The 72,089-nt window shown below is 39.9% G+C and overlaps 1 protein-coding gene across 1 annotated transcript; it reads right to left on the reverse strand.

Annotated features, from left to right (window-relative positions):
• Nucleotides 1-1,075: 1,075 nt before the first annotated feature.
• SRD5A2 (steroid 5 alpha-reductase 2) lies at nt 1,076-43,113 on the reverse strand. The gene is made up of 5 exons (XM_027623500.1): nt 42,833-43,113; nt 12,005-12,168; nt 7,167-7,268; nt 4,021-4,171; nt 1,076-1,429 (listed from the first exon to the last, which is right to left on the reverse strand). The coding sequence occupies exons 1-5, from the start codon at nt 43,111-43,113 to the stop codon at nt 1,363-1,365; spliced, it is 765 nt and encodes a 254-aa protein (XP_027479301.1). The 3' UTR covers nt 1,076-1,362.
• Nucleotides 43,114-72,089: the final 28,976 nt, after the last annotated feature.

The following is a 72,089-nucleotide window of genomic DNA, read 5'->3' on the forward strand; positions in this document are numbered from 1 at the left end:
GAGGGGGACAAATATTTTCCTATATTCTGATTCTGAGTGTTCAGCCCCTCCCTTAAAGAACCCAGTGTCTGAGCACCCACGCTAGGGTGACTCCTCCACCAAGGTTGCAAATTCTAATATGCACTAGCTGATCAGTCTCCATTCTTAGTGGGTTCCGTGGGCCCACAGCCTCCAGCGTTTTAAGGGAAACTGAAATGTAGAGACCTAATTTTGAAATTTTGGAAACTTCTAATGTTAAAAAAAAAGAAAAGAAAAGAAAGAAAGTCAAACTATATGCTGAATCCCTGTCTGAGCCAAACAAAAGAGGTTTTCTGCCCATACACAGGCCTCTGGCAGTAGCTTTCAGCCTGGCGCCCTTAGGGACTTGGACGACTGATGTTCAGACCGCCCCTAGGAAATGTTGAGGACTTGCCACAAAAAAATCGCAGAAAAGTTGCCGGAGTGCTTCTGAAATGCTTCCCTGTCACTGTAAACGTCCCATCCAGGCAAGCAATGTATGATCTTGCTCAGTCATTTCCCTTCTTTGACACTCTCTCATTATTTGGATATTTCCACAGGTCTCCGAGAATATCGGAGTGGGCGGTGTCTACCGTAAAACGCTTTTTTACTATCTCATTTGCCAACCAGAGTCAGGCCTCTCTCTTTGTGGTCAAGAAAACCTGACCTTCAATAAACCCCACACCAGTTTTCTGGGATATCTCTGACAGGGATCCTGGAAACTTCAGGAAGCCAGAGGCGTGGAGACTGAAATGGGGTCAATGCCTCCTTGCACCTTCAGCAATTATGAAGCGAGGTCTCCTCTATTAAAAGTCCACTTCATCATCTCACATCTTTCATAATTAACTGAGAGAGAGCAAAGTGTGACTGGGTTTTCATTTGGGAGTGGATTTGCTCGGGGTCCATGCAGCTCCAGAATTTCAGTATCTGCTCATTTGTATGGGCGTAAAATATGTACCTTTAATAAATTCTACAAACACTGCCCTCAACTGAAAACTTTCCTGGCTACAGGGCTGTCTTACATTGACACAGAGCAGCTGTTAGGCCACACGTACTTAGATCACCCCGAGAAGACAAGACATAGGGAAGTTTTGCACTTTCTAGGAGGACTAGATAAAGAGCAGACAGATGCCTCTGTGTGGAGAAGAGCCTTGCGGAAGCGTCAACAGGAGACCAGGAGAGAGACCCTGGGAGGGTGGAGGACACGTGAAATAGCCACCTCACAGAATCTCCAGGCCGGCTGTCAGAACACAAGAGGCCTCCCGGTATAGATACACACTGGAACTTTAAAAGTTACAGGCTCATCAGCTTGATGGTGTTCAACAGTCATATGGGAGCTTTTAGTTCCTTTTTTATCTGGTTTCTTCAAAAAATAAATGGAATGAGGGCCTTCCGAGATTTGGGATAGTCCTCAAACATCTTGAGGTAGAACCTAAAAGACAAGAAAGGAATAATTATAATAAGCAGTGGTCAACCCCTGAGGTTTGCTGGGTCTGAGATCCTTGTTACAAAGCAACCTAGTTACCCAGGGCCTGACTCTTGCAGATGGCCATTTGTCCATCTTCCTTCTCCCTCCTGCATCCTCTCCCATAAACAAACGTTGAAGCTTCTTGTGTTGGGAAATAAAAAGTAATAGCCAGAGGACTGTGGCGATGGTTGCACAACATTATGGATGTACCTAATGCCACTAAATGGTACACTGAAAATAGCCAAAATGTAAATTTTATGTTATGTGTATTTTATCACAATAAAAAAAAGGGGAAAGCTGGAAGGAACTGCTCAATGGATTCACTTGGGTTGAATCGGAGACCCCAAAGACCACGGGCAAGATAAATCCTAGAGAACTGGCAATGTTCCCAGGAAAATATCCCCTCATGAGGCCTTGGGAATGCCAAGAAAATGTTACCTCATATTCTGGGTTGAATTGTGTCCCCCCAGAATACATGCTTGAAGTCTTAACCTGGAAGACTTACCTGGAAATAGGGTCATGGCCGATATGATCTAGGAAGGTAAGACAGGGGCATCCTGGAATAGGAAAGGCCCTTAAGCCAGTGTGACTGAGGGGACCAGAGACACCAAGACAGAGACGGGCAAGGGAGGTGGCCATGTGGACATGGAGGCAGAGACTGGGGATGGAGCTGTAGACCATGGAACACACCGGGTTGGGGGTGCAACCAGAAGCCAGGAGGAGGCAAGGAAGGATCCTCGCCTAGAACCTTCAGAGAGAACATGGCCCTACATACACTTTGATTTCAGACTTCTGCCCCCAGAACTGTGAGCGAATAAATTTCTATTGTTTTAAGCCACTTGGTTTGTGGTCATCTGCTTTGGCAGGCCTGGAAGATTAATACGTGTTGTGAAATGGCTTTCTCCTTCAGTGACCAGGTTGAACTAGCTAGTTGAAGCTGGTAGCTCTCAAGTAAAAATCACGGGGAGCAAACGGTAATAATATGTGACAAGAGGTGGCTGGTTTCTCGTGCTATGTTTAGCGAGCTCTGATGAGTTGCTTCTCACAAAGCCCAGTTATCCCTACAGAAAAGATGCCTGGCCTTCCTTATGGAGCAGTCTGACCTCACAGGACAGGGCTACAGTTTGGATTTTGCTGTTGCACCTGCTGGAGACCTCTGGTGGAACTCCTGTCCCTCCCCTGACTGGCCCCACCTGAGACCACTTCCCAGGGTCTCTCCGACTGCTGGCTGACGCCTTCTCTGCCCTCTCCCTCTCCGCCTCTGGTGGGCAACAGACTCTGCCTCAAGAGAGGAGAACGCAGACTGTCTTACAGGCTGGGGACGCCCTGAAGCCCGTCCCCACCAAGGCTAGCAGGTGGCCGGCGCCCATCATGAGGACTGCTACTGTTTCATCCATTTCCGACACGTCTGCATAAAGTCCACTCTGAGGAAAAGAACCCATTCTTGGTTTAACCTTCAAAACTACAAAATTAATCATTAGCCCAACTAAAACACCCACGCAGAAGCTTAAGGGGTCCCCCAGGTCCTGGTTCCAAGGCTGCTCCCCCTTTGGCTATCCCTCCTTCGCTCGGTGTCTCTCCAGCCACAAATGCCATTTTAGAGAAAGGATCTGAAGTTCAAGTGCAAAGCCCGGTAGTAACTTAGTGCGTTACTCTTCCCCTTGCAGTGATGCTTTTAGTTAATGCTTTTGTCCCCACCCTATCGCAGGTACAGGGTCTGGGGGGGCAGGTGGAAGTTAGTAAGGCTTTAGGCTAGACCTATGAGGAAAGGTTCTAAACCCCTACAATTCCTGGCATTCCCCAGGTGAGGGGACAGTCCTGAGATCACACCACATAAGCATTCACTTACCCTACCTTCCCAAGAAGCCAGCCATGACCTTGGCTAGGCTTTATGGAGGGTGGGGGTCGCGGATAAAGGGGAGTGCCAGAATAAGCCCTGGTGTCACACGGATTCCAGGAGAATAATCCTGGAGTTTCCAGGGCTCTGTGATTACCCGGACTATTAGCACCAAAGCCAGAATTAAAGATAGTAGCCACACTAGACCAGGGTCTAGGCTTTTCCCTGGCGGTACCGTATCATGGCTGGACCTTAGGATTATCTGTGAAGCTGTGGACAGTGCTGCCCATGGAACACACTTTGAGAAATGCGGCAGAAGTGAATTCGGATTGAAGCATGGAAATGGAAGATACTTCTTGGAACTCTGGACCCTTACCTAGAGCCCATGCAGGTGAGCCTGCTCGGGGGCACAGAGCCCAGGCCAACTAACTCCTAACGTCCTTGCCCAGAAGCCTTCTTCTATAAGGTGGCAGGTGGCTTCCCAAGTCACCTCGGGTGTGCCTCTCCCTACATGGGTTTAGTTTTACTCATAGGAAAAAAAAAGTGTTTACAATACTGTTGCCCAGCCGAATCCCAAGTTCGAAGTCAGAATTTACCAGTCCGGATTACTGTATCAACCTTACCTTATAAAAATACATGTCTCAGGTTTCTATACCTGACTCAGAGTGCTGGAAGACAGCTTGGAGCAGAAAGCTACATGATGAATTGAGAAATTTACCTGTGGTGGTGGAAAGCTCGCAGCCCCAGGAAACAAAGTGAGAAAAACGCAAACGCAAGTGCTGGGAGGGACCAAGTGGCCAGGGCATAGCCCGTCCATTCAATGACCTCACCTAGGAAATTGGCTCCGGAAACATACGTAAACAAGCCACCTGCAGGCAGAAGAACGGAAAGATCCGTCATCAGAACCGGGTCACTGCCACATTCAAACCCCTCTGCTTCGTTCCAAAGCACATAAAGGCAGTTACAACAAATGTGGGGCTGGAGACTTCCTTATGGTCATCGCAGCCTGGCGCAGTCCCCTTGGGGAGAAGGATAAGCACAGTGACAGCAGCCTGTTGCCCTCAGAACTCCCCGAATCGTGGCCCCAACCACTTGATGGGCTCCGGGCAAGACAATGATGAGGAGCAGGAGGTCGGGTTTTCATTTTGTTCCCAAGCCACCTCTCACCTTCTCACTTCTCCCCTGGACGCCCACACAGCATATTTCAGGTGGGTACTCAGACAAAATGAACAACACGCTATGTGACAATAATAAAAACCTGAGTTGATGCTAGAAGTAAGGACATTCTCCTGTGGCATTTGCCCCTCCCCACCCCTGCAAAGGAGTGTATATACTCTGTTCAAGTTGAAAGAAGTGAGTGGGAGCTGCAGGGGCTTTGCCCTCGTGGGGCCTGGTGAGGTCTGCTTCTGCTGATTTTCAAGGTTTGCTTTTCTATGCAACCATACATGTCTGACATCAAACCTGTAAACAGAAATCAACACATTTCCAATGATAGTAAATGTATCCACTTTCTGCCCCACAGTAAACTAATTTTTTTCTTTCCATAGTTATATAAAGAATATTTTGTTTTTAAATCATTCTGTAACATACCTTAATAGTTGGAAACTAACTTTGACAATCTAGCTTTTAAGAGAATTCTCTGCTCTTCTTTGTTTGGCTAATTATTGAGCGAATATTTAAAATCCCAAAGCTCCTTCAAGTTATCTTCTTTAAAGATGACACTGCATCAGCAATGTCCACAATAGCCAAACTGTGGAAAGAGCCAAGATGTCCATCGACAGATGAATGGATAAAGAAGATGTGGTATATATACACAAAGGAATATTATGCAGCCATCAAAAGGAATGTGATCTTGCCATTTGCAATGACATGGATGGAACTGGAGGGTGTTATGCTGACTGAAATAAGTCAATCAGAGAAAGACATGTATCATATGACCTCACTGATATGAGGAATTCTTAATCTCAGGAAACAAACTGAGGGTTGCTGGAGTGGTGGTGGGGGGGTGGGAGGGATGGGGTGGCTGGGTGATAGACATTGGGGAGGGTATGTGCTATGGTGAGTGCTGTGAATTGTGCAAGACTGTTGAATCACAGATCTGTACTTCTGAAACAAATAATGCAATATATGTTAAGAAAATAAAAAAGAAGAAGAAGAAGATAGCAGGAGGGGAAGAATGAAGGGGAGTAAGTCAGAGGGGGAGACGAACCATGAGAGACGATGGACTCTAAAAAACAAACTGAGGGTTCTAGAGGGGAGGGGGTGGGGGGATGGGTTAGCCTGGTGATGGGTATTAAAGAGGGCATATTCTGCGTGGAGCACTGGGTGTTATGCACAAACAATGAATCATGGAACACTACATCAAAAACTAATGATGTAATGTATGGTGATTAACATAACAATAAAAATTAAAAAAAAAAAAAAGATGACACTGCATCAGCAGCTCCGGACCCGTGATTTCCCAGACCCTGGGAGAAACCACTGACCTCCTACAGAGGGTCTATAAATTGTTGATGGTATATGGGCCTATAAATTGCAAATGGCATATCTCAATATTTGGCATTACTTTTGTTTGATGCAGACACCATGAGGATGTCAGCAACATTTAAATTCATTTAAATGTGTTACTGAATCCACTGTAGTTCTGTCATTATTTTATTAATAAATGAATATCAATATCATATTGTAATTTAGGAAAAATTTTGAAGTAAATAACAGGTTCTATTTACATCAAAAGGAGCCATCAAACTACCCAAATACCACCTAAAATAGCAAAGGATTCCTTGGACTAATTCACTCTCACCTGCTTATGTTTGTCAACTTCGCACCCAGTTTCTTGGGAACAGTTAGGATTTCAAATATTCTGTGACTTTATATCTGAGAAAGCATTTGTACCTGTAAGACCTCCCATCCTAATTTTTGATTAAGTAATTATGGCTCTCCATACCTTTAAGAAAATACAAGTGGCAGGAAATATATACAGTACTACCCCTGACTACTCACCAGATAAGTCTAGGTCAACCGGAGAAGACAAGTAATACACAATTCAGCTTTATTAGCTAATTCATGAAGGACCGACACAGTGGGTACACATGATGCTTAGATGCCTGATTTTCTGTGTTAACCTGACTGCGCTATAGTGTGCCTAGATATTTGATTAAACTTTATTTCTGGGTATGTCTGTGGGGCTGTTCCTGGATGAGATTAACATTTAAATCTATACACTGACTAAAGCAGATCGCCCTCCCCAATGCGGGTGGGCCTCATCCAATCCATTGAAGGCCTGAATAGAACAAAAGGGCCAAGTAAGGGAGAATTTACTCTCTCTGCCTGACTGTCTTTAAGCTAGAACATCAGTCTTCTCTTGCACACAGACTAGAACTTACACCACCTACTCTCCGGGGCTCCAACTTGCAAATAACAGATCATGGGATTTCTCAGCTTCCATGATCATGTGAGCCAATTCCTCACAACAAATCTCCTTATGTTTCTAGAGCTGTATCTCTGTCTATATCCTATTGGTTCTGTTTCTCTGGAGAAGCCTAATACAGTACATGGTAATCTTACCTACTGTAATGAGGTGGCAGCCTATTTCCACCTTACCCCAAGACTTGCACTCCCCACCCGCAAGGTATTATGATGTTGCACCTTAAGGGTGCCTCTCCCTGAACTTCCAGGTTTAGATCAGAAAACACAAACGTGGTGTGGGCTGGGAGGGAATGTGAAGGAGAAGTCAGAGGCAAACTGGGATATACTGTGTCATTTGTGCCGTCACTGCACCCTCTCCATTTGCTACTCATAGCATCATCTCTGGGACAGGCTCCCAAGGAAGAGTGGAAATTTGGAGGGCGGGGGAGATATTACCTTGCGGAATCCTATAGATGACTTCTCCAGGCTTCCTGAGCTGGCGCAATATATAGTCACTATGAATGTTGATTCCCATTCCCAAAATAAATAAGAAGACACCTTAGCAAAGAAGACAGAGGGAAGAAGTTAAAAATGTATCCTGGAGGGGCGCCTGGGTGGCTCAGTGGGTTAAGCATCTGCCTTCAGCTCAGGTCATGATCCCAGGGTCCTGGGATCCAGCCCCACATCGGGCTCCCTGCTCAGCAGGAAGCCTGCTTCTCCCTCTCCCTCTGCTGCTCCCCCTGCTTGTGCTCTCTCACACACACTTTCTCTCTCTCTCAAATAAATAAATAAGGGTGCCCGGGTGGCTCAGGTGGTTAAGCGACTGCCTTCGGCTCAGGTCATGATCCTGGAGTCCCGGGATCGAGTCCCACATCGGGCTCCCTGCTAAGGGGGGAGTTTGCTTCTCCCTCTGACCCACCTCCCTCTCATGCTCTCAGGTCTCTCATTCTCTCTCTCTCTCTCAAATAAATAAAATCTTTAAAAAAAAAAAAAAGAAACCCATTAAAAATAAATAAATAAAATCTTTTTTAAAAAATGTATCCTGGTTTTGGTGTTTTTCTCACAAGCTAAGTTTTCTTTTTTTCTTTTTTTAAAAGAAGAGAAGCGCATTTAATTTCAAATTCTGAGAACGTTACAAAGATATGGCAAAGGGTAGCTAATTAGCCGTTGTCCCAAATTTGGGTGGAGAGGCCATATTTTCATAGACCAAAAGACTGACAGTATACAGTGTCACATGATGGAGGCAGGTGGGAGAGGAGAGAAAGGGAACAACACCATTGGCCAATGAATGAATGAATAGCAAACTTTTGGCTCATTCCCAAATAATTAAATTGTGGTTGGCAAACTCAACCACTAATTCCAAACCCTCCTCCTTTGCCTTCCCCCACTATAGAGGCTGGAAGGCTGAAAAGTGGTCATGTGACCTATTTTTGTCTCAGGGATATAAAGGGAAATTTCCTTGGAAATTTTTACTTTCCTGATAAAAGGGAAGATGAGACCAGTGCCTCTACTGCCTCCCTCCTCTTTCATTGCCAGATGTGATGCCTTGAGCTCTAGCAACTGTCTTGCAATCATGAAGTGAGTATGATGAGGACCATAGGTAAACATGTTAAGAACAGTGGAATAGAAAGTATAGAAAGTTCCTGGGATCTTAATGATATCTGTAAGCAACTAAAGGAATGTAGAAGCCACCTACCTTTGGACATTCTTGTTATGTAAGAAATAGACATTCTTAATTATTTAAGTCACTATGAACTGGTTTTCTGTGACTCACTGCTGAGAGCATTCCTGAGTGATATACCCATTCTCATGAAAGGAACATGAGTCAGACTGGGGAGCCTGGGACCTAGCAAACTGGTTTCAACCACTGCCAGTTCACACACAGTCTTATTCCCCATTCACTGGCTCAGAAAGAAGCCGGGGTCTGAGGTGAGGAGAGCCAGGATCAGGGATGCGAGGTCTTGCACCCCATGGGCACCATGACACCCCAGAAACACTCACTGTTCCACATAGATGCCCAACCTCCACCTCTCAACAAAGTGTATTTGTGCTGATCAAAACACATGAGGCAAAAAGCAAGAACACTTGAATTAAAAACAGATCTACTCTCACCTCATTTGCTATGACAGGAAACAATGAGTCTTGTCTAGTCAAAAGATCACTGGCCGTTGTATGGTGACAAGTGGTGACTACACTCATCTTGGGGAGCACTGAACAATGCAGAGAATTGCCGAATTACTACACTATGTATCTGAAACTAATATAACATAGTATGTCAACTATGCCTCAATAATAATTTTTTTTAAATATTGGCCTGGAAGAAAGGGAAACTAGAGAGAGATACCAATGGCAGGAGGCTGAAAGAAGGAGGGGAGACAGCGGGCACAGCCGGAGACAAAGCAGAAACCTTGGACTCAGTGTCTGTGTGTCCTTGGGCAAGTCACTGACCCTCTCTCAGCCTCTGTTTTCTCATCTGTAAAATGTAGATTTGAATAGTACCTATTTCACAAGGTTGGTACAAGACTCACTCATGTGTTCACTCGTTCATTCATTTTTTCATTCAACTAATATTGAGAGCTTATAATACACCAAGGGTTATCTTAAACACCAAGGATACAGTAATGAGAAAACAGTCAAGGTATCTGTTCTCATAGAGCTTACATCTTAGTGGAAGAAGACAGAAAAGAATTCAAATAATTAAAATATTTTAAATCATATAATGTCACTGCAAAGTAGAAAATCATAGGATCATGAGATAGAGAGTGAACTGGGGAGGGGAGGAGGTGTCTCTACCTTAGATGAGGTGGATAGGGAAAACTTTTCTGAAGATTTGGCATTTTGTCCTGTGATTTGAATAATAAGAATGCACAGATCTGAGGGAGAGCAATCTGGTATAGGGATTAGCAGGTGCAAAGGCCCTGAGGCTAGAATAGGTTTACTCTGTCTAAAAAAACAGAAGGAAGGCTGGTGTAGTTGAAACTTTAAGATAGAGAGAAAAGTGGGAAAATGTGGACAGATGATAACTTAAAAAAACACACTAAGCACTGTAGGCTTTGGTGAGGAGTTTGGATTGTTAAGTCCAAGAGAAAGCCATTGGCAGGTTTGGAGCAGGGGAGAAATAGGAAATGATTTCCATTTATTATTGTTACAAAGGAAGTAAATATGTTACATGGAATACTACATGTGAATTAGCAAAAATAAGAAAACCCAGACACCTTTTTCCCACCACCCAGAAATTATAACCATTAAACACTTTAATGCATATCTTTCTAGATTTTCATCTTATGTAATATCTAGGCCATATTTCCATTTCCCGAGATAGCCCAAAATGCTTCTTAGGGCTGGTTTATGAAAACCAAAGTCCAGTATAAGACCATACCTGGCATCTGGTCATTTTCTCTTTAAAGGCCATTTTAATCTTGCCCAGACCCTTTCCCTTTAAAAAAAAAATTTTTTTTTAATTTATTTTAGAGAGAGGGGTGTACATGTGCATGCAGGTAGAGGGGCAGAGCGAGAGAATCTTCAAGCAGACTCTGCTGAGTGCAGAGCCCAACGCTGGGCTTCATCTCACGACCCATGAGGTCATGACCTGAGCCAAAATCAAAAGTCAGATGCTCAACCGACTGAGTCACCCAGGTAACCTGACCCCTACCTTTTTAAAAAATTTTCAGGGCACTGGCTTCTTAAAAAGACACCAGACAGTTGTACCTCAGAATGCCCCCCTTTCTAGATAAGAAGACTGGCTCACTTCCTGATGGTGGCATTCAACTTATCTCTTCATTCTCCTTATTTCTTGTAAACTAACATAAATCATTTTCCTGTATGGTTATATTACCAGTTCAACATATAGTTAGGTACATTTATTGGTTTGTTCTCAGTTTTAGGGTCTTCCATGTAGATTTTTTTTACGTTTTATTTATTTAAGTAATCTCTATACCACCCCGGGGGCTCAAACTCATGACCGCAAGATCAAGAGTCGCTTGCTCCACCAACTGAGCCAGCCAGGGTCCCCCATTTAGATTTTTTTAAACGGAATTATTAAGTTTCATGATTCAAAGGGCAAAATCATATTGAAAGAAAAGTTCTGCCTGCCACCCATTCTCTTTCCCACAGACCCTACAGGTCACCTTTTTAAAATTAGTTTCTTTTTTTTATCAATCCAATATTCCCTTTTCCAGTTTTATACACACACACACACACATACACACACAAACACACATTTTCCTTCCATCGTTTTTACATGAAAAGTAGCATTCTAGATACACTGTTCACACTTTATTTTTATTTAACCACATATTCTGGAGATACTTCACAGGAACACAGAGATCTTCCTTGTTTTTGTTTTGTTTGTTTGTTTGTTCTTGTGGCTCCAGAGCACTCCATTGTGTGCATGTATCAGCATTCATACGACCAATCCTCCGGTCATTTGTGTTTTCAAACGTTCCCTCTGACTGCTGTGTGCAGAAGGGGCTATTGAAGGCCAGTACCGGCAACAGGAAGCTTAGTGTGAAGGTCACTGTGGCGGTCCCAGCAAGAGGCCATCACGGGCTCAGACCAGGACCAAGTTGGAGGCGCAAGGGAGAAGTGAGCCCTGTGGGTACATGTTATGGAGCTAGATGCAGCCGTACTAAACTGACAGAGAATTTGATGTGTGACATAAAGAGAGGAATTAGGGGTAATCCCAGCATTTTGGTTTAAGCCAAAATAATATACAAACAATCGAACCTTCCTGACTTGAGTTCCTCTTGCAGATAATGAAAAAGAAATTCAACAGTGTTTTCTAGTATTTTAGATAAAATGGTCAGGAAAAGTTTCTTTGAGGAGGTACAAATGGTTAGACACCTAAATAAAGTGAGGGACCAACCTCCATGAGTATATGTGGACAGAACATTCTAGACAGAGGGAATGGTCTGTACAAAAGCTCTGGGGCAGGACCAGCTTGACCATTTCAGGCCCAGCAGGAAGGCCACTGAGGCTACAGCACAGTAACTGGACAGAGGCAAGAAATGGGGTGGGGAAATCGGGCAGGACCAACAACATTTAGGCGTCACAGGCATAGGCAGTGATAAAGAATTCGTGTTTTATCCCAAGAGTAGCAGAAATGTACTGGAGGATTCTGAGGTACAGAGTGACATGATTTTCAAAGAGCTTTCTCGCTGTTTTATAAAGAAAAGCGCGGGGTAGCAGGGAGAGAAGAGGAGAATGGAATTCACTGGGGGGTAATTGCAGTGCGTGGGGGGAAGGTGCTGGGGATTCAGGCAGGGTGTGGGTAAGAAGTGGCCAGGTTTACTTACCCAGGCTAAACCGTACGTCTGTGTACCACTCAGCAGGGTATTCAGCACAGTAAATCAGATAGTAGGCTTGGAGCAGTCCATTTCCCGTGCAGAAGACAAATCCTCTGACAAGAAATGCAACTGGGAAAGGCCTCCCTCTAGTGAGCAATGAGTAAACAAAGGTCCTGAGATAGATGGGAAAGAAATGTCAGGATGCAGCCTTAAAAAAAAAAAATCAAACAATGAGATGAAACAACAATTACATCAAACCCATTTTTATTTTTATTTTTTTAAAGATTTTTTATTTTATTTGACAGAGAGAGACACAGCGAGAGAGGGAACACCAGCAGGGGGAGTGGGAGAGGGAGAAGCAAGCTTCCCGCCGAGCAGGGAGCCCGATGCGGGGCTCGATCCCAGGACCCTGGGATCATGACCTGAGCTGAAGGCAGACGCTTAACGACTGAGCCACCCAGGCGCCCCCCCCCCTTTTTTTTTTACATCAAACCCATTTTTAAGGGGCACCTGGGTGGCTCAGTCGTTAAGCATCTGCCTTTGGCTCAGGTCATGATCCCAGGGTCCTGGGACAGAGCCCTGCCTCGGGCTCCTTGCTCAGCGGGGAGCCTGCTTCTCCTCTCCCTCTCCCCCTGCTTGTGTTCCCTCTCTCACTGTGTCTCTCTCTGTCAAATAAATAAATGAAATCTTTAAAAAAAAAAACATTTAAAAAATCATTTCCCTTGAACTTATGCAAAAAAGAACATCACTCCTCCATTCTAGAGCAATCCTTTATGCTATTATTTGTCTTGCTTCATTAAAGGCCATAGTAGTCACCATTTATTACCTTATTTTATTCTCAAACCAGCCTTGAAAGGTAAATTTCATCTCCATCCAGTAGTTAATAAATTCAATCCTATGAGCCCACGATTGGAGCTCGGCTTTTTATCAATCTACAAATGAAACCCAGATGACACTGGAGAAAGGGAGAGCCTCGCTTGCCCCTGCAGTGGTGGGATGACATTTTGATAGCAGCCACTCCACCGTTCAGCTTTCTAATTGTCGCTCTGGTATGATTTAATTACCGATACTGTGGCATTTCCTAGGAAGTGGACCGCAGAATCGCTCGAGAAAAGAAAGAGATTTCTCTAACTGTTAGGAAGCATGAATCTAGAGGAAGCTAGGAAAATAGGATTAAAAATATATAAACAGCCTCAAAATAAGATTTGCCCAAGATATAATGCTAAATACGAGAAATCAACTACATTTTCTTTGTAATTTTTCTTCTTTTATGGTGCACTATAACAATCACACAGGTGAGTTCATAAACCTACGTGAATAGTTGAATGCATAACTATTAAATAAACACCCATATAGTCACTAAACAAGTCAAGAACTAGAACATTCCCTTCACCCCCAGAAGCCTCCCTCTCTATTCACCATGCCACTATCAGCCCAGAGCTAACCACCATCCTGATTTTTGTAAAAGTCACTTCCTTTTGCTTCTTTACAATTTTACCACATTTGGATTTATGCCTAAAAATATAGTTTATTTTGATCATTTTTAATTCCATATGAATGGAGTCATATTCTATGATTCTTAGAGTATCCATTCATGTCTTATTTCTTTAACTCATCATATTTCTCAGATTCAAGCATGTTGTTGCATATAAGCTATAGTTCATATATTTTCATTGTTGTATATTACCATTAGGTATGAATATACCACATATGTTTATCTATTTTACTCTGATGGATATTTGGGTTGCTTCTAAAGTCTTGTAACCTCTCAGAGCTATTTCCCCATTCTTTAATATTTTACATTTTATGTTTAAACCTTTGATACACCTGGAATTTCTTTGTTGTAAGAAGTTAGATAAAACTCCAACTTAATGTTTTTCCTAATGCTAGTAAACTTACTAAATTCTTATCTTTCACTGAAATGCACTCTCATGGGTATTACATACTAATTTATCATAAAAATTGGTTCTTTTTCTGGACTCTTGATTCTGTCCCATTGATCTATTTATTGTCAGTACTACACTGTCTTAATAATTGTACTTTTAATATATGTCTTAATATTAGGTGGGGCAGGGTCACCTTCGGCTCAGGTCATGATCCCAGAGTCCTGGGATGGAGCCCCGCATCGGACTCCCTCCTCAGCAGGGAGTCTGCTTCTCCCTCTCCCTCTGCTCCTGCTCTCTCTCTCTCTCTCTCTGTCAAACATATAAATAAATAGAATCTTTAAAAAAAATTGGGTGGGGGCTATTTTTTTTTTTAAAGTAAACTCTACTCCCAACCTGGGGCTCAAACTCACAACCCCAAGATCAAGAGTTGCCTGCTCTACTGACTGAGCCAGCCAGGCATGGGGGTGGGGAGGCTATTCTTATATCATTACCGTTTTTGAGGACTTTCAATTTATTCTTTTTTTTTTAAGATTTTATTTATTTATTCATGAGAGCCAGAGAGAGAGAGAGAGAGAGGCAGAGGGAGAAGCAGGCTCCCAAGGAGCAGGGAGCCCGATGCGGGACTCGATCCCAGGACCCTGGGATCATGGCCTGAGCCGAAGGCAGACGCTTAACCATCTGAGCCACCCAGGCGCCCCTTTCAATTTATTCTTAATTACTTATTTCTTCATGTGAACTTTAAAACCAATTTACAGAACACCCCCTCCCAAATTTTAGAAATACTCTTAAGTATAAAAATTAAGTAAGGGAGTGAAATAGCAGGAGGACCTCCAAGAGTTCACCCTTCCATAAAAGCGGAAAAAAAAAACTGGCAAAAAAAAAAAATTCAGAATCAACTTTTTCAAAACTCAGTGTCAGCCAAAGGCTTACAGCGACCTGGGAAGCATTTAAGCAAGAGAATGTCTGGATCTCAGGAAGGGCAGCAAACATTGTGGCATTTTCTTTCACCCTAGTTCCATTTCCCACTTTCCAGCTTGGCAGAACCTGAAAAGTAACAGCCCACATTCCCAGGATTGGAGGGAGGAAAATGGGGCTGGAACTCTTTCAAAGCCTCAATCCCAAAAAGAAATAATTGTTTAACCTGCCTGGTGGTTCCCTAGAAGACTGCTCAAAAGGCTAGTCTTTTCCACCTCACTCAAACACACCCAGTGTTCATGTCTTCTGCCCATTTCTTGACTTGAAATCAAGAGACTTCTCTGAAGACGACACACAAATGGCTAACAGACACATGAAAAAATGTTCATCATCATTAGCCATCAGGGAAATTCAGATCAAAACCACACTGAGATACCACCTTACACCAGTTAGAATGGCAAAAATGGACAGGGCAAGACACAACAAATGTTGGAGAGGTTGTGGAGAAAGGGGAACCCTCTTACACTGCTGGTGGGAATGCAAGTTGGTACAGCCACTTTGGAAAACAGTGTGGAGGTGCCTCAAAAAATTAAAAATAGAGCTACCCTATGACCCAGCAATTGCACTCCTGGGTTTTTACCCCAAAGACACAGATGTAGTGAAAAGAAGGCCCATATGCACCCCAAGGTTCATAGCAACAATGTCCGCAATAGCCAAACTGTGGAAAGAGCTGAGATGCCCTTCAACAGATGAATGGATAAAGAAGATGTGGTCCATATATACAATGGACTATGGCTCAGCCATCAGAAAGGATGAATACCCAACTTTTACATCAACATGGATGGGACTGGAGGAGATTATGCTAAGTGAAAGAAGTCAAGCAGAGAAAGGCAATTATCATATGGTTTCACTTATTTGTGGAACATAAGGAAGAGCATGGAGGACACTAGGAGAAGGAAGGGAAAAATGAAGGGGGGAGAAATCGGAGGGAGAGATGAACCATGAGAGACTATGGACTCTGAGAAGCAAACAGGGTTTTGCGGGGGAGGGGGGAGGGGGGATGGGTTAGCCTGGTGATGGGTATTAAAGAGGGCACGTTCTGCATGGAGCACTGGGTGTTATACAAAAACAATGGATCGTGGATCATCACATCAAAAACTAATGATGTACTGTATGGTGATTAATGTAACATAATAAAATAAAATTTAAAAAAAATCATAAGAGGAAAAAAAAAAGTACCCAGGGCTAAATGTTTCTGGGGAAGGGGGAGGTTGTTGAATGTTTTACCAGGACAGTGGCCTGAGGCAAAGGATAATAGGTGGGGCAAGTAACAAACCCACCAAAAAGCTTTAAAGGAAAGATGGACGAATGAGATGCCCATAAGGGGTTTTGAAAATCTCAGGTATATTTCTGGGAATCTAGACCGCCGTGACATGCATAGGACCATGCATATGTTCAAAAACAGACCTGAAAATGTCTTAAACTCTCACCTCTGATTGACCTTGAGGTTTGCCCAAGTAGCTAACAAGGCTAAAAGCAGAGCTGTAAACTATGTGGGTGAGGCACACAGAGGCCCTTGGCAAAGACCAGGAGACATTGGTTCGAGGTGTTTACGTAAGGCTCTGTCCCATGGTTAACTGATCCTTGAGCTAACCAAGCAAGCAGTGACGTCAGTGGCCACAACAATCAAGACTTCAGAGAAAGGGCACCTGTGTGGCTCAATCAGTTAAGTACCTGCCTTCGGCTCAGGTCACGATCTCAGGGTCCTGGGATGGAACCCCTGCATCGGGCTCCTTATTCAGCAGGGAGACTGCTTCTCCCCATGCCTCAGCCTCTGCTCCTCCCTCCACTTGTGCTCACTCTCTCTCAAATAAATAAATAAAAATCTAAACAAAAAAAGACTTGAATGAGTGCAAAGGAACCACCTGTACCTGAACAGAAGGGTAATGTCGACAACAGCCTTATAAACATATTGTTACCAAAAACAATACATTTACTGAGCTCTTATTATTTGTCCCGTTCTAAGCACTTTGCATATATGGGCTCACTTAATCCTCACAGCTCTATGAGATGGGCAGATGAAGAGTCAGACACAGCACGTGAGGTTAGGTGACAGGGTCATACAGCTAGTAAGTGGAAGACGCCCTACAATTTAACCACAGAGTGCACCACTGTCTGCATTTTCTCTTAATTAGCTTGAATTTTGAGATATAATTCACATACCATAAAATTCACTATACTAAAGTATACAATTAAATGGTTTTTAGTAGATCCAAGAAATTGTGCAACCTTTGCTGGTTTTCCATTTACCTCTATTTACTGGTTGTTTTACATATAGAAAAAGGCCTTTGATTTTTCTAATATTATATATTAATTTTGTTCCCAATCACATCCTTAATTCCCATTTATCAGAGTTTTTCAGTATATTTTCCAGGATTTCCCAGGTATATCAATATTTGCAAATAATGTTATACTCCTCTCTTTAAAAGACCCTGGAAGCTTTCTCTCTCTCTCACCCTCAAAAAAAGGAAGGGGGGGGCACCTGGATGGCTCAGTCAGTTAAGCACGAGACTCTAACTATTGATTTGGCCTAAGTCATGATCTCAGTGTTGTGAGATCAGCCCCAAGTGGGGCTCCAAGCTCAGTGCAGAGTCTGCTTGACAGTCTCTCCCTCTGCCCCTCCCCCGACTCATGCTCTCTCTAAAATAAATAAATAAATCTTTAAAAAAAAAGAACTAAGATTTTCTGCTAAAAGATACAAATATAAAATCAACAAAACGTAATGTTAAATTTGAATTGGAAATATCAACATGAATTCATGACTTTTAATACTGACCCACCCAAAGACCTAGGAGTAATGACACACCAGTAGCAATAAGCACTGGGTCTCCATTTGTAAATACTATTTTCTAAAGGAAGCAGGCCACCATGGAGAAATAGCTCATTCCAGATCAGAGGCAGGAAAAGTACAAGGTGAGACAGTTCATGGTGTTGGAAAGTAAGGAAACAACTGAAGATTAAAGGGGGGATAGGGAGCGGTGCCTGGGTGGCTCACTCTTGGTTTAGGTTCAGGTCATGATCTTAGGGTCCTGGGCTTGAGCCTCGGGCCTGGCTCCACACTCAGCATGGAGTCTACTTGTCCCTCTCCCTCTGCTCCTTCCCCCCACCCCCGCTCTTCCTCTCTCTCATAAATAAAATTTTTTAAAATAAATAAATACATAAAATGGGCTGTGGGGTTGTCGAAATGACATGGGGCCAAGTGGAAAGGAGTTCCTCTACCCAAATCTGTAACAAATGGGGTATAGAAAAGAATGATTGTAGTTGATTGTAAACACCTGTAAACTGAGGTTAATCTTTACTACCTCATTGGATTCTTGTAAAAATTAAACAGGATTCTGCAAGGAAAAGTGCCCAACACAGGACAGTTGCTGAAAAATTTGTTTCTCTTCCCATTCACACCCCATAAAGCCTTGAGGGCCTGAAGGTGGCTTATGTTCTTAAGGGGAAGGAGTCCTTGAAGGCTACAGAAAGGCCACTTTTAAAATAGTTGTTTACATCCCAATGTGGCCCTGTCAGTGCCAAAAATGCCCCCCAACCTGGTCCTTGCATGTAGCCATGCTTCCAGATCAAATCATGTAACTGCCTCACCCTTAACTTCTGGACTTTTTAAGTCTAAATGCAAAGCCAAAACTCACTGCATCTCATCCAAAGGAGTATGTAATAACCAGAACAGGCTCACAGCTATAATAAACAACTCTAAAGTATCAGAGTTTCCACATAATAAAAGTTCATTTCTTGCTGGTGCCCCCGTGCAATGCTGTTCAGGGCTGGTGCTCTGCTCCGCAATCATTCAAGACCCAGACTCTTCCAGGGCATCCTCCTCTTCTGGCGGGCAAACAGAGAGAGGGAGAGCATGGAGGAGTGTGGACAGGTTTTCCCAAGGGCCAGGCAACAGGCTGCAAGTGGAATAGATGACTTCCAACCTCACTTTTCTGCCCGTGCACCCTCCGCAACACTCCCCATGCTAACTGCAAGGGAGGCTGGGAAATGTAGCCTCGCTGGATTTCTCTGCAGGAAAAGGAAAAGAGAGTCAAGTAGCCCAAGAGGTTGACAATTAGTGCTGTGGAGGGTTGCTGGTGAGTCTCACCTTCAGATCCCACATATGCCCTGAGACTCAGTTTCCCTGGTTTGGGACCACTTTGCTTTAATTCCTTCCTACACTGCTAATGACCTTTTCATTCTTTTGTGTTTGTTCTGATACAGAGACTGATAAGTACTCTGTAAACATAAAGTTTTCTATCACTGCTAAGTAAATATTCATTTGGGGCACTCTTATTGGAAAGGGTTAACTGAAATTGCAAATCCAAATTAAACCAAAGAAACAACCTTTAAAATTACACATCTTCCATAGACCAACTCATATTTAACTAAGTCTTCTTCAAATATAAATCCACTTGCTAAGATTATCAAGCCTATTGAAGACTTTTCACTATATGAAATTTTAGACTTCATTGTCAATCAAAATAAATTCAAACTCTCTATATAGAAATATAAGGTTCCCATGTATACATTTACTTGTTATGTGTAGTAATGACTCCCTCAACCCATGTACCCCTTCACCCACCACCCCATTGTTTTGCTTTCCTTTACAGCAAAACTCCTCCAAAGAGTTGTCTATACTTGCCATCTCTTTGTCTTCTCCTCCTCTTCTTTCCTCCCTCCCCTGCCATTGAAACTGATCCTGGCAAGACCACCAGAAATACCCACATTTCCATATCTAAGAGTCAATTTTCAGTTCCCTTCTTGTTTGACAAGTTAAGCACTCCATCCTTCTGGAAACACTTTCTTCACTCAGCTTCTAGCACACCGCTTTCTGTTGGTTCTTCTTCTACTTTACTAATGTCTCCTCATTTTCCTTTGCTGGTTTCTCTTTATGTCCTTGACCTCTAAATATTAGAGTGCTTCAGGGCTCAGGACTCTTTTCTTTATTTAAAACCACTGTAGATGGGACCACATTTTAGTCACATATCTTTAAAATATCATATACAGAATGACAACTCCCAAATTTATGTCCTTGAACTCAGATTCATATAGTCAATGTCCCACTAGACATCTAGTTTAAAGAATATCTCAAACTTAATATATCCAAACCCAAACCCCTGATTCCCCACTTTTCCCAAAATCTACACCTCCCTAAGTCTGTCCCTTCTCAGTAAATGGCAAGTTCATTCTTCCAATTGCCCAGATTGAACCACTGTTGACTCCTCTCTCTCTCTCTCTCCCTCTCTGTCTCTTTTTCTCGCTCTCTTTTTGTAAAGATTTTATTTATTTATTTATTTGAGATAGAGAGCAAGAGAGCAGGAGCAGGGGAGCAGAGGGAGAGGGAGAAGCAGGCCCCCCGCTGAGCAGGGAGCCTGATGTGGGGCTGGATCCCAGGACCCTGGATTATGACCTGAGCCAAAAGCAGATGCTTAACTGACTGAGCCACCCAGGCGCCCCTGTCTCTTTTTCTCCATCTCTCTCTGTCTCTCTCTCATACCCTGCATTAAATCTATTAACAAATCCTGTCAGCTCTACCTCAAAATATTTCCAGAATCTGACCACTTCTCACCAACTCTATCAAACAGAAAGATAATAAGAAAATCTCCAAAACTTGGGAACTTAACTGCAGACTTCCAAATAATTTATAGTTCAAAGAGGAAGCCTCAAAGGAAATCAAAAACTATACCAAACTCATTGAAAATGAAAATTACAACATATCAAAATATATGGGACACAGCTAAATCAGTGCTGGGAGGGAAGTTTGTAGCACTAAATGCATACAATAGAAAATAGGAAAGGTCTCAAAGCTCCCACCTTAAGAATCTAGGAAAAAAGAAAAGCATAACACCAAATACTGCCAAAGGAAGCAGAAGAAAGGCAATAATAAAGATAAAGATAAAAGCAGAAATCAATGAAATTCAAAACATTAAAACAATAACTAAAACAAATAAGACAAAGAGCTATTCTTCGAAAAGATCAGTGAAATTTATATACCTTAAAAAAGACTAATAAGGAAAAAGAGAGAAGATACAATCAGGAATGAAACAGGGGTTATCATTACAGAACCTGAAAACATTAAAAGAATAATAAAGAAATACTATGAACAACTCTACATGCATAAATTTGACAATTTAGATGAAATCCTTGAAAAACACAGCATCATAGCTCACCCTAATGAAATAGATCACTTGAATAGCCCTGTAACTATTAAGGAAATTTAATTCATAATTTTAAACTTCCTCCTCAAAAAAATCCCAGGTCCAAATGATCTCACTGGAGAATTCTACAAACATTTAAAGAAGTAACACCAAGTCAACATAACTGCTTCATTTTATAAAGCTACAATCACCCTGATACCAAACAAAGATAGTACAAAGAGAAAAAAAAACTGCAGACCACTAACCCCCACAAATATGAACACAAAAATATTTAACAAATTGTTAACAAACAGAATTCAGGAATATATACAAATAATTATGCAGAATGAGTAAGTGGGGTTTATTCCAGCGATGCAAGACTGGTTCAAAATTCAAAAATCAATCAATGAAATCAACTATATTAGCAGAACAAAAAGAGAAATATTGTGATCATATCAGTCATTGTAAAAAAAATGTTTAATGAAATTCAACACCCAATAAGGATAAAAACTCAGAAAATAGGAATAGAGTAAATCTTCCTGAACTTAATAAAGCACATCCACAGGAAACATTATAATGAACGGTCTAAGATCATTAACAAGACAAGGATGTCTATCTATTCTCACCACTCTTACTTAACAAAGTGCTAAAAATTCTAGTCAGCACAATAAGGCAATAAAAAAAAAAAGCAAACACATCAGAAGGGAAGAAACAAAACTGTCCCTGTTTGCAAATGACATGACTGTCTCTATAGAAAATACCAAAGAATATACAAAAAAACCCCAACCTCCTAATAAGTGAATTCAGCAAGTTTGCAGGATACACTATATTCAATTACATTTCTATATGTTATTAATGAACATATGGACACTGAAATTAAAAATACAAAGTAACATTTACAATAGTTCAAAAATAAAATACTGAGGTGCAAATCTAAACAAATATGCACGGGACTTGTATGGTGAACACTACAAAGCATTAATGACAGAAATCAAAGATCTAAAAAATGGAGACATACTATGTTCATGGATTGGAGGACTCAACATAGTAAAGATGTCAATTTTCTCCAAATTGATTGTGAAATTCCTATAAATTCTGGCAAGATTATTTTAGAAATATAGACAACATAATTCTAAAATTTATATTGAAAAGCAAAGGAGTTTTGATAACTAAAACTATTCTGAAAAAGAATAAAGTGGTAGGAATTTTCTTACCAGATTTTAAGACCAATTGTATAACTGCAGTGATCAAACCTGTGTGGTATTGGTGGAGAGATACATAAATCAAGGGAACAGAGAACACAGAAATACACCTACACAAATAGGCCCAACTTATTTTTTTATAAAGGTGCAAAAGCAATTAAATGGACAAAAGATAGCCTTTCAACCTGAAAATTCTCAGAATCTATTGCTAAGCAAAGAGGTCTTAGGCTTGACACCAAAGCACCATCCATAAAAGGAGAAAAATCATAAATTGGACTTTATCAAAATTTTTAAAACTTTTGCTCTTCATAAGACCCTGTTAAAAGGATGAAAAGAAAAGCTACATGTTAGGGGAAAAAATATTTGTAAACCACATATCTTACAGAAGACTAGAATTTAGAACATATGAAGAACTCTCAAAACTCAACATTAAAAACAAAACAAATTCCATTAGAAAGTGGGCAAAAAACATGAAGAGACATTTTACCTACAGGTATATAAAGATAGCAAATATGGACATGAAAAGATGTTCAACATCGTTAGCCTTTAGGAAACGCAAATTAAAACCACCATGAGATATTATCGCAAACCTATTAGAGTGGCTAAAATAAAAACTGACAACATGAAATACTGGCAAGGATAAGAAAAAATTGGATCATTCATACACTGCTGGTGGGAATGTATAGCCACTCTGGAAAACAGCTCAGCAGTTTCTTCAAAACCTAAACATGAAACTGCCATATTCCAGAAATTGCATTTCTGGGCATTTATCACAGAAAAATAAAAACTTATGTTTTCCAACATTTTGTATTCAAATGTTTATAGCAACTTTATTCATAACAAAGACTGGAAACTCAGATGTCCTTCAATTTGTGGATTATTAAACAAACAAGTACATCCATACCATTGAATACTACTCAGCAATAAAAAGGAAAGAATTAACAATACATAAAACAACCTCAATAAGTGTCCAGATAGTTATGCTGATTGAAAAAGAAAAAGCAAATTTCAAAAGGTTACATGCTATATTCTGCCATTTATATAACATTGTTGAAATCACAAAAGTATAGAAATGAAGAACACATTAATGGTTGCCAGTGATTTAGGTGGGGGTGGGAACAGGAGGAAGTGAGTGTGGTAACATTAGGAATCCCCCTGGTAATGGAAATATTCTGTCTCTTTACTATAACCGACACTCTAATATCCTGGTTGTGATACTGCAGTATAATAGTGCAAAATGTTACCTTTGGAGGTAACTGGGTAAAGGTTACACATGATATCTATGTATTATTTTTTTTTGATATCTATGTATTATTTCTAACAATTACATGTGCGTCTACAAACATCTTAAAATAAAAAGTTTATTTAACAAATACGTGATGTCCAAATGTATATATGTCATGAGCATTGGTGGCTGACTTGGAGAATCAGTTTTTAACTGTGTACATCTATAGAGAGATTCTCTTTATCTAGCTTTAGAGATAGCCCTTAAATTCTATAGGCCAGTGGCAGATATGGCTGAGTATTAAAACTACCTCACCTACTATAAACTCTTTCAGAGATTTATGAAAGCTCTCTGGAAGATTTTGATGCCACCAACCACCAACTCACCCACAGAGCAGTTCTAAGAGCTAAGCGCAAGAGATGCTCAGCTATGTGAAAGGTAACCCAGAACGTGGCATAATTCTTCAGGAAAAAAGTAATAAATAAATACTCAAGAAATATAAAGAATACTCAGTAAATAAGTAATAGATTATTCTAAGTTTTATCCATCATCTTTCTGTTTGGTTGTTTCTACATGGGTAACTGTGGCAAAGTGAAAACGGATGGTGAATGTACTACTTCCAAAATACCTGACTATCTTAGTTATTTGTTATTGCTACACAATAAATCACCCTAAAACTTAATAGTTAAAAACATCAACAAATATGGGTTTTCACTTAGAGTTTCTATGTGTCAAGGATTTCAAGAGTGACTTGGCTAGGCAGTTCTGATTCAAGGTACCTCCAGAGATTGCAGTTAAGGTATTCACCAGGACTGCAATCATAAAAGGCTTGACCGGGGCTGGAGGATCTGCTTCCAAGATGGCTCATTCCTATGGCTGGAGAGTGGGTGCTAGGTGTGGGCAGGTGGCCTCATCTTCTCCACACATGGGCCTTCTCCATATTCACTTCAACAAAGGGCAGCTTGGGTATCCTCGTGCCATTGTGATAGGCTTCCCCCAGAACAAGCAATCCAAGATATAGTGTCAACAGAAGCTCCCTTTTTTTGTGACCTAGTCTCAAAAGTCACATACTATCACTTTGCCACATTGTATTTGTCAGAAGCAAGTCACAAATTCTGGCCCCCATCCAAGGAGAGGGTAATTGTGGACCATATTTCCAAGGAAATCGTGTCAAAATAATTTGTGGACATATTTTTAAAACTACCACAATGACCTTGGCAACTTAACTCCTCCGCACCTCAGTTTTCCATTGACAAATGGAGGATAATAATGATGCCAACCTCAGAAGGTAGTTGAGAGAATTAAATGGTATAATTGAATATAACTGGTACATATTAGAACTTAATGACTCTTTCTTTCCCCAACCAAAGGAATATATCAGTTTCTCTCTATAAATATGAGGGCCAGCAAAAGACCAACAGTGATACTGGTCTTTGTGCCTTACTTAGTTTTTGTGTCTGCTCACATCATATCCCCCTTATGGGGCCCTCTCCTCCTGATTCGCTCTTTCTCTCAGGTTCTCAAGATCCCAAACATTCATGACATAGACATGCTTGGTCATACCCCAAAAGGTTTCTTTTTCCTGGAAATTTCCCCATCTTAACAGTTTTCCAATTCTCTTAATGAAACCTACCATTCTTTTGTCCCAATCTCTCAGGATGCTCTACTTCCTGTTATCTTCTAAGTGATGGCTAACCCCTATGGCCAACAATCTTTCAGAAGCAGAGTTAGCACCTGTTGTGACTACGTTTGCAACTGATCTTAAAGACTAGGAAAGTGACACAAGTTACCCTTCTCAAAAAAAATCTCTTACAACAAAATAGAAGATTGAAGATTAAACCCTACCCCCCTGAAAGAAAGTTGAGGCTGTCACTCATTCACGCTTCACAGGAATGCTTTAATCAAATAATAATCAGGTGGCATTCACCCTACCTAAGATCAACTTCACTGTGAAAATGAGAATTGTGATTATGAAGGAGAGATGCCATTTTGCAACTGGACATACTCGGGGAAAGGAGAACCCTAGATAGAGTTTTTCAATGTGGAGATTCCCTGTCATTGGGTATCTCCAGGGAACATGAAGGCCCTGCCTGAGTGACAGGAGAAGTAGTGAGAAAAGAATGCTCAAATGAATGTGAAAGGACATTTTTCTCAAAGTCTTGTTGGTTGCCTTGCATGTGGCAATGAAAAACATCTCCCAAGGTGACTTTGGCCCATACCCTCCACGATGGCAGACAAGGAGCAGTCAATGATGCAGGATTTCGTGTTGTCTCTCCTTTGGATCTATTTGCATTTTTTACCTGGCTCTCTGGAAACATATTGCTTTAAAACAAAACAAAACACTTGAATGGTAAGAATTTCAGACATGTTTTAGAGCCCAAAGAAAAGAGTTGTAGGGGCAGATGGTTCTTTGGTACCAATCAGATTGTGTTCAAGTAGGCCTATTCTGTTTATGCACCCAGGTGATGGAAGGTCCTGATAAGTAGGCATCTATCCTGATATCCAGAGAGAGAGAGATTGCTATTGCTGAGCCAGGGAAAAATCTGAAGCTCACAGATAGGGTAATTTTCCTAGGGCCACATGAGATGGGATTCAAATGAAGGTCCTCTGCTTCAAAATAACTCATGCATTTCCAATTGGAAAGAGAAATTGTGATCATCATATACAACTGGGAAAAAAAAAAGTCCCACATGCCTCTTAAAAGAACCCAGGTTTGGTTTTCAGACCTTTTAGCCCAAAGATCTATTGCATCTGTTGCATTTGCCACCTAACATTCGTTCTTCCTTCTTAGAGTAACTACCTTGGATCACCTTCCCATTTTAGCCTGTGATAGGGTTCATCCTCTCCAGGTCCCTCAGCCAATCAAAATAGGGATAGCCTTATCACACTGGTTGTTTCAGAGATGGGCACATGACCCAACAAATCCTAATAAAGTTTTGCTTACATTTTTTTGAGAACTGTTCTTCTTCATGTGTCCTAGATCAGAGAGGATATAAGCTCTTAGATGCTACAGTTATCTTGCCACCACTAAAGGACAGCCTTTCTGAGAACAGAACCAGTAAAGGCAGAGCCAAGAACTAGAGAGAGAAACTGAGTCCTGATTGTATCTTTGGAACCACTGCATCAATCTGGACCTGAAGCTGGAATTTTTCAATCATGAGCATTAATAAATTCAGGTTTTACTTCAGCCTATTTGAATAGACCTTCTGTCACTTGGAACTGAAAGAGTCCTGATTAAAGCACAATCACACTGTTCTCTCTGAAATAAGCATCAAACTTTTCCAAATATAAAGCCAGAATTGGTGAGGGTTTTGGGTTGCATTTAATCATAAAATAGAGTTTCCCCCAATTATTCCCTTTGGAGCAGAACCTACCAAGAGGTTCTTTCCTTGTTGGAGCCTCTCTACCTGCCAAAGACATTGAGCCAACTAGTCCTCTGAGCCCTGGCTCACTTCCCTGAGTCCTTTCCAAGAAATAACAAACACTGACAATGAATAGTCACTTGTCTGTATATACAAAGATGATACCTATTATTGTAAATAATGGTTTTGGATATATGAGAGAGTGGGATGTGCAGGCCAAATGCAAAGGTGACTAAACATGGAATGAGTCAGTGATGCATCCCATCCAAGCTTACATTTTTTTATGGACCTTGTGTCATGGGTTGAATGGTGGCCCCCTAGAAAAGATGTGTCCATGCCCTAATCTCCAGAACTTTGAATATTACTTTATAACAAAAGAGTGAAGATTGTGTTATATGGCAAAAGATGTGATTAAATTAAGGATCTTGAGGTGATTATCCTGGATAGTCCTGGTGTACTCTAAATGCAATCACATGTATCCTCATACAAGAAAGGGACAGAAAAAGAGAAGAAAGACACACAGACAAAAGACAATGTGAAGACAGAGAACAGAGATGTGACCATAAGCCAAGGAATGCTGACAGCCACCAGAAGACGGAAGAGACAAGGAATGCGAGCTTCCTGAGGGAGCAAAGCCCTGCTGACACCATGATTTCAGACTTCTGGCCTCCAGAATGGTGAGAGAAAAAAAAAATTGTTATTTTAAGCTACCCACTTTGTGGTAATTTGTTACAGGGAACTAATACACCTTGTTAGAATAATATTAGGCCATTGAAATTAATTTCAGTTCAGACATTTGGTAGGGAAATACCAACAAAGGACAACAGACAACTAATGTTTATATAGTGCTTACTATGTTCTTTGCACACATTAACTCATTTAATCTTTATAGTTACCCTAGGAAATAGATATTATTATAAGTATCCCATTTTACAGATCAGGAAACTGAGGCACAGTGAGCTTAAGCTAGCTCAGGGTCACACAGCTATGAAATATAGAGGTAGGATTTAAGTCCAGGTGGAGCTAATTCCAGAGTTTATGCTCTTGACCACTGCTCTATAGCAGTTACTATGTGGAAATTTGTGTACATCAGAGGTTCTCACTTCTGGTAGCACTTTCAAATCACTCGAAGGGCTTTAGGAACACTAAAGAGGAAGAAGCACACTGAAGACAAATTATTCATAATCTTCAGCACAGAATCCTGAACATCAGCAGTTCTTAAGAGTTCCCCCAGATGATTCTAATGTGCAGCCAGGGTTAAAAAACACTGACATAATAACCTCCAATTGCAGATTTAACTAATTCTTTCAAGTTAGCATTGGCTAGATGTTTGGCTTCTCCAAAAGCTATGTCTACACAGAGAAATTAGAATGCAAAACCTAGTGAAAGGCCCAAGTCAATAATACCACATTGTTTTTTTCCTGCAGCAGAGTAGCTGACCATTTCGTATCAAGGGCTGTACCATGGGAAAAAAATCTGAGGTTTCCCCCAAGGATCCTGTGACTTCTTCTCATCTTGCTCCAACACCCTACAAGTGAGGATAGTCAGGTCCCATTGTCAATGTCCAGCAGATGTGATCTGGTTTGAATTATCTAGTGGTCATGATCCAGCAGATCTATTTAAATTATGTAAAACACTGAGATGATTAGCTCATGAACACCTAAAATACAGCAAACTATTTTTAATTTTCTATTTATGTGTTTTTATATCTTTATATTTATGTCCTGGTAGTATTGGGAGACCCTGGAACTCACTTCTCTTCCTTTCTGCCCCTACATAGAAGTTCAATCTAAACATATGATGAATTACCAAAGTTTTAAGGAACTTTGAGGGTTCCTCTGAGTGATAGAAAGATAATCATCATTGAGGTACAATCTCTTACAAGAGACATATTACTACTGACCACTACTTATACCCTCAAAGGTGAAAATCTGAGTATACAAAGAGAATCAGACAACCTCTTGGCCTGAGTAATTAATAGATTAATTTGAATAACTAATTTTTTTTGTTTAAGTTGATCAATTTGAGGTAGATTTTGGCATTGTGTAGGCATACCTGCTCAACCATTCATGCTAACTGCTCATGACCAAATAAATAAATTGTAAATGGTGGCATGGGGTAGTTTTCAGCTTGAAGCACAAAGTTCAGTAAGCCTATTATTGTAGGCTCAGGGCAAGGCATGTTCACTGTTGGACACAAATACACCATTTCTCTAAGCTGCAATTTTGTCTCCTTTATTTCTCATTGTTTGCAAAAAGAAATTTCTGGTTTTCTAATTCCAGCTGTTTGGCTTCATACTGCAGCCCAGCTTTATAGGGCTTCTCATATTGTCTGGAAACTGTTCTGTACAGCCATGTGGCAATGAGGCCTATATAGTGCCATCATTCTGAGAACCTCTGAGAAGTTTTGACCTTCATATCTACATTCTACAAATATTGTCCTGGGACTAAGTAGCCCTGATCAAAGGGCACAACTTTCAAAGATGGATCTGCCTCAGTGCATCTCCCTCCTACATCTTCCGTTGTTCACACTGATGAAAAAAGAAAAAGCCTTTTCTGGGGTCTCTGTGGCAGAATTTACCATGTGTAAGTTTCAACCTGTCATTCATAAGCACCTGCTGGTATCTCCCACACTCTATCCCCCACCTTATAGTCTTAGGGCCACCTTGCCAGCAACAGCTACATGGAGCCACATAACTCCTGTAAAGGAAGCCACCATTCTCCTATCATGCTTAGCTCTCCACAAGTTTAGAAACTTGTAACATGGGACCTAAAGGTAATTGCACATTCAGCCTGAGGACGGAAAAAGCAATAGGGTTAAATGGAGAAAAAAAAGGAAACTGTTATGGATGAAATGTTTGTGTCCCCCCAAAATTCATATGTTAAAATTGAATCCACAATGTGATGGTATTTGGAGATGGGGCCTTTGGAGGAAATTAGGTCATGGAGGTTGAACCTTCATGAACAGGATTAGTGCCCTTATAAAATGAGGCCAGAGAGCTAACTCACCCTATTTCCACCATGTGAGGATACAACAGGAAGTCAGCCATCTGAAACCCAGAAAAGGGCCATCACCCAAACTGGACCTTGCTGGCACCATGATCTTAGACTTCCAGCCTCCAGAACTGTGAGGAATAAAGTTCTGTTGTTGATAAACCACCCAGATTCTGGTGGGTTTTTTTTTTTTTAAGATTGATTATTTATTTATTTATTTATTTGTCAGAGAGAGAGAGAGAGCACAAGCAGAAGGAACATCAGTCAGAGGGAGAAGCAGGCTCCCTGCTGAGCAAGGAGCCCAATGCAGGACTCAATCCCAGGACCCTGGGATTGTGACATGAGCTGAAGGCAGATGCTTAACTGACTGAGCCACCTAGGTGTCTCAATTATGATGTTTTGTTATAGCAACCTGAGCTAAGACAGAAACACTCATAACAAATTGGTGGAAAGTTTAGAAACACAAACCAATGAGCTTCAGTATAATAACACTGAGTACAAGCAGAGGCTACTAAAACCTACAAGTCAACAAGTACTACAAATGATCAAATTAGTAAAGATGAATGCTAAAACCCATCGGAGGGACTTTTGTTTCCAGTCAAGATGGAGTAACAAGGACTAGATTTACCCTCCAGGCTGAACAACAAAAATACAAAACAACAAGACAAATTATATGAAATAATGATTTACAAAACATTGAACATCAGGCAATGAAAGACAAGGATCCCTGAGAGACACATAAAAATGACATGAGCCCTATAACAACTGATCCAGGTGACTTCTTTGAGAGAATTTTTCCTTTCAGGGAAGGGGATCTCAGACAGAAGTTTAAAGACTTGCTGCACTGAGGAAACACAACTGAGATTCTAGATCAAGAAATCTAGAAGCCTCAGGACAGAGTACTGAAGATGAGAGAGATACAAAGAGACCTGCAGAGAATCCTTCTCAAGTATTCAACAGAGCCTTAATTAATGCATTTATGTAAGGAAAGGATGACTCAAAAGGATTAAAGGGAACAGTGCCCAGTATTCACACATGGTCAGGAATAGAGCCCCCCTTCCTAACAGCCAGACATAGAAAGTCATAATACATGGGACATTGGATAGAATATTCATAAAGGTCTTACCTCAGAGGAAAGGATTAATTAGCCCTGTCACTAGCACTCTTCCAAAACCACTTAGAAAAATCAGATCAAGACCTGAAAGGATCAAATTATTTCCAAGTAATTTAACCACATCCCAGAGTAAAGCTCAAGAATATTTATAGGAATACAAAAATATTTAACATCCAACCAAACAAAGATTGACCAACCAATCAAAGATTACCAGGCATTTCTTCCCCATAATTGGAAGAAAAATCAATCAAAACTGACATAGAAATGATACAGATGTTAGAATTAGCAGACAATGACATTAAAACAGCTATTATAACTATTCCAGTTATGGAATGAATAAATCATGGGGATAAAAGGTATGGCATGGGGAAGATAGTCATTGGTATTGTAAAAGTGTTGTATGTGACCAATGGTAGCTACACTGTGGTGAGCACAGCAAAATGTATAAACTGGTTGAATCACTCTGTCATACACCTGAAAGTACTTCAATTTTTAAAAAACAGCTATTATAACTGCATTCCAAATGTTCACAAAATTAAGTAGAGACATGGAAGACAGCAGAAAGACCAAAATCACACTTCTAGTGATTAAAACTACAATGTCCCAGTTGAAAATATCCCAGATGGAATTAAGAGGCTAAGACAATGCAGTAGAAAAGACTATGAATTGAAAACACAGCAATAGAAACTACTCAAAATGAAATACACTGAAAAAAAAAGAATCACAAAAAATGAAAGGAGCATCAGCAAGCTCTGGGATGGTTTTATACATGTGTGGGCCTCATAGATTTGTAATTGCAGTTTCTGAACAATAGGAGAGAGAAGCAGGGAGATGAAGAATAATGTATAAAAACAGTCCAAATTTGGATGAAAACCTTAAATCCATGGATCTAAGGAGTTTAAAGAACCCCAGCATTAAAGTCATGAAGAAAACTATGCCAAAGAACATAATAAATTGCTCAAAACCAATGATAAGGAGAAAATACTAAAAGTAGAGATAAAAAGACACATGTACAGAGGAACAAAGATATGAAAGACAGCAGATTTCTTTTTATAAACAATGCAAGCAAGATGACAGTGGAGTTACATCTTTAAAGTACTGCACGAGGATAGCTGTCATTCTAGAATTCTATATCCTAGAAATACATATCTTCAAAAACAAAGGAGACATAAAGACATTTTCAGATATTCAAAATCTAAAAGAACTGTTCTAAAAGAAATAAAGTTCTTCAGGCAAAATAAAAAATAATACCAGATATAAATATGGATCAATCCCCAAAAGTGAAGAACATCAGAAGTGGCAACTACACAGGTAAATATATAAGTTTTTCATTATTTAAATCTCTTTAAAAGATAATTGACCAGGATGCCTGGGTGGCTCAGTCAGTTAAGCATCTGCTTTCAGCTCAGGCCATGATCTCAGGGTCCTGGGATTGAGCTCTGCATCAGGCTCCCCACTCAGCAGGGAGTAAGCTTCTCCCTCTGCCTCTCCCCACTACTCAGGCTCTCTCTCCCTCTCTCACTCTGTCTCTCTCTCAAATAAATAAATAATTTTTTTATTTTAAAAAAGATAATTGTTTAAAAAAATAATAGCAGTATGGTGAAGCTTTTTATAGCATTCATATAAGTAAAACAAATAATGATGGTCACATAAATTTCAAGAGAAGAAATGGAAGTATTTATTTCATATTCTTATACTGTACATGAAATGGCATAATAATACTTGAAGGTAGACTGTGATAAATTTAAGATGCATGCAATAAACCTATAAGCAAACTAACAAAAGAGTTATAGGTAATAAGCCAAAAAGATATAAAATGAAAAAATAACAATCCAAATGATAGAGGATAAAGAGAAAATGGGAACAAACAACAGAGGGACAAATAGCAATATTCCACAGTGGAATTAAATTATAAATTAGTAACATAAAATATCTGGAAAATCCCTAAACATTTGGAAACTAAATAGCACCCTTCCAAATAACCCATGGATCAGAGAAGGAATAAAAAAGATATTTTGAAATGAATTAAGATGAAAACAATACATAAGAATTTGTGAGGTGCAATAAGCAGTTTTTTGTGTGAAACTCATAGCAATAAGTGCCTACATTAGAAAAAGGAGAAGGTCTCAATCTATAACTTGAATTTCTGCCTTAAGATACTAGAAAAAGGAGAACAAATCAAACCCAAAGTAGAAGGAAGATAAATATAAATATCAAAACAGAAAACAAATAAATAGGAAACAGAAAAATCAATAGAGAAACTTAATGAAACCAAAATCTGGTTCCTTGAGAAGATTAATAAAATTGATAAAGCTCTAACTAGACAGATGGGGAGGTAGTGAGAAGACATAAATTACCATTATTAAGAATGAGAGAGGTGATATCCCCATAGATTCTACAGATATAAAAAGGATATTTGCGTGTTGGCAACTTACCAAGTAACATGATTACATTTTAAGGGACCTTCAACATCCAAACTCAAAGTATCAATATGAAAGGTGACAAATAGAGGAGCTAGTGATGTCATAGTGGCTTAGTAAAAGAGAACTTATACATAAATGGTGACTTTTCCCTCAAAGCAAATCCTTCAAAGCAGCGCCTACTTGTAGGAGTATCTTGATCTCTATGGACACTTAATTGCATGGTCAGTTTGCAAGGTACTTCTTAAAATCTTGTAGTATCAGTGTTATTTCTCCTATTAGGTTTAGCGGGAGTTAAACCACTGAACACTGAAAATATTACAAGAAAAAATGCAAACCCGGGGCGCCTGGGTGACTCAGTCAGCTGAGCATCAGACTCTTGATTTCAGCTCAGGTCATGATCTCTGGGTCATGAGATCAAGCAAGGAGTCTGCTTGAGATACTCTTTCTCCCTCTCCCTCTGCCCCTCCCTCACTCTAAAATAAATCTTAGAAAAGAAAAATGCAAACCTGAAGTATCAGCTAATTCCATCATTTTGTATTCCAACCATTACCAATATTAATTCATACATGTTAATGTGGATTTTTCACAGTGTACTCTTTATGTGCTATTTTTTACTAAATGATTTTACATACCTATTTTCATCATATAGTCCAAAAAACTAGTATTTGTAAGTATACATGATATTCAGTCATATTGATTATAATCAGCACTTAATTATAGAGCATTTAAGTAACTTCCAGTGTTTCACAGTTGTGAATAGTAACACTATAATTTTATATAAATTGCTTTCTTTCTTTTAGATTCTTTCCCTTGAGAATTTCCCCTAAATGAAATTCCTGAGCCAAAAAAAAAAGCAAAATGAAACAAACAAACAAAAAAGTGAACAGTTTTTCAGCTACCGTTAAACATTGCCAGATTAGCCTCACAAAAACTTAGAGCAATTCTCAGTGGGACACAGGGCCACATATACATACAATTTTCCCACTGGCCCACCTACAATGTTTTTAATATTTATTGAGGTATAATTAACAACCAACTGCACAAATTTAAAGTATGTACTCTGATAAATTTTGAAACTATCATGATATCAAATCATGAACACATCCATCACCACCAAAAGTTTGCTCATACCCTTCATAATCCCACCTTCTATCCCTGTTTTCCCCTAGGAAACCACTGATACTTTATGTACTCTAGATTAGTTTCAAGCTCATAGAATTCTATATAAATGGAATCATAAAGCATGCACTCTTTTGGCTTGGTTTCTTTTACCCAGAATAATCATTTTGAATTTCATCCCATGTTGTAGCACACATCAATAGTTCCTTCATTTTTATTGATACATAGTATTCTATTATATGGATACAACACAGTTTGTTTGCTAATTCACCTGTTAATGGACGTTTGGGTTGTTTCCAGGTTTTGGCTACCACAACTAAAGCTACTACCAACATTTGCATACAAATCTTTCTATAAATATGTGCTTTTATTTTTATTGGGAAAATAGCTAGCAATGGAATAGCTAGGTCATATGGTAGATTTATGTTTAACTTTTTAAGAGACTGTCAAAATATTCTCCAAAGTGATTGCCATTGTACATTCCCATCAACAATGTAGGTGAATTAGTATGGTCAGTCTTTTTAATTCCAGCCATTCTAGTGGTTGCATACTGGTATCCCATTTTGCTTTCATTTACATTTCCCTAATGACTAATGATGTTGAGTATCTTTTCATGCTTTTATTTGCCTTTATGTTTTCTTTAGCGAAGTATCTGTTCATATCACCAGACGCAAGAGCAATTCATTAAAGAAAGAACAGTATTTTCAATGAATGATACTGAAACAATTGGATATCCATACACAATAAAAGAAGATTCATACTTTGATTCATACTGCTAACACTATATAAAAATTAACTGAGGATGCCTGGGTGGCTCAGTCGGTTAAGTGTCCAACTCTTGATTTCAGCTCAGGTCATGATCTCAGGATTGTGAGACTAAGCCCCATGTCAGGCTCCGGGCTGGGCTTGAAGCCTACCTAAGATTCTTTCGCTCCATCTCCCTCTGCCCCTCCCCCATGTAAAAAAAAAAAAAAAAGTAACTCAAGATGGATCACATACATAAATGTAAAACCCAAAATTATAAATCTTTTATAAGGAAACTAAGAGAAAACCCTCATGACCTAAAGATTTCTTCGATATGACCCCAAAAGCACAAAAACAAATAGAAAAGTTGGATAGCATTAAAATTTTAAACTTCTGCTTTTCAAAAGACATGGTCAAGAGAATGAAAAATAAAAGCCACACAGACTGGGGGAAAATACTTGCAAAGCATATATCTGGTAAAGGATTTGTATCCAGAATACATAAAGAACTTTCACAACTCAATAATATGAAAAAAAAGGATCCAATACTCCAATATTTAGATTTGTTCAACAGATATACAACTTTGGGCAAGTAAAGAACACTCAATGAAAGACTGAAGTGAGGCCTTGTACTGTTGTTAAAGAGAGCAGATAGGGCCAGGAGAGAGAAACAGACACCATACACAGAAAAGGATCACGGGGTGTTTCATGGTCAAGTAGGAAATCTGTCAAAAGCATATTGCCTATTTTCTTCACGGTAAGTTCTAGGATCAGCTTTTGACAGCATGGCCCAAGTATAAAAGAAGAGTTTTGAAAAGGGCGTGGAGCCTGATTAAGGTCTGGATAGTAGGATTGGATATTATGGCATATATTCAAAAGATATTGGATATTAAAAGGAGGAGAGGCATTCCAAGTCAGAGTATCTGAAGAACCGGGCAATTTTAGGTCATAGGTTATCAAGCCCCTTTTCCTGACTGACCATCACATTCCCACCCCACAAGTCTGGGAATGGACCATTCTTTGAGGACCAGTTCCAGTGCCTGCCCATCACTCCCACTCACCCCCACCAATCACTGCAATCAGATGGAGTGCAGTCATTTGTGAAAAAGCATTAATAATAGTGGATTGTCTCAAAGACAAAATGAGATAACCAATGTAAATCACGTAACATAACTCCTGGAACACCCCGAGCTCAATAAATATTGGTTTCCCTTTCCTTTTCCCCCTTCCCTAACCAAATGGAAGGCAAATTGCACTGCTGGCCTCAGTTCAGAGGATTTTTTAATTTAGACCTCCTATGCTGAGCTCTTACTAAAGGATCCTGTGTTGAGCACGGCGACTTTTTAAACAACTCGATTCCAGATTTTGATGGCCCCATTGCCATATGTGGCAGGGAGTCAAAAAGTAGAATGGGAGGGGCCCCAGGCTCCAGAACCAAGTTGCCAGGCTCTGGCAAAAATCAATAGACAGACAACTTTTCTGTTCTAGAAACAGAAAGCATTCGGAGGGGAAGACGAACCATGACTATGGACTTTGAGAAATAACCTGAGGGTTCTAGAGGGGAGGGGCGTGGGAGGATGGGTCAGCCTGGTGATGGGTATTAAAGAGGGCGCGTTCTGCATGGAGCACTGGGTGTTATACACAAACAATGAATCATGGAACACTGCATCAAAATCTAATGATATGATGTATGGTGATTAACATAATAAAAAAAAAAAACAGAAAGCATTTATGCTCCCCCCCTCCTGCTGGCTGAGGGCCCATCATTTTGAGTATCCCTCCTGGCCTTTCCACTGTCCCCAACTCATTCCTCCTCAAGGAAGGAGAAGCAAATTGCCTGACTGGTAAACTTAAAAGCAGCACCTCTCAAGTGGTGTGTGTAGCTCAGGCCACCTCCCACTCTGCTGCCTTCTCAGAACAGGTTTTCTGAGTGTTGCTGGGCATTCTTGAGGTACAGTGTTAGGAGGCCCACATGTAAGCCACATTGCCCCAACTCAGCTTTAATGAACTCTAATAAGGGTGGTCACTATTGCTTAACTCCTAGGTTTATCTCTCAGTTGGTTCTGAACTTGGCTGGGGGAGAGGAGTGCCCTCTAGTCCATGAACACCCAAGCACAGACGAGCAACAGAGACAGCACATTCAGGGGCATGACTGTGGCCCCCTGGAGGTCCCCCTCAATTTGCATTTTCCCACCTGCTCTAAGCCTCTCAGACTGACATTGCCACCACCAACTTTCACAAGAGAAAGAATGAGAGACACATGATGATTCTTTCTTGTCTTCCTCCTGGAGGTCAAGGTGTTGTACTTCGGGGTCTCCCACAGGACTTTGCATGGTTCTGAGCGTGTGGAACTCTGATAAAGAATCAGGACACTGGGTTCAAGCCCCACTCTGTCCCTTCCTAGCCATGTGACCTCATACACACCACTTCACCAATTTGGATCATTGTTTCCTCATCTTGTTCTTTTTAAGTGACGTTACGGTAGAATGAGCAAGAACTTCAGCTTTTCTTCAATGTGGCAAAAATGAAATGGTCACGATCTCGAACACTTGTTTATATTTTTGGCAAAGGGAGCTCTACATTTTTCAGATGTGCTTATGATGTCGACCCATTTAGAATGTAAACTCCAAGACTCCTACTATTTCCCACAAGTGTTCAGATAAAGGACTTGGAACCTAGGGATTCTCAGAAAATGTTACTACCAAATTCCTGTTTAAATGGACCAGATATATTCTAGAATTGGCCCACTGCTTTGCTACAGGATTTAACAAAATTTTATTATAGTATTACCAGGAATGTAATCAATTTACTGATTGTAGAGCGATGCCATTCATGGTTTTCTTAAGGAGGGGCTGGCCAGAACTGGGACCCACAGGCCAAATACTGCCCACTCCCTATTTGTGTAAGTGAAGTTTTACTGGAACACAACCACACTCATTTGTGTCCATATTATCTGTGGCTGCTTTCATGCTACAATAGCAGAGTATAATAGTTGTAACAGAGACTGTATGCCTGCGAACCCTAGAAGAGTTACTATCTGGTTTTTCTACAGAAAAAGTTTGCTAACCCTCATTCTGAAGAATCTTTCAGTTAATCATATTTGATCAAATTATGCCTCATGAACATCCTTAACACATGATTAGGTGACCACAAGAATGTGGCTTCTCCTGCATGGCCTTTCTTCTCAATCTGCCAGAGAAGAAATTTGTCTAGGTGGTTTCCAGCATCAGTCAATACTCTGACTCTCAGCCAATGCGTAATTTCCTTCATGAGGTTTTTGGGTTTGTTTTTTTTTTTTTTAGTTTTTATGATTTTGTTTTATATTTAAAGACACATTTCTCTTTTTTTAATTGAAGTGTAGTTGACACACAATGTTACATTAGTTTCAGGTGTACAACATAGTGCTTTGACAAATTATATATTATGCTATGTTCACCACAAGTAGAGCTACCATACAACACATTACAATATACCATTGACTATATTCCCTGTGCTGTACCTCTCAGCCCAGCGACTTATTCAGTCCATTACTGAAAGCCTGTATTTCCCATTCCCCTTCACTCATCACTCATTTTGCCCATTCTCTACCTGCCCCCTCCTGGGGCAACCACCAGTTCGTTTCCATCATGAGGTTTGATTACTTCTGAATCTCTTATCTCTTATGAGATTGGAGAAGCATTGGCAAGGCCCATCAGGGGACTCAAATTCCAGCCTCCTCTTTGCCCCTAATTGGCTAAACCACTCGGCGCTTTACTTCTGTAAAATGAGGAGGGTGGACAGATGAGGATGAAGTTTCCTTAAAGCAGATAATTATGGTCCAGCGTGTGAAGTGCATTCTAGAAGGCCACGCTGGCTGCTGTGAAAGCCCAAGGAATGGTATCACACCAGGATTCACAGAGGAGAAGGGACTCAGAGAAGGCTTCCTGGAGGAAGTGATTCTGATCTGAGTTTTGAAGAATAGGGAAGAATTTATGCTGCTGAAGAATGAACTGACCAATAAAGCAAAAATGCATCTTATGGAAGCCATCATTTTATTTGACTAGTTAGGAAATGTCATCTGTTTAAACATCTAAACCCCAGGAAAGATCTAAATTCAAGCCGACCCTAATGTGTGCATTGCACGGTGCTTCTGGATACACATCATGAAAAGTCACTCTGCAAGCAACTTTTCACAGTATAATCTCCTTTTCTGTGAAAAGAGCTTTCTTTTCCTTCTCCAGCCTAATACCAAGGTCACATCCAAGTCTTGAAAAAGACATCAACTGCCACAGGCATGGGTGGTGTGACGATCATTGCATAGGACACAAAGCCTTCTTGGGAAAATGAGGATCAATCAGAGAGTGTGAGCAAAGGATCATTCCAGGGCTGTAGGCAAGGTCAACAAGAGATAAGATAACTCTGACTTCAAACAACTTTGGCAGTGTGGTTAGACAACGTGCTTACACAGCAATCATTCCCATTTGGCTAGACCATCCAAACATTCACAACAATAGATTCTGAAGGGAGGAGAATTATCTCAGTTGACGTAGCCATGCAATCTCAGCAGTGATTTCTAAGTAATCACTGGCTCTCCCACAATCCAACCGCTTGTACCAATGTCAGAGGCAGAATTCATTCATGCATTCAACAAACTTAGTGGGTTACCAACTATGCACCAGCACTTTTCTATACACTATGGACACAGCCATGAAGAGAGGAGACAAAAATCCTTGCCCTTGTGGAACTTAAATTCTTTGTACGGAGAAAAGCGCACGCAGAGTTTTAACTACTATCCAATAGGACATATTGCTGTTCTGAACAGTCCTGAAGGGACATTTTCCAAGAGTCTAAGCCACACCTGAGCCAGCCTTCCTCCTGATCCCTTGTCCCTTCATCTTAGTCTCTGTGTCACAAGCAATTTACTGAAGAAGGTGAGGTAAAGGCAGCCTGATGCTTCTTTCTTAATGTACCCTCATTATCAAGCCACAAGACTCCTAAAGCCTCAAAACAAAAATGTTCATAGGCTTTGAACCACTTCTGGGAATCTTGACTGAGAAAACACACCTAACTTCTGAAAAGATTTTAGGTTGCAAAAATGTGCATCACCACTTCAACCTAGCTTCCCCCTGCAAAATAAGGGGGCAAATTAAATGTCCAACTCTAAATTAATGGATAGATAAATTATTCTTTTTACATGAGATGAAATCCCATGCAGCCGTTAAGATTATATTTACAAAGATTCCATGATAATGTAGGAAAACACTTATTATAAAATGTTAGGTAATCAAGCAGAACAAAACTATATATATTCAATATAACAAGCCTGTGTAAAAATCTGCTAAGAAAAATAAAAGCCTTGATGGAAATGTTCCAAAACATTAACCACTGATATACTTAGGTGTTAAAATTATGGTGTTAAAATTTTCTACTTTTGTATTTTCCTTTTTTTCTTTAGTCAACATTTATTATTTTCAGAATTAAAAAATAATAATTTTAAGCCTAAATATAGTTTTTAAAAGGCAAGGACAAGGTGGCAAGAACAAGTACAGAACAGTTTATCATGGTAGCTAAGAGCCTGAGATCTGAATTCAGAACCCTGGGTCTGAACCATGGCTCCCCAAGTTACTGTGTGACCTTGGGCAGATTATTTAACGTTCCCTCCCCCCTACTTTCTCACCTGCAAAATGGGGGTAAAAATAGTGCCTATGAGAATTAGTAGATAATTCATGAAGAGTGTTGAGCACCTCATAAGCCCTCAAAATAACAGATACAATACTCCAGTGGCCTCAAAAAAAAGAGTTCACACAAGTGGGGAAGGTGGGACATCTTCACGTCTCAGGAACAACTAACTCAGAACTGTGTTCTCAGTGGGCAATTATGCCCTCAGTCAGCATCAATCCCCAAATCCTTGACTTTTAAATTTTCCCCTGAAGATGGACAGTATGTTGATACTCATTTTATGGGTAATTTATTTCCTTGGGTTTGTTTTTTTTTAATGTACTGGTCATCATTTATTGTGCACAGTGACTTTAATTTTAAAAACAAGTCTGAAAATTATGTTAATAGGACCATCGGAAAATACTACACATTACTTTAAGATGAAATGACCTCATAAAAATACTGTTTATGGTGCTGACAGTTGTTAATTTGAAGATAAAAGTAACTGTCTGATAGAATCATATTTTTTTGTCAAATGTTGGTTCCAAAAACAGTGAAATGAAAAGCTAGCCTCTTAACTCCTGCACCCAATATTTTTTTTCTGTACAAATTAAACCACTTAAATCTGGGTAAGATAATGTGGTCGTTAATTAAGCCTGCACCTTGTCTGCAACAGACTTTTAGTAAATATTTGCAGAAGGGACACCCATTTCTGAAATTTTAGTTCTTATTGCTTGCCAATACTCATCTTTTTAAAAGAATGAGAATTCAGTTCAGATTGCATAAATATGAAATCTTGACCAATAAAGAAGATCCAGAGGATTAGACAGATTAAAATTTGTTTCTCTACAAATGAGGCATCCTTATGAAAAAGAATTGTGCCTTTCAGCTTCCAGCATTCTTTTCCCTAATTTCCAATCTAGATTTCCGTCGTCTTTTGACCCTAGGAATTCTCTACTCAAAATAAGGCTGAGCTTCTGTCCGTTCTTGACTTGGTTTCGCAACTTTTCTCTGTCACAGATTCTCCTTGCATGGGGTTTCTGCCCGCTGAACGCGGTGAAAACGCCCTGAACGGTGGTGTTCCATGGGTTTAGATTTGAATCTGGCTGGGCACTAGCTGCATCATCTTCCGTTAGTCACTGACCCTCACTCAGCCTCGGTTTCTTTGTCTATAAAGCGGGCATCATAAACACAGATCTCACAAGGTCACAGTGGGGCTCCGAGAGACGACTGACTGGGCACGACAAGCAACTCACTCAGGTGCTCTTCCCCTCCCCTGGGAGTCTTTTTTTAGGGTCTGTAGTCATTGTCCGAAAGCCTTTGATTTCTTTCCAGGCTTTCCTTAGACCAGAAGGGTAAGCTGTCCTGAATTTGGGACTCTTCATTTAGAAGAGCATTTGAGCTCTACATTAACTTCGACTCCGTCAACGGGACAGGTAGAGGAGCTGGTGGCGAGCGCGGCCCCCTTTGAGGGGAAGGGTGCTGAGAAGTGGGGTTCTCGCTCAGGCCAGTGGGTCCCCATCCTGTTCTCTCTCCCACGGGGGAAGTCCCGCTCGGGCTCTGCCCACCTCCCTCCGACCCACAAAGATTAAGTTATCGGCCCCTCTGAGCCGGGGGTCCTTCGAGAGATGCCCACACGTAGACTCACTCCGGATCCCAGAACCAGCCTGCCCCCATCCTGCAAGGGAAAGGAGAAGGGAGATGGAAAGGGAGAAGGGGGGCGAGCCGCCACAGGTGAGGCGGCCAGCGCGCAGTTGCGGAGGGAACCTTGCAGGCTCGCCTCCCTCCCGTTCGCCTCCTTCCCCGCAGCAGCCAGAGGATTTGGAGCCAGCCGGAGAGGCGTGCGGGGCCGGGAAAGTGCCGGAGGCGTCTGCCCCGCGACGGCTTCTCGCCTTGGCCGGCGTCCCGCCCGCAGCCCGGGCCCGCCGGGGGCTCCCCTCGAGCACGGCTCCGCGCTCCGCTCGGCGTTCCCGGGTGCGCCGCGCTCCTGGACGCCTGGAGCCTGGCCGGGCGCCGCGCCCGCAGCGGGCAAACGCTACCTGTGGAAGTAATGTGCGCAGAAGAGGCCCAGGAGCACCGTCGCCGGCTGGCCGAAGAGCGAGCGCGGCTGCCGGACGAGGATCCCCGCGGGCACCGCGAAGGAGGGCAGCTCCTGCAGGAACCAGGCGGCGCGCGCGGACAGGCGGGTGGCGGCGGGCATCAGGCTCTCCGAGTACTTCCCGTAGCCGGAGGGCTTCGCGAGGTACAGGACCAGTGCCCCCAGAGCGGCCAAAGTGACGCTGCCTGCCAGCACCGGGCTCTGATGGCAGGGAACGGGCATCGCGCCGTGTTCCCCGCCGGTGGCCGCCGCTCGCGCAGAGGAGAGCGCGGTCTCCACGGCCCCTTTATGGGGCGCGAGACCCCACCCTGCGTCCGCCCCTTCGGCCTTGGCTCCCGCCCTTCCATCCTGCTTTCGGCTCGGCGTGGCCAGCCCTGGTTCCGCTCAGCATCAATGCCCCTTTCGCCCGGCTGGCGCTTGGGGTGGCAGCCGGGGCGGAGGGGAGGACCCAGGGGCCAAAATTGTCCTGCCCCCCCCCCCCCGCTCCGCCTGGGACTAGGCCACATCTGCGCCTCCGCCGACGCGCCCACCCTCTCCACCGCCTGCTGGTGGTCTTCCCTTTGCCCTTTAAAGACCTGTTCCTCACCGTGCATCGCCCCTGATGCTGCAGCTTCCAGGACTAGGAAATCAGGAGAGAAAAACCACAGGGACGATTTAGCCGGGGTAGTTTTCTCGCCCCCAACACTCCCCTGGGCCGCCGCCACGCAGCCTCCACCCTCAGACCACCCCAGGCCTGGATCTCTCCAGTCCCTCCGCTTCCCGACGCTCCTTCACTCCGCGTCCGCTCCCACCCAGCCCTGCATCCTTCTTACGACCTTGGGCTGGGCATTCAACGCACTTCCCTCGCCCGCCAGCCCTTCTGCTTGGGGGCTCGGTGCGCCTTCTCCCATTCAGCCAGTGCCCCCCCCCCCACCCCACCACGTCCCCAGGGCCCTCATTCCTCCGCCGTTTCTCTCTGCTTTGCTGGCTGCGCCCCTGGGCCTCCAGCCTCTGTGAAAGAGGCGCATCCCCAACGCGCGGACGCACAAGCAAGGGTTGCGGCCAGGAGCGGTGATCCAGTATGAGGCCTCGCCTCTCCTCCACCACCCGACCCCTGGAGCCGGCCTGGACCCGGGCTAAAGTCTACGGTTTCTGCCGCGGGAGCCCTCTCCCTACTTTTGGAGCGGATGAGTCGGGTTCCACATGGTGGTGGTACTGGGGATGCTACTGAGCTCTGAACAGTCGGACGTGGTTCTTCCTTCTATTTTCCACCCTCCTATCATCCTTCACCCGCTCGTTCATTATCTATTTCTTCTTCCCTTCTCTGGTTGAGTGTCCAGACCTCCTTAGCTGCCCTCCTCCGAAGTTGTGTGCCCGTTTTAATCTCTTCGTCTTTCTTTGACCTGGCTTCCTCCTCCAGGTTGACCTTCTCTTCCCAAGTGCTGCCTACATCAGTCTTCCATCTTTATGTCCCGCCTCTAATAGGGATTACTTTATCCCTATTAATTTTCTTCTCTGGTCCCTACTTCAGGCTCCACCCCAGCCTTCCTCCGCACCTTTCCTTGGCTCTTTCTTCATCCTCTCTCTTAGTGCCAACTCACTGCCTCAGGAGCCCCACTCAGTATCCCCCCATCCACTCCTGCTCTGTCCTATGGGCTGTTCCAGTGAAAGGCACACTGTCCCATCTGCCTAGTTTGAGGCTGTTTCCTTATACTTGGGACGCTTTCCAAATTTGATGAGAACCCCATCTTATAGATCTAAGAACCTTGGTAAACCCAAGCAAGATGAACACACACGCCCAGCACACTCGGCAATCGACTTGCTGAGAACCAGTGATAAGGAGGAAAATCTTTAAAGCAGCCAGAAAAAAGAAAAAAGAAAAAAAAAAAAAAAGACCGAGAGGGACAAAGGTAATAAGTACAACAGATTTCTCAGACACTATGCAAGCCAGAAGAAAATGGGATGGTACATGTGAAGTGCTGAAAGAAAAAAAATTTCAACCAAGAATTTCACATCTAGGGCCCCCTGGGTGGCTCAGTCGGTTAAGAGGCTGCCTTTGGCTCAGATCATGATCCCAGGGTTCTGGGATCGAGCCCCACATTGGGCTCCCTGCTCAGCGGGAAGCCTGCTTCACCCTCTCCCACTCCCCCTGCTTGTGTTCCTTCTCTCGCTGTGTCTCTTTCTGTCAATAAATAAATAAAAGCTTTTTTTTTAAAGCTATTTTTTAAAAAAAGAATAACTACTATGTATAAGGTTGAATGTTAACTAGATTTATTGTGGTGATCATTTCACAATACATACAAACATTGGATCATTATGTTGTACTCCCAAAACTAATATAATGTTATATGTAAATTATACCTCAATTTTAAAAAAGAATAATTACAAATTCAACAGTAAAATTAAAATAAGAATATAAAAGGATAATCAAATAATCAGAAGGAGGCAACAGGAAGAGAATAACAAAAACAAAACACAGAAGAGCTAAGTGGTTGTAACAGCTTGGAAAGGAAGAAGTGAAACTATATCTTCACAAATGACATGATCTTATATGTAAAAACTCTAAGGAATCTACTAAAAAAGCTTTTAGCACAAATAAGCGAGTGCACCAAGGTTACAAGATACAGGATCAATATACAAATATCAACTGAAACTAGCAATAAGAATCTGAAATGAAATTACAAAAACAATCCATTTACGATAGCACCAAAAAACCCAAAATACTTAGGGAAAACAAAGGAATGAGACAAAAAAAGGAATGAGACTTAAACACTAAAAACTAGGGGTGCCTGGGTGATTCAGTCATTAAGCATCTGCCTTCGGCTCAGGTCATGATCCCGGAGTCCCAGGATCGAGCCTCGTGTTGGGCTCCCTGCTCAGCGGGGAGTCTGCTTCTCCCTCTCCCACTCCCCCTGCTTGTGCTCCCTCTCTCGCTGTATCTCTCTCTCTCAAATAAATAAATAAAATCTTTAAAAAAAAGTTAAAAACAAAACACTGAAAACTATAAAACATTGTTGAAAGAAATTAAAGAACACAAATAAATGGAAAGATATCCTATGTTCATGGATTGGAAGCCTTAATATTGTTAAGATGTCCCTGGGGCGCTGGGGTGGCTCAGTCAGTTAAGTATCTGCCTTCGGCTCAGGTCATGATCCCAGGGTCCTGGGATGGAGCCCCGCATCGGGCTCCCTGCTCAGTGGAGAGCTGCTTCTCCCTCTCCCTCTGCTCACACTCTCTCTCACTCTCTTTCCTCTCTCTCAAATAAATAAATGAAATCTTAAAAAAAAAAAAGATGTCATATTCCCTGCTATAGACTGAATTGTGTTCCCCTAAAATTTGTATATTGAAGCCCTAACTCCTAATGTGACTATCTGTACCTGAATATATGGTCTTTAGGAGGTAATTAAGGTCAAATGAGGTCATAAGGATGGGGCTCTAATCAGATGAAAGACTGTGGCTTTATGATACGAAAAAGATCTCTCTCTCTTTCTCTTTCTCTCTCTCTCTTTCAGTCTCTCTCTCTCTCCCATGTGAAGAAACAGTGAGAAGGGCAGCTATCTGTGGCCCAAGGAGAGAACTCTCACCACACACCAACCTTGCTAGTACTCTGATCGTGGACTTCTATTCTCCAGAATTGTCACAATAAATTTAAGTTTATTGTCACCCAGTCTATGGTATTTTGTTATGGCAGCTGAGCAGACTAAGACACTCCAAACTGGTCTATGTATTCAATTCAATTCCTATCAAAATCCCAGCTGACTTTTCAGAAATGGAAAAGCTGATCCTCACATTCATATGCAAATGCAAGGGGCCAAGAATAGACAAAGCAATCTTTTAAAGAAGAAAAAATTGAAGGACTTCTACATCCTGATTTCCAAACTTACTACAAAGAAACAATAACCAAGACAGTGTGGTACCAGCATAAAAATAGATCTATAGATCGATGGAATAGAATTTAGAGTCCAGATATAAATTCACACATCTATGGTAAATTGATTTTCTATAAGAGTGACAAGATCATTCAATGGGGAAAGAATAGCCTTTTCAAAAAACGTTGCTGATATAAATAAATAGCCCATGCAAAAGAATGAAATTGGACCCCTAATTCACACCCATATACAAAAACTAATTCAAAATAGATCAAGCACATAAATGTGGGTTAAAACTATAAAACTCTTAGAAGAAACCAGAGGTATGAACACGACCTTAAATTAGGCATGGTTTCTTAGATATAACACAAAGCACTAGTAACAAAAGGGAAAAAAGATCAATTTGGCTTAAGACTTAAAACTTTTCTGCAAGTAATGCGATCAAGAAAGTGAAAAGTCACTTATGCTGTGCATTAGATCTCCAGAACTTACTAAACTACTAGTTGCAACCTCGTACATTTTAACACCATCTCCCCAATTCTACCAACTTCCAGCCCCTGGTAACCACAATTCTACTCTTTGTTCCTGAGTTTGGCCTTTTTACACTGCACATATAACTAATGTCATATGACATTTGTCTTTCTCTGCTCTGGCTTATCTCACTTAGCATAATATCTTTAAGGTCCAACCATGTCGTCACACACATCAGGATTTCCTTCTTTCTCATAGCAGAATAATATTCCATTTATTATCACATCCTTGCTATCCATTCATCCATTGATGAACACTTAGGTTGTTTTCATATCTTGGCTATTGTAAATGATGCTGTAATAAACATGGGAGTGCAGATAATCTTCTTGATATCCTGTTTCCATTTCCTTTGACTATATACCCAGAAGTAGGATTGCTGGATCATATGGTAGTTCTATTTTTAATTTTTTGAGGAAGCTCCATCCTGTTTCCCACTAGTGGTTGAATTAATTTATATTCCCACCAATAGTACATGGGATTTCCTTTTTTCTCCACAAACTCACCGACACTTGTTATCGCTTGTCTTCTTGATGATAGCCATTCTAATGAGATGATATCGTATTGGTGTTTTTGATATGAATTCCCCTGATTAGCGATATTGAGCATCTTTTCGTGTACTATTAGCCATTTGTATGTCTTCTTGGGAAAATGTCTATTTAGTTCCTTTGCCCATTTTTTAACCAGACTTTTGTTATTAAGTTGTTATGGGTTCTTTATGTATTTTGGACATTAACCCTTATCTGACATAGGGTTTGCAAATATTTCCTTCCATTCCACAGGCTGCCTTCATTTTGTTGATTGCTTCTTTTGCTGTGTAGTAGCTAATTTTAAGTTTGGTGTAGTCCCACTCGTTTATTTTTCTTTTGTCGCTTGTGCTCTGTTCTCATATAAAAAAAGAAAATCATTGCCAAGACTGATGTCAAGAAGCTTCTTCCCTATGCAGTATGTTTTCTTCTAGGGATTTGATGGTATCAGGTCTTATGTTTAAGTCTTTAATCAATTGCAAGTTAATTTTTTGTGAGTGATATGATATGGTTCCAATTTTATTTCTCTACATGTGATTATTCAGTTTTTCCCAGCACCATTGATTGAAGAGGACTGTCCTTTCCCCATTGAGTGTTCTGGCTCCCTTGTCAAATATTAGATGACTCTGTATGCAGGGGTTATTTCTGTTCTCTCTATTCTATTACATTGATCAACTTGTCTATTTTAATGCCAGTACCATACTGCTTTAATTGCTATAGATTTGTAGTACAGTTTGATTTTCAACAGAAGTTATCAATGGAGAAAAAATGGTGCTAGAACAATTGGATCTCTCTTTGTAAAAGATGAACGTCCACTCTTCCTCCACATCATGTACAAAATTAACTGAAAATACATTATAGATCTAATTGTATGAATTAAAACTATTAAAATTCTAAAAGGAAACACAGAATAACATCTTTGTGATATTGGGGTAGGTCAAGCTTTCTTAAACAAGACACTCCAAAGAACAAAGTATAAAAATATTGATAAATATCAACTTCATTAGGATGAAAAACTTTTGCTTTTTCTAAAGACACAGTTAAGAAAACTAAATGGCAAGCCATACATTTGCAGAAAGTTTTTGCCACACATATATTCAACAAAGGAATTATATCCAGAATATACACATGACTCTTATAATTCAATAATTAGATGACAAGCAACCCAATTAAAATGGGCAAAATATTTTAAAGCCATTTCACAAAGAAGATCTACAATAGCCAAAAGGCACATGAAAATATGTTCAACATAATTAGTCATCAGAAAAATGCAAATTAAGGCACAATGATGGGGCACCTGGGTGGCTCAGTCATTAAGCGTCTGCCTTCGGCTCAGGTCATGGTCCCAGGGTCCTGTGATCAAGCCTGGCATTGGGCTCCCTGCTCTGTGGGAAGCCTGCTTCTCCCTCTCCCACTCCCCCTGCTCGTGTTCCCTCTCTCACTGTCTCTCTCTCTGTCAAATAAATAAATAAAATCTTTTTTAAAAAAGCACAATGAGATATTACTACATACTCACAAGAGTGATTAAAATCAATTAACAACAAAATCTCATATATTGCTGATAGGGATGCAAAATGGTACAGTCACTTTGAAAAACAGCTGGCAGTAACTTATAAACATATATTTACCATGTGACTGAGTAATTCCACTCATTTAAGTATTTACTCAAAAAGAAAGGAAACATATGTCCACATAAAACCTGTATCTGAGTGTTCAAAAGCAACATTATTCATAATAGCCAAAACCTGGATGCAACCCAAATGTTCACTCACCAGGTGAATGGGTAAAAAAATATATATATAATATAAATATCATGGACCACTACTCAGCAATATAAAGAAACAAAATACACATGCAATAACATGGATGAATCTCAAAAACATCATGCTATAAAGTCAATACAAAATATTAGGTAATACATATCAATAGCATACACACTCCCAGTTGTAACAACCAAAAATATGACCAGAGAGTGCCAAATGTCCCCTGGAGAGGCAAAAGTTTCCCAGCTGAAGATCACTGGTTTAGACTATTTGAGTTTCTTGTACTTAACATATATATAAATACCTAATACTGTTCTATAAGCTTGCTCCATTTAATTAAGAAGATTTCATTTACAAGACATCTTTTAATTTCCTTTGGTGAGAGACAATTTATACCAATTTGTTTTCAGATAGAAGAAAGAAAGAGAGAGAGAGAGAAAGAAAGAAAAAGAAAAAAGAAGAAAGAAAGAGAAAGAAAGAAAAGAAAAGAAAAGAGGGAGGAAGGAAGGAAAAAATATTTGATCAACTCTTGTGCAGACCACAAGAGCAAGTTGGAATAAAATAGCAGCATATAAAAGAGAAATAGAGAAGCAGTATCTATTAAGTATACTGATTAAAGAAACAAAAGAGATTATTAAGCAACATTAGGTCTCTCAAAGGAGAATCATTATAAAACCTGAGTTTTTCAAAATTTTCTTCTGAATTTTATCAGGAAATCAGTATTGGGTTTTTTTGGTTTTGTTTTTGGATTTGGGGGTTTGGGTTTTTTTGGTGTCCAAATCCTTACAATAATGACCACCTTCTTTCTTTAGCCTTAATCAGAAATTTCCAAAGAGGCATTCGTCTGGATTTATTCATTTGTTAGTAGATTCATCGATAAGTTTTAGAACTAATGATGTAATGTATGGTGACTAACATAATAAAATAAAATTTTAAAAAAATGCATGGTAATCGCATGCCAATATTAATAATAAAAGGCAAATTTAAAAAAATAAAAAACATAGAGTTTTAGGTCAATTTCTGTTGCTTGCATCCAACAACCCCTAAATAACAGTGTATCATCTTGAAAATAATTGTTCGTGAGTTTGCCTCAGAACCATGTCTTGTTCACCTTTCAAACCCCAAAAATTATACTAATTTCTCGCCCATTAGACATGCTCTATAGATGTTTCCTAGTCAGAGAAGTGTATCTAGCATGGATTTGACTTTGTTCTCTCTGGGTCCTCCCTGCTACTTCCTTTCTTATGCATCTTTAGACACATCACCGATGCTGCTCACTAACTCAGCTCCATTTTTTGAACACTCTAGACTAGGAGGGAGAGTTTTTTTCTCTTCCTAAATTTCTATTTCACCCCATAAAATAGAAACTTTTAGGAAATATAGAGAAGAGAGCTCCAGTCCTCTCCCTTCACTTATTCTCCCTAAAGAGAAGGTACATAAAGGGGGTGGGCACGGCTGATATATCTGATGGGGAGATGTGGAGAAACATAACTGCATATGCAGCCCAGGCTCCTCTCTCTCTTGTTTTCTGAGTAGCCCTCCTTGGGACACGAGCAGTCTTCTTTCTTCCAAGTGTTGCTTATAGAAATGGGCTCTGGCCCCCGGGGGTTGGGAGAGAAGCCCTGAGTTGTCTTAGGTCCTCCACCTTAGTTTGGGTAAACCAATTCAATTCAATTCAAGAGAAAAATACTAGGACGTATAATTGGAGCTACAGGTCAAAGCTGTGTTCTCCAAAGCAACTTTACCAATAAAACTGATATTTTGATGATGTTGTTATTGTTGTTGTTTTTTGTTTTGTATGCGAGAGCAATTTTTAAAGGTTGACTACAAACAGACAAACATTCCACTAATAGATGAATGTTATAAATATCTAAATTCTTAGATTTAAAGATGCTTATTTCTATAACACCAAAACTCATCTTGTCTGCTTGGAAAACTCCTAATCATTCTTCAAAACCCAGCTCAAACTTGCCTCTCCTGTGAAACTTTTCCAGGAAGAATTAATTACTCCTGTTCTATGATTTCATGGTACTTTCAGCATGTATTACTGTATCACTTGCCACAGTTTTCACATTTCTTTTACTTGAAAAAAAGTTTTTTTTCTTTCTCCAAATTTTTATTTAAATTCTAGTTAGTTAACACAGTGTAATATTAGTTTCAGACGTAGAATTTAGTGATTCATCACTTACATGTAACACTCAGTGTTCTTCACAAGTGCCCTCCTTAATACCCATCAACCATTTAGCCCATACCCCTCCCACCTCCCCTCCAGCAACCCTGTGTGTGTCTCTATAGTTAAGAGTCTATTTCCTGGTTTGCCTCTCTTTCCCCCACCAGACTTTGTTCGTCTGTTTTGTTCCTTAAATTCCATATTATGAGTGAAATCATATGGGATTTGTCTTTCTCTGACTTATCTCTTAGCATAATAGTCTCTAGCTCCATCCATGTCATTGCAAATGGCAAGATTTCATTCTTTTTGATGGCTGAGTCACATTCTATTGTGCATATATACACAATATGTATATATATACACATGCACATCTTTTTTTATACATTCATCAGTTGATGGACCATTTGGGCTCTTTCCATAACTTGGCTATTGTTGATAATGCTGCTACAAACATCAGGGTGCATGTACGCTTTAAATCAGTATTTTTGTATCCTTTGGATAAATACCTAGTAATGCAGGTGATGGGTCGCAGGATAGCTATTTTTAACTTTTTGAGGAACGTCCATACCGTTCCCCAGAGTGGCTGCATCAGTTTGCATTCCCACCAACAGTGTAGGAGGGTTCCCCTTTCTCTGCATCCTCACCAACACCTGTTTTTTCCTGTTGTTAATTTTAGCCATTCTAACAGGTGTGAGGTGATATCTCATGATAGTTTTGATTTGTATTTCCCCGACAATGAATGATATTGAGCATCTTTTCATGTGTCTGTTAGCTAACTGGATGTTTCTTTAGAAAAATGTCTAGTAATGTCTTCTGCCCAACTTTTAACTGGATTGTTTTTTTGTGTGATGAATTTGATAAGTTCTTTATAGATTTTGGATACTAACCCTTTATCAGATATGTGATTTGCATATATCTCCTCTCATTCCAAAGGTTGCCTTTTAGTTTTGGTGATTGTTTCCTTCACTGTGCAGAAGATTTTTATTTTGATGAAGTCCCAATAATTTATTTTTCCTTTTGTTTCCCTTGCCTCAGGAGACATATCTAGTAAGAAGTTGCTACAGCTGACGTCAAGGAGGTTGCTGCCTGTGTTCTTCTCTAGGATTTTGATGGTTTCCTATCTCACATTTAGGTCTTTCATCCATTTTGAATTTATTTTTGTGTATAGTGTAAGAAAGTGGTCCAGTTTCATTATTTTGCAAAGCAATCTACACATTTAAAGCAATCCCTGTGAAAATACCACCATTTTTTTAAAAAGAGCTAAAACAAACAATCCTAAAATTTGTATGGAACTACAAAAGACCCTGAATAGCAAAAGCAATCCTGAAAAAGAAAAGCAAAGCTGGAGGCATCACAATTCTGGACTTAAGTTATATTACAAAGCTGTCATGACCAAGACAGTATGGTATCGACACAAAGATGAATGGAACAGAATAGAAAACCCAGAAATGAACCCACAACCATAGGGTCAATTAGTCTTTGACAAAGCAGGAAAGAATATTGAATGGAAAAGACAGTCTCAGGGCACCTGGGTGGCTCAGTCAGTTGAGCGTCCAACTCTTGGTTGTGGCTCAGGTCGTGATCTTATGGTCATGGGATGGAGCCCCGTGTCAGGCTCCCGGCTCAGAGAGGCTGCTTGGAGATTCTCTCCCTCTGCCCACCCCCACTTTCTCTCTCTCTAATAAATAAATAAAATTTTTTTAAAAGTCTCTTCAACAAATGGTGTTGGGAAAACTGTACAGCAATATGGAAAAGAGATTTCACAAGTTTCTGTTTACATGGCTGTTCCCCTGAAGGATGTGAGCCCCTTGAGGGCAGTATTGCATAACTGCTAAGATCATCGGCTTGAAGTCAAATGTTGATTCTTTTTTCTACTATAAAGAGCTGTATAACCCTGAGCATCAGACTTAAACTCTCTGACAGAGATTTTTACATCAGTAAAATGGGTATAATCATACTACAATGAGCGGTAGTTTTTATGATAAAAATTGACAGAAACCTAACTCAAAACATTGTCACTAGACTATCCTATCCATCATCTATAAACTCTAATTTCTTCTGCTTCATTTTCAGGAAGGGTATTCTAGAAGCTCCAGATTCATCCAGGCCTCAGCTCTCGCAATCTAAGTAGATTCCTCTATGAAGAAATCATTCCCCTCAGAGAATTCTACCCCTGTTTAGTTCATATTCCTGGAAAAGATAAAGGCTACTCTTTTTTTTTCTTTAACTTTAACAAACTTTTTTTTTAATTTACAATGTATTATTGGTTTCAGAGGTACAGGTCTATGATTCATCACTCTTATATAATACCCAGTGCTCATTATATCACACGCCCTCCTTAATGTCCATCACCCAGTTACCCCATCCTTCCACCCCCCCTCCCCTTCAGCAACCCTCAGTTTGTTTCCTGTGATTAAGAGCCTCATGGGGCACCTGGGTGGCTCAGTTGGTTAAGCAGTTAAGCATCTGCCTTCAGCTCAGGTCATGATCCCAGAGTCCTGGGATTGAGCCCCACATTGGGCTGCCTGCTCAGCGGGAAGTCTGCTTCTTCTCCCTCTGCCCCCACCCCCTTGCTCATGCTCTCTCCTCTCTCTCTCTCTCAAATAAATAAATTAAAAAAAAATTTTTTTAAAGTCTCTTATAGTTTGTCTCCCTCTCTGGTTTCGTCTTGTTTTATTTTTTCCTCTCTTCCCCTATGATCCTCTGTTTTGTTTTTTAAATTCCACATATCAGTGAGATCACATGATAATTGTCTTTCTCTGATTGACTTATTTCATTTAGCATAATACCCTCTAGTTCCATCCATGTCATTGCAAATGGCAAGATTTCAATTTTTTTGGTGGCTGAGTAATATTCCATTATATATATCTCACATCCTCTTTATCCATTCATCTGTCAATGGACATCTGGGTTCTTTCCATAGTTTGGCTATTGTGAACATTGCTGCTATGAACATTGGGGTGCAGGTGCCCTTTCGGATCACTACATTCGTATCTTTGGGGTAAATACCCAGTAGCGCAATTGCTAGGTGTAGGGTAGCTCTATTTTTACTTTTTAAGGAACCTCCATACTGTTTTCCAGAGTGGCTGCACGAGCGTGCATTCCCACCAACGGTATAAGAGGGTTCCCCTTTCTCCGCATCCTCTCCAACATCTGTTCTTTCCTGACTTGTTAATTTTAGCCATTCTGACCAGTGTGAGGTGGTATCTCATTGAGGTTTTGATTTGTATTTCCCTGATGCTGAGCGATGTTGAGCACTTTTTCATGTGCCTGTTGGCCATTTGGATGTCTTCTTTGGAAAAATGTCTGTTCATGTCTTCTGCCCATTCCTTGATTGGATTATTTGTTCTTTGGGTGTTGAGTTTGATAAGTTCTTTATAGATTTTGGATACTAGCCCTTTAACTGATACATAATTTGCAAATATCTTCTCCCATTCTGTCGGCTGTCTTTTGGTTTTGTGAACTGTTTCCTTTGCTGTGCAAAAGCTTTTTATCTTAATGAAGTCCAATAGTTCATTTTTGCCCTTGCTTCCCTTGCCTTTGGCGATGTTTCTAGGAAGAAGTTGCTGCAGCTGAGGCCAAAGAGATTGCTGCCTGTGTTCTCTTCAAGGATTTTGATGGATTCCTGTCTCACGTTTAGATCTTTCAACCATTTTGAGTCTATTTTTGTGTATGGTGTAAGGGAATGGTCCAATTTCATTCTTCTGCATGTGGCTGTCCAGTTTTCCCAATACCATTTGTTAAAGAGACTGTCTTTTTTCCATCAGACATTCTTTCCTGCTTTATCAAAGATTAGTTGACCATAGAGGTGAGGATCCATTTCTGGGCTCTCTATTCTGTTCCATTGATCTATGTGTCTGTTTTTCTACCAGTACTGTACTGTCTTGATGATTACAGCTTTGTAATAGAGCTTGAAGTCAGGCATTGTGATGCCCCCAGCTTTGGTTTTCTTTTTCCAACATTCCCCTGGCTATTGGGGGTCTTTTCTGGCTCCATACAAATTTTAGGATTATTTGTTCCACCTCTGTGAAAACAGTTGATGGTATTTTGATAGGGATTGCATTGAATGTGTAGATTGCTCTAGGTAGCATAGACATTTTAACAATATTTGTTTTTCCAATCCATGAGCATGGAATGTTTTTCCATTTCTTTGTGTCTTCCTCAATTTCTTTCACGAGTGCTCTATAGTTTTCTGAGTACAGATCCTTTGCCTCTTTGGTTAGCTTTATTCTTATCATTTGGGGTTCAATTGTAAATGGGATCAACTCCTTAATTTCTCTTTTTTCTGTCTCATTGCTAGTGTATAGAAATGCAACTGATTTCTGTGCATTGATTTTGTATCCTGCCACATTGCTGAATTCCTGTATGAGTTCTAGAAATTTTGGGGTGGAGTCTTTTGGAATTTCCACATAGAGTATCATGTCATCTGTGAAGAGTGAGAGTTTGACTTCTTCTTTGCTGATTTGGATGCCTTTTATTTCTTTTTGTTGTCTGATTGCTGAGGCTAGGACTTCTAGTACTATGTTGAACAGCAGTGGTCATAGCGGACAACCCTGCTGTGCTTCTGACCTTAGGGGAAAAGCTTTCAGTTTTTCCCCATTGAGAATAATACTTGCTGTGGGCTTTTCGTAGATGGCTTTTATGATATTGAGGCATGTTCCCTCTATCCCTACACTGTGAAGAGTTTTAATCAAGAAAGGATACTATATTTTGTCAAATGCTCTTTCTGCATCTATTGAGAGGATTATATGGTTCTTGCCCTTTATTTTATTTATGTAGTGTATCATATTGATTGATTTGCAGATGTTGAACTACCCTTGCAACCCAAGAATAAATTCCACATGGTCATGGTGCATAATCCTTTTAATGTACTGTTGGATCCTATTGGCTAGTATTTTGGTGAGAATTTTTGCATCCATGTTCATCAGGGATATTGGTCTGTAATTCTCCTTTTTGGTGGGGTCTTTGTCTGGTTTTAGGATCAAGGTAATGCTGGCCTCATAGAAAGAGTTTGGAAGTTTTCCTTCCATTTCTATTTTTTGAACCAGCTTCAGAAGAATAGGTATTAATTCTTCCTTAAATGTTCGGTAGAATTCCCCTGGGTACAGGCTATTCTTAATGGGGTACATTTTGTGCCCATCTTATGGCCAGGAGGCCTTTATTGATAATTCCATGAAACCTAGAATTCACATGGTTGTGTGTATACGTGTGTGTGTGCACACACACACAGGGGTGGGAGTTAGTCACAATTTCGTGCAAAAACTAAAGTATTCAAACCACTTTGAACAGAAAGGCCTGTCTTTCAGGGAATTACAAAGTTGTTGGAAGGGGCTCCAACAGCTAAAGTCAAGACACTGCTGCTGGGCTTCAAATTCACCTCACCATTGACTTCAAAGTCATGCTATTACAATTGACATGCAGAGGTCAGCCTCTTAGTGTGGCCCATGAAGTGGGTGAACATACACTGGAAAGTGGGTTCTGGCAGCTGGAGAGACTCACTTCTGCAGAACACTCCAAAAGCCACCACCAGGACAAATAAGCTGACCTTCCCCTCCCTTTCACATTCTAAGCCTCGTGGGAGTACATCTCCTAGCAGGAACTAAATCACATCTAGAACCCTAATTGCAAGGTAGTGTTAGACTACTTCTTATAATACGAGGAGATCACAGGAGGGAGGGACATGGAAACTGACTACCAATAAATAACACTTAACACTGGCAACCAAAAGCAACAGATAACAGGTTTTCAATATCTATTTTAATGCACATTTCACAGTTTAACACTTGAGCAACTGAAACATAAGAACTATAACTGCTAATTTTTTTCCAGGTGTAATTGTAAATTCTTACTGTATTTTCAGTTTGGGGGAAGTTTGTTCCCATGATTACTGTTATATAGTAGCTAAAAATTATTATAAATGAAAATATCAGAACTTCTATTTGTCACCTAACAAGTTTAATTCATTCCTGAAAAATGTGCTAAGTAAACAGATGTTAAATAGGCAAAAATTCCATTAATTTTAACAAGAAAAATAAGTCCAGCAGAGAAAGTCAATTATCATATGGTTTCACTTATTTGTGGAACATAAGGAATAGTATGGAGGACATTAGGAGAAGGAAGGGAAAAATGAAGGGGGGGAAATCGGAGGGAGAGATGAACCATGAGAGACTATGGCCTCTGAGAGACAAACAGGGTTTTAGAGGGGAGGGGGTGGGGGGATGGGTTAGCCCGGTGGTGGGTATTAAGGAGGCACGTACTGCACGGAGCACTGGGTGTTATACAAAAACAATGGATCATGGATCACCACATCAAAAACTAATGATGTATTGTATGGTGACTAACATAATAAAATTTTTTTTAAAAATTTTAACAAGAAAAATCAAGATGAATTCCAAACCAAGATTGGACAAAAAATGCTGACCAAAAAGTCAACTGAACACCGAAGTAATTTCCTATACATAATACATAGCAATTTTTAAATGAATGAGTGAAGTTTGGACATAAAATGAAATTTAAAGGTCTATTATACTGATAAGAGGCGGTAATTGATGTAGGAGGAAGGCTACAACAGAGTACTTCTTTGGAAGGCACATTTTTCTCTCTGCACCATTTTGTTCATAATATTTCAATCTTTCGGTGGCTTGTGGTTATCTTAGATTCAAAATGCACTTAATGTAAAGAAAAAATAGAATGAAATAAACATAAGAACATTTTGAAATGCAAGGAGTCATGTACACATACATGAGACTTGAAAAACCATGCTACTTCTTCACGCTTCTTGCCTAGCATGTACACAGAAAGCAAAATGTCTGGGGCTCATCCAAACATGATGTACAATTCAAGTCTGTTCTGAATGCTATTTCCTGATTAGAATTTTTGTCAGGGGCGCCTGGGTGGCTCAGTCATTAAGCATCTGCCTTTGGCTCAGGCCATGCTCCCAGGGTCCTGGGATCGAGCCCCACATGGGGCTCCCTGCTCAGCAGGAAGCCTGCTTCTCCCTCTCCCACCCCCCCTGCTTGTGTTCCCTCTCTCGCTGTCTCTCTCTCTGTCAAATAAATAAATAAAATCTTTAAAAAAAAAAAAGAAACAAGAAAGAAAGAAACTTTTGTCAAGTACACTGATGAATCTTTGCCTAAAATCATAATGTTGAAATATTACTTCTTAGCATTTACGTAGTGTGCTTCATGGTGAAAACATATACAAAAAATTATCCAAAAGCAGTCTATGTTTTCAGCAGTATGTCCCAAGGTCCTTAGTTGAACAGTTGTGTAAGCTAAGTCTATCCTTGAAAAATCCAAAGCGCATAATTTCAGTAAATTCACTTGCAGTTTAAAAATGACCTTAGGCTTATAGAATCACTTTAAGAATTAAATGAATTAATATATGTAAAGTACTTGGAACTGGGTTTGACACATAGCAAGGGATTTATTAGTATTAGATAATATTAGTCTCAAATTATACTGTAGTCACATTTTAAACTCATACAGTTCTTTGTGTGATGTTCCTCGCCCAATTGCAAATCAAATTAAAAACCTTACTGGTTGGGGCTGCCTGGGTGGCCCAGTTGGCTAAGCATCTGCCTTCAGTTCAAGTCATGATCCCAGGGTCCTGGGATCCATCCCTGTGTTGGTGCCCTGATCAGTGGGGAGTCTGCTTGTCCCTCTCCCTCTGCCCCTCCCCCCACTTGTGTTCTCTCTCTCTCTCTCTCACTCACAATCTCTCTCTCAAATAAACAAAACCTTTATAAAAATAAATAAAAATAAAAAATAAAAGCCTTATTGGTGAAACTTATTTACACTAGACTGGTTTGGGGGCAGGACAACAGAAAACACTGCCCCAACACCAATATAGCAAGCACTGAATTATAAGCAATAGCAGTCTACCAATGCGGGAAGGGCAACAGTGTATAAAGAGATATGCTCTGTGGTGTAGGCATATAGGAAAGCCTAGAAGCCGAGACTGGACCAGAAACATCAGCATAAACTTACTCAAATCCTAGCCTTCACCCAACACACAGAATAACACATGGGGATTTGAAAACAGTGATGCACTGAAGGTAAGCATAACAGCAACAATAGCCAAACCTCATTTTCTGAACAGACTGACTCAACTCACAAACATGAACAGCCAAGCAGAATAAACTATGTTCTCATTTCCAGGCATAAATATTATTTACCTCAGATTCTAACGTTCTACATACAATGTCAATCATTCAACCAAGAAATCAGACACACACAAAAAGCAAGAAATAACCTAGGAGAAGAGATAGTGCAATCAACAGAGACAGACACAGAGATAACACAGATATTGAATGTATCAGGCAGACAAGTTAACATAACTACAATTAATATGCTAGTCTATCATGGAAAAGGTGAACAGTAAGAATGAACAGGAAATTTTCACAAGAGTGATGGAAACTACAAGAAGTTAAATGGAAAGCTACCAATAAAACATATGAAAATAGAAATGAAGAATTGTTTTGATAGGCTTATTAGTAGATTGGATTCCAAGAAAAAAATTATTGAGCTTGGAGATAGGCTTACATAAATATAGTTTAACAATCTATTTTAAGCTGATAATTTTTCTTCCATCACATACAAAAACTCTAAACTGTTACTTCTCCTTCCATACTTTATGCTACTGATGTCACACTTTATGTCTTTTTATATTGTGCATCCATTCACACGTTATTGTAGTTATACTTTTTATACTATAAAATATGTAGACGAGATAAATAATACTAGAAAAATAAATATCTAGAGATAAAAGTGATTTATATACCACCATTACATTCTGAATTTGACTATATATTTACCTTTACCAGTGAGTTTTACACTTTTATATGTTTTCATGTTGTCACTTAGTGTTCTTTTGCTCCAACTTGAAGAACTCCTTTTAGCATTCCTTGTGAGGCAGGTCTAGTGGCAATGAACTCCCTTAGCTTTTGTTTGTTTGAGAATGGCTTTATTCTCCATCATTTGTGAAGGACAGTTTTACCAGGCACAGTATTTTTGGCTGGCACGTTTTTTACTTTCAGGACTTTGGATATATCATCCCATTCCCTCATGGCCTGCAAGGTTTCTGCAGAGAAATCCACAGATAGCCTTCTAGGGGTTCCCTTGTATGTGGTGAGTCATTTTTCTCCTGCTTTTTCAAAATTCCCTGTCTTTGACTTTTTTTTAAAGATTTTATTTTAGAAAAAGAGAATGTGTGTGAGTGGGGGAAGGGGCAGAGGGAGAGAGAGAATCTCAAGCAGACTCCACACTAAGCTCAGAGCCCAATGCAGGGCTCAATTCCACAACCATGAGATCAGGACCTGAGCTGAAATCAAGAGTCAGGCATTCAACCAACTGAGTTAGTTGGACAAGGATCCTTCTGTCTTTGACTTTTAACATTTTTTATTATAATGTGTCTGAGTAATCATCTTTGGGTTGATCTTGCTCAGGGTCCTTTGAGCTTCCTGTACCTGGATAGCTCTTCTAAGATTTATGATTTCTCTTCTCCTACTGGGATTCTCATGATGCAAATGTTCATTTGCTTGATGATGTCCCATAATTAATGTAGGCTTTCTTCACTCTTTTTCATTCCTTTTTCTTTTTATTCCTCTAAGTGGCTACTTTCAAATGATCTGTCTTTGAGCTTGCTGAGACTTTCTTCTGCATAATCAAGTCTGTCACTGAAGCAATCTGTTAAATGCTTCAGTTCTATCATTGTATTCTTCAGCTCCAGGATTTCCATTTGGTTCTTTTTTATATGGTTCTTTTTTAGAACCACACACACATACTCATATGTGTATTACCTGATGCACATTAAATCTCTAATTTTGTTCATGCATTGTTTTCCTGATTTCATTTAGTTGTTTATCTGTTCTCTTGCATTTCACTGAGTTTAAGATTTTTAACTATTTGTCAGGCAAATCATAGATCTCCATTTCTTTGGATTCAGTTACTGGAGTTTTATTAATTTCTTTTGGTGGTATCATATTTGTCTGATTCTTCATGATTCATGTAGATTTGCACTGATGTCTGCATTTGAAGGAGCTAACACCAGTCTTTACAGACTGATTTTGACGGGTATTAGCTGTCTCCTTTCTATTCCCTAGGGCAATGGGATTACCTCCAGAATCACAGTTATGCTAGGGTGGAGCCAATTTTGAGGCTGTCACTGGGTCTGCAATGAGGTCGATGGGTGATGGGATCGTTACCAGGAGTTTGGGGAGGCATGGATCCTGTCTATCCCTGGGTGGATGAGACTGCCTCCAGTACTTTGTTCAGTAGGGTAGTACTGGGACAGGTCCACAGATGGATCCTCAGAAGTGGGTCTATTATCAGCAGACAAATGTTGTTACAACCAGGTCCCTAGAAGAGCTACTGCCTGGTCAAAGGATTCCCCTGGGTGGGAAAGACTGGCCCTGAACCATGGCTGAGAAGGGTTGGAATCAAGCTTCAGGGATGTTTCAGATTCCATAGCCAAGACTGAGGTCTGCAGATTCCATAGCCAAGACTGAGGTCCACCTGGCTTAGGTGGCATGGATTGGTGTGTCTCCCACCAGGTCCCTGGGAAGACTGGACTGCTCCCTGATCATGGCTGAAGTGGTTGAAGTGGTTGGAGCCATGTATAGAGATGTTTCAGGATCTCATGAGGTACAGCCATAAGTGTCTCCCACCAAGTCCCTGCCAGCAGGACTTCTCATGGACTGTGGCTGGGAGGGGCTAGAGCCAAGTATAGGGCCCTTCTAGAATCTACAGTCTGACCAAGTTTGGCAGGCTTACCTCCAAGGTTTCTCAGACTATGGCTAAGTGAGACTAAAGCTGGTTCAAAGGCCATTTCAGGGTTCACAGCTGGGACCAAGGCCTGTATGTATTACCTGATGCACAGGTGGGCATGACTCCACCTAGGTCCCTAGGTACATGGTGCTGGTGATGGAACCAAAGCCTAAACCAAAACTCAGCCTTGTAGCTGAGTTTTCAAGGGTATGGACCTATTCTGAATCTGTAGCCAGGACCATGGTTGCCAAGTCAGCCACCTGGGTGTGGGTCTGGCTTCCCAAAATAGCTCTCCTTAGCCTTAGACTGCCCTGGGGTTTTGCAATCTCCTACCTGGAACCCAAAGCTCCCAAAAAGCACTCTTGCCCATGGATGGATACTAAATTCTTGTTGTTGAGAGAGAATATGAGTAAGGGACATCTTACTTGGCCATCCTGAAAATGTCACTCCAGAATTATTTCATTCTTTCTAACAAATGCATAAGGGTTTATTCTATGGATGTGCCTAATTTTTTATGTACGTGTAGACCATTTCTACCATTTCGCTATTACAAATAACCTTGTGTATTCATGTGTACATATTACCTTGCACAAGTATGAGTGTGTTTGTAGGATGAATTCCTAGAAGTAGAATTGGGCCAAAGGGTGCATGCCTGTTTTATTTTGCTAACAGTACCAAATTGCCCTCTTTACAGGTTTTTAACAATTTACATCCCATCCTCAGCAACATATGAGGATTATTCACTGTGAAACTGCTAATGTGAGGAGGGTTAAATTGCCCAATATGTAAATTCAGCATGTGCCAAATGCACCAGCATAGTAAAGGCATTTAAAAATGAGAAAAAATGTTTTAGAAATCTTATTTGAATTTTCAAAAGAACAATTTAAATAGTCATCATGGAAAAAATAAAAACTTTACTTCTTTTGTGGTTTAGTACTGTTTTCTATTTGAATTACATGTATGAGGAGACATAATATGTTTCAACGGTTAAACCAGTAAAGGTCTCGTCCAACCATGTGTATGTGGGTAATTCCCTTAGTAAACAAGTGACCCTAGTAAGTCATCCAGAAACCACATTTCAACATAGCAATAACATCCACAGTTTGAAGCTTGAGCTAGCCAGAGTTGATTTCTGTTACTTGTTATGGACCCAATTTCATGGCAGCCACATAAAAGGCAGGCAGACTCCATTATACTTTCAACCTATATGTGAGCTCTCTTTAACATATATTAGTCATTGGACCAACAGTTAGGCCAGAGTCACATCTTCTTAAAAAGAAAAAGACTGCTCCAGTTCACTTTCCTCAAAAGAGGGCAGTTTAACTTCACGGATGCTTCATGGCCTTTTCTGGTTTGAACATCTATGAACTTGAACCTAAATATCATTAGCAAATACTGCACTCCTTTCCTTCAGGCATATAAACTTTTCTGAGCTTTAATTCTATTTGAGACTCCCAATTCACAATATGAAAATATGCTTCACCCTCTGGGTAGCATTATTGAACATTTATTTGCTATTTTTTTTATATAATTTTACATGTGTCAGTTGCCATGGCACCTACATTCTTAGGAAAGACTAGCAGAAAGCAAAATACCCTTGGAGGTCCTCTTAGATATGCTTTTCTTTCTTGGGTTTCCCACTTTGATCAGTGACTGGAATTCACAGCCCTCTAAATAAACAGGTGCCTCAATTCCACAGATGGACTGTGTACTTATTTCTAGAACCCAACCATGTCTCCAGCATATTTTCTAGTACACATTTCTAATTTGGAGTGGATTGTTGGTCAATGCTTCTATCTCTCCCATAGTTTAAGCAGCTCTTGGCTATTGTATTTCCTTTGGCCTTAATCTTAATACTTTAAGACTTTTTTATTCAGCCCACACTTCTTGGAAGAGAAAGAATGACAATCAGTTGACTCAACACCTTATTGATTACCTATATTACAGAGATATATCACCCACTGACTCCTGACATATTAGACAGGATGATTCCTGTTGTAAGCAATTGACACCCAATCCTCACTCCCTTGTATATTCACCTGTAGGCTTCTGTTTTCCCAATGAGAACATTCAAAAATTAAAAAATAAATTTTAGCCCACATGAATATATTTGCTTTTAGAGATTAAGATAAAATAGTCAAATATCTATGTATAATACTTGACTTATTTTTATTATATATTTTAAATTATATATAAAATAATAGAAATTACCATGTTAAGTATTTTTAAAGACATTCTATGTATTTCTTTAAATCACTTTATCTAAATTCCTCTGATGCTTCTTCTTACTAGGTCACTCAACACCACTTTCCCAGTATATATCATCATTTCTAGGTTTTTTCAAATTTAGAATTTTTTTGGATCTGTATATGATACAATCTCTGGAAGTTTTATCCCAATCCATAAGCATTATCACATAATGTAGAACAGGAGAGTTTTTTCCCCATTCACCGTAGAAGTGCATATTTCTAAAGCCCAAAATAACATTTCACTATATTGTTATAATGACCAAAACTGTGTTAAATTTCTCTGTCCTTTTAAAATCATTTCTAATCAAACACACTATATCAGAATTCAAAACTAGCACTGGATTGAGGTTATTTCAGCTCATGTGAGCCCTGAACAGTAGATCATTATCCAAAATGAAGCAAATAAGAGGATGCCCTAAATATGACAAACTCTTTTCTGAGGTGTAATTATAGGGAGAAAAATCCTTGCTTTATAGTAGGGCATATATAGCTGCTCAAACAAACAAAAAAGCATTGAGGGGGTACAAAATTGGGAAAGGGTAGGAGAAACTTAGGAGAATTATGGGATGTATCACTAAAGTGAAGAAAGAACAGTAAAGACTAGAGCAAGAGTTCAAGATGGTGACATAGGAGATCCTGAACTTATCTTCTTTCGTGGATACACCAAATCTACAGCTACATTTGGAACAATTTCCTCTGAAACAATCCCCAAAACTAGCTGAGTGAATCCTATGCATCAGGCTACCAAGAAAAAACCCCTATTGAAATGGGTCAGAGAGGCTGAGTCATAATCTCACCTTAAATCCCACCCCTGGTGCAGCAATGCACAATAAGGAGAAAACTCACAATCCCAAGCTTCTACCTGAGGAGTAAAGGGGTTGAACCCCGTATCTGGTACCTCAATGTTTAAGATCTGCATTTGCAAGACAGGTTCCCAAAACATCTAGCTTTGAAAGCCAGCAGAGTCTGTGTCCACAAGATCCACAAGGCTATAGCAGTCTGAGAAACAGTTCTTGGAGGATTCATGTGTACTCACTCACCCAAGATCAAGACCCAGCACAGAGACAGCCTACTGAAGAGCACCCAGTCTTTCTGTGAAAGAGTCCTATTTGCTTATCTTAAATCTTTGGCATTAGGGGCAAGCATCCAATTTAACACACATCTAGAAGCCTACTGAAATACTCTCCAAAAATGGAGGCCACCAGATGCCATCTTTGTCTCTCCCTCTGCCTTGCTCCAGGTCACCAGGATCTCCCAGAAAGGAGTTGGTGCACTCATTTGGCACCCCAATATTTGCAGCTGCCACCCAAAGAAAACTTCCTAATCATCGGGCTCTGGAGCACAGTGGAATTTATGCTAATGGTTACCACAAGACTGTAAAATATAGATAAAGTGTTCTTATCTGGCTATATACTCCAGGGCACAGCACAGAGACAATAGACTGAAATGCCCAATCTTTCTGTGAAAGAGGACTATTTTCATAGCTGCAGCCTGAAGAGCAAGGTCCTAATTAAACACACATCTAAGAGCCAACCATAATCCTCTCCAAAGACCTTGGAAAGTGGGTGCTATCTTCACACTTCCCCTCTGTGTTGCTCCAGGTCACTTATCTCCCAAAAAGAAGTTTACACGTACCACTGATGCACTGGTTTTTGTGGCTATTACCTAAGGAACACACCTTGATTGACTGGTTCTGGTGGCCAGTGGGGCTTACAATAATGGGTTCCATCAGACTGTAACAAACAGAGAAAAGGTTCTTAACCAGCTATCTCAGTGCATAGTGCAGAGACAGGTATTATAAAATAGCCAATAAAACATTTAACAAAATGACAATAAGAACATACCTATCAATTACTTTAAATGTAAATGGACTAAATTCTCCAATCAAAAGTCATAGAATGGCTGAAAAATTAAAAAAAAAAAAAGCAAGACCCATCTATTTGCTGCCTACAGGAGACTCACTTCACATGTAAGGACACACACAGAGTGAAAGTGAAGGGATAGAAGATTATATCCAATGCAAATGGAAACCAAAACAAAGCTGGGGTAGCTATACTTATATAAGACAAAATAGACTTTAAGACAAAATCTGTAATAAGAGACAAAGAAGGAAAGCAGTCAATTCAGCAAGAGAATATCAATTTGTAAATAGTTATGCATCCAACATAGGAGCATTTAAACATATAAAGCAAATATTAACAGACTGAAAGGAAGAAAGAGACATAGATCGATAACAATAACAGTAGGGGACTTTAGTACCCCATTGTCATCAATAGATAAATCATCTCGACAGAATATCAATAAGGAAACAGTGGCTTTAAATGACATATTAGGCCAGATGGACTTGGAATGTTCCACCCAAAAGCAACAGAACACACACTCTTCTCAAGTGAACATTCCTGAGGACAGATCATATGTAAGGTCACAAAACAAATCTTAATAATTTAAGATTGAAATCATATCAAGCATCTTTTCCAACCACAATGGTATCAAACTAGAAATCAGTTATAAGAAGAAAACTAACAAATATGTGGAGATAAATTCAAAAATATGTGGAGATAAAACAACATGTTACTGAACAACCAATGGATCAAAGAAGAAATTAAAAGAAAAGTCAAAAATACATTGAGACAAATGAAAATAAACATATGACATACCAAAACTTCTGGGATGCAGCAAAAACAATTTTAAGAGGAAAATTAATAGTGACAAATGCCTACATCAAGAAACAAAAGAAAATCTTAGCTAAACAACCTAATTTTACACCTGAGGGAAAGAGAAAAAGAGGAACAAACCCAAATTTGGAAGAAGGAAGGAAATAACAAAAATCAAAACAGAAATAGATGAAACAGGAACTAAAAAGATGATAGAAAATATCAATGAAACTAAGAGATGATTTTTTGAAAAGATAAAAATGTGCCAAACTTTAGCTAGACTTTCCAAGAAAAAAAGAGAGCATTCAAATAAATAAAATCAGAAATGAAAGAGGACACATTACAACTGATACCACAGAAATACAAAGGATAATAAGAGCTACTATGAAAAATTATACACTGATGAATTGAACAATCTATAGGAAATGGATAAATTCCAAGAAACATAAAACGTACAAAGACTGAATCATGAACAGAAAATCTGAATAGACTGATTACTAGTAAGAATGAATCAGTAATCCTCCCAACAAACAAAAGTCTAAGGCCAGAGGATTTACTGGTGAAGTCTACCAAATATGTAGAGAAAGAAGAATTAATACTAGTTCTTCTCAAACACTTACAAAAAATAGAAAAGGAGGGAATATTTCCAAATTCATTTTACAAGGCCAGTATTACCCTGATACCAAAACAAGAATGCTACAAGAAAAGAAAATTACAGACCAATATCTCTGACGAGTATAGATGCAAAATTCCTCAATAAACTATTAAGAAACTAAATTCAATATTACATTAAAACCATGATGAAGTGGGTTTTTTTTCTAGGGATACAAGGATGGTTCAACATTTGCAAATCAATCCATATGATACACCATATTATCAAAATGAAGGACAACAATCATATGAGCATCTCAATAGATGCAGAAAAAGCACTTGACAAAATTCAACATCCTTTCATGATTAAAACTCTAAACAAATTGGGTATAGAGGGAAAATACCTCAACATAATAAAGGCCATATATGACAAGCCCACAGATAACAACACACTCAATCGTGAAAAGCTGAAAGCTTTTCTTCTAAGATCAGGAACAAGACAAGAATGCCATTCTTTCCACTTTTACTAAACATAGTATTGGAAATACTAGCCAGAGTGATTAGGCAAGAAAAATAAATAAAAAGCATCCATATCAGAAAGGAAGAAGTAAAACTGTCACTATTTACAGATGACATTATATATAGAAAACCCTAAAGACTCCACCAAAAAACTATTAGTAACAAATTCAGTAGAGTTGCAGTACATAAAACCAATATATAAAAATCTGTTGTATTTCTATGCACTAATAACAAACTACCAGAAAGAGAAATTAAGAAAACAATCCCATTTACAAATGCATCAAAAAGAATAAAATACCTAGAAATAAATTTAACCAAGGAAGTGAAAGACTCATACCCTGAAAACTCTAAGACATGATGAAAGAAATTGAAGAAGACACAAATAAATGGAGAGATATTCCATGCTCATGGATTGGAAAAAAAATTAATATTAAAATGTCCATAATACACAAAGAAATCTACAGATTCAATGTAATCCCTATCAAAATTCCAATGGCTGCTATAAACATCAGGGTGCAAGTACCCCTTTGATTTTTTTTTTTTTTTTTTTATCCTTTGGGTAAATACCTAGTAGTGCAATTGCTGGATCACACGGTAGTTCTATTTTTAACTTTTGAGGAACCTCCGTATTGTTTTCCAGAGTGGCTGCTCCACTTTGCATTCCCACCAACAGTATAAGAGGGTCCCCCTTTGCATCCTCGCCAGCACCTGTTGTTTCCTGTGTTGGTAATTTTAGCCATTCTGATTGGTGTGAGGTGATATCTGTGCGTATGTGTGTGTGTGTGTGTACAGCTATATGGCTATATATTTATAGCCATAAAAAAAGAATGAAATCTTGCCATTTGCAATGATGTGGATGGAGCTAGTGATTATTATGCTAAGAGAAATAAGTCAGTCAGAGAAAGACAAATACCATATGATTTCACTCATATGTGGAATTTAAGAAACGAAACAAATGAACTTGGGGGAAGAAAAAGAGAAGAAAACCAAGAAACAGACTCTTAATTATAGAGAACAAACTGATGGTTACCACAGGGGAGGTGAGGGAGGATGGGTTACATAGATGATGGGGATTAAGGAGGGCACCTGTAATGAGCACTGGGTGTTGTGTGTAAGTGTTGAATCACTAAATTCTACATCTGAAACTAATATTAGTATGCTAACTACCTAACTAACTGGAATTTAAATAAAAACTTGAAAAAAAAAAAAAGAAAAAACTCCAATGGCATTTTTCACAGAACTAGAACAAACAGTCCTAAAATTTATATAGAACCACAAAAGACCCCCAAGAGTCAAAGAAATTTTGAGAAAGAAGAATAAAGCTAGCGGCATCATACTTCCTGATTTCAAACTATATTATGAAGCTGTAGTAATCAAACAATATAGTACTGGCATAAAAACAGACATATAGACCAGCAAAACAGAATAGAGAATCCAAAAATAAACCCACACACATGGAATCAATTAATTTATGACAAAGGAGCCAAGCATATACTGTGGGAAAAGGACAGTCTCTTTATTGTTAATTAATTATTTTTTTAAAGGGGGGTGTGGATCAAGCCCACCCTGGAGGGCTGCTGGGGGATTGGCCAAGTGCAGGCTTGGCAAGCCCCAGGCCTGTAACCATCAGCCGCTCTCCCGTTTAGAAGTGTGGTTCTTTTTATTGGTTTTTTTCTTTTTTTAAGATTTTATTTATTTATTTTGACAGAGAGAGACACAGCGAGAGAGGGAACACAAGCAGGGGGAGTGGGAGAGGGAGAAGCAGGCTTCCCACCGAGCAGAGAGCCTGATGCAGGGTTAGATCCCAGGACCCTGGGATCATGACCCGAGCCGAAGGCAGACGTCTAGCAACTGAGCCACCCAGGCGCCCCACGGACAGTCTCTTTAATAAATAGTGTTGGAAAAACTGGACAGCCACATGCAAAAGAATGAAACTGGACCATTTTCTTATATCTCTTACATAAAAATTAACTCAAAATGGATTAAAGACTTGAATATAACACCTGAAGCCATAAAACCCATAGAAGAAAACATAGGCAGCAAGCTTCTTAACATAGGTCTTGCTTCTGATTTGAAACAAAAAGATGAGAAACAAAACGTGAAGGCAACAAAAGCAAAAATATACAAGTAGGACTACATCAAACTAAAAAACTTCTGCACAGCAAAGGAACTCATCAACACAATGAAAATGTAACCTACTCAGTGGGAGAAAATATTTGTAAATGATATCACTGATAAGGGACTAATATCCAAAATATAGAAAGAAATCATGAAACTCAATAGTAAAATCATCATTATCATCATCATCATCATCCAATTAAAAAATGGGCAGAGGATCTAAATAGAGCTTTTTCCAAAGAAGAGATATAGCTGGCCAACAGGTACACAAAAAGAGGCTCAACATCACTAATCATTAGGGAAACACAAATCAAAACCACAATGAGATATCTCCTCATATCTGTTTGAAGGGCTGTTATTAAAAAAATAACATGTTGTCAAGGATGTGGAGAAAAGGCAACCCTTGTACTTTGTTGTTGAGAATGTAAATTGGTGCAGCACTGTGGAAAACCATGCAGCAGTTCCTCAAAAAATGAAAAATAGAACTACTGTATAATCCAGCAATTCCACTTCTGAGTATTTATCTGAAGGAAACAAAAACACTTACTTGAAAAGACATATGTACCCCCATGTTCATTGCAGCATTATTTACAATGGCCAAAATATGGAAGCAACCTAAGAAAATGAATTTTATTTATATATATTTAGGAATATTACTCAGCCATAAAAAGGAAAGCTTGCCATTTGTGACAGCATGGATGGATGGATGGGCGGACCTTGAGGGCATTATGCTAAGTGAAATAAGCCAGACAGAGAGAGAAAAAACTGTATGATCTCACCTATATGCGGAATCTTTTTTTAAAAAAATAAACTCATGGATACAGAGAACAGTTCAGGCAGGAGGTAGGGTTGGGCAAAAGATAATTAACTTCCAGTTGTGAAATATATAATTCCCAAGGATGTCAAAGTACAGCATGGTGACTATAGTTAATACTACTATATTGTATATTTGAAAGTTATTAAGAAAATATATCTTAAAAGTTCTTTTTACAAGAAAAAACATTTTGTTGCTATGTGTTGTAATGGAAATTAACTAAATTTATTGTGATTATTCTATAATATATACAACTTTCAAGTCATTATATTATACATAATAGAACATGGCTAACATAATGTTATATGTCAATTATATCTTTATTTTTAAAAAGAAGGTAGAGTGTTGCCTTGTTTGACCTCAGTGGGAACATGCATATTGGGCAACTCAAATTTTTCACCATTCTGGTGCATGCTTGTGAGTGACCACAAAAGTGCTACAAGTATTGATTTGGGGGTTACAAATAAATTTTAGAGGGAGGCAAATTTGAAAATACAGAATCCACAAGTAATGAGAATCAACTATATATTTGCCAAGTTAGAAGGCAAAACATATTTTATGGGATACTTCATTGGCTTGATTTATAACTTTTAAGTATTTAGACATATGGAATTGGGACTTCAACTTGACTCTTGCCCAGATTTTGGGGGA

Source organism: Zalophus californianus, chromosome 8, assembly GCF_009762305.2.
Source record: "Zalophus californianus isolate mZalCal1 chromosome 8, mZalCal1.pri.v2, whole genome shotgun sequence".
Taxonomy (NCBI): domain Eukaryota; kingdom Metazoa; phylum Chordata; class Mammalia; order Carnivora; family Otariidae; genus Zalophus; species Zalophus californianus.

Bases quoted from the DNA above. Each gene is read 5' to 3' on its own strand.
- SRD5A2 (XM_027623500.1), bottom strand. From the start codon at position 43,113: ATGCCCGTTCCCTGCCATCAGAGCCCGGTGCTGGCAGGCAGCGTCACT. The intron at 12,169-42,832 runs GTAGCGTTTGCC...CATCTATCTCAG, and splicing joins TGCGCACATTACTTCCACAG to GACCTTTGTTTACTCATTGC. The intron at 4,172-7,166 runs GTAATATCTCCC...TTCTGCCTGCAG, and splicing joins CATCTATAGGATTCCGCAAG to GTGGCTTGTTTACGTATGTT.